This window comes from Pongo pygmaeus, chromosome 7, assembly GCF_028885625.2.
Source record: "Pongo pygmaeus isolate AG05252 chromosome 7, NHGRI_mPonPyg2-v2.0_pri, whole genome shotgun sequence".
Lineage (NCBI taxonomy): Eukaryota > Metazoa > Chordata > Mammalia > Primates > Hominidae > Pongo > Pongo pygmaeus.
The window spans coordinates 122,425,028-122,497,116 of record NC_072380.2 but is presented as its reverse complement, the minus strand read 5'-3'; the positions used below and the strand labels follow the sequence as shown (position 1 = coordinate 122,497,116).

The following is a 72,089-nucleotide window of genomic DNA, read 5'->3' as shown; positions in this document are numbered from 1 at the left end:
TCTGCCCACCTCTGCTTCCCAAAGTGCTGCAATTACAGGAGTGAGCCACCATGCCCGGCCACCCTGGAATTTTTTTAAAAGTTCTAGAGATGCTGCCCACTGATAGTCAGTGTCCGACTGACAGCAAAAAGGACAATGGCTACATTGGCTACACGTGGCCTTGTGGCTGAGCTCCTGTGGCCCTGAAGAAGACTTATCAGGCCCTAACCAGATATAACAATGCTAGGGATTTTTCCTGTTGACACCCATGCACGCTCCTCCAAAAACTTGCCCCAGAGTAGCCTTTTGCTCATTATAATAGTACCAAACACACCCCTGGATGGAGATTTTAGATGCTAATGAGATAGGCAACATGTCTACTAGCATGTATAACCACAGAGCATGAGCGCCCAAAGGGACATCTCAGAACATGCTTGCAAGTGACACCCCCTCACGCCCCTTCATGAATAATCATGTAAGATTCTCATAGAGTCCCCCAGCACAAGCTGCTGCTGGCTCATTCTTTTGAGCAGCCCACTCTGTCTCATCTTTCAGAGTGTACTGTCTCTTTAAATAAACACTGCTGCTACTATTTTTCCAACTGGGTCAGTCTGGAGCTGTTTTCCACTCCTCTCTAGAAATGTACTTTATCTTCCTTCAACAAACTCTTACTTAACCCTTGCTATGCATCGCTTGGCTAAATCCTTTCTTCCAAGTTAGACAAGAACAAAGGATTCCTACATTTCCAGTAACAAGTCCTCCTTCCAAGAGTCCTGTTGTTAAGATCCTCATTAGCATTTTACATAGAAATATGTTGTCAACTTATAGCAAAGTTTTGAAATTCATTTTTTGGGAGCCAGGGTTGTAACAGCAGGCAGAGCAAATATCTAAGGCACAGAGAGAGATAACATTTAGTAATTTTGGCCAAGGATTACCTGAAAGGTTTTCAGATATCTATGGAGGTTTTTAATACATATGAAATGAATGGAAGAAAATTATTTTTAACACCCAACTGCTTTCAAATTAAATGAAAGACCCTTTTGTTCCATGAAGTACATTAACGCATTCAAATAACAAATGTAGACCTGGAACAGAGATGAGAAATTATTAGAGGCAGACACAGTGGCTCATGCCTGTAATCCTAGTACTTTGGGACACTGAGGCGGGCAGATTACTTGAGGTTAGGAGTTCAAGAACAGCCTAGCCAACATGGTGAAGCCCTGTCTCTACAAAAATACAAAAATTAGCTGGACGTGGTGGCGTGTGCCTGTAATCACAGCTGCTGAGGAGGCTGAGGCAGGAGAATCACTTGAACCTGGGAGGTGGAGGTTGCAGTGAGCCAAGATCATTCCACTGCTCTCCAGCCTGGGCAACAGAGAGTGACTCCATCTAAAAAAATGAAGAAAGAAATTAAGTTAGAGAGAGATGATATCAGAGTTCCAGAAACCACCCCAGAGGAACAAGAAAGCAAGATAAAGAAGCAAATAGGACCAGAAATTGTTTAAAGATTCCCCCAGGAATTATCTTTTCATGTAAGGGTCTTCTCCTTTGATTGTCTATTAACAAGGCCATTTTGCAACTCTGCAGATATAAGTTAAATTGCAGAAAACTAATAGTAATGCAAATAATTTACATTCATAGTAATGCAAATGAGTGATTTTTTTCTGATAGAGATACAATTTATTCCTATTCTATAGAAAAGGTGACCCAAACAGTGTATGGTATTACCTTATAAGGTAGTAACCATTTTTGTATGAATTAGCAAATTTATTTATGTATTCCTGAAGATTAGACACACACACACACTCACATACACAGCCATATATATGAAATATATGTATAAATATATATGAAATGCATATATATGTACCATATATATATATGTGTGTATATATATATATATTTCAAACTTCAAATTCTCCTAGTAAGCTAAATAAAATCTTTGACATGTGTTCGTTTTTTATTTTTATGGGAGTCATGCTTTTAGCATTTGGAAATTATACTTTAACAAAATATTTAAAAAATAGACCTGTTGAAAGTACATTTTTTAACAGAGGTAACTAAGAACCTTGTCTTCACATATTTCTGTGATATTTTCAGCTCATGTTTAACTTGAACACAATGTTGAGTGAAAGTGAAAGTACTCTGAAAGGAGAGCAAAGGCTTCCCTTAGAACTATTAAAATGAAATAAACTTTCTAAATGCTAATAAATAGTGGATAATACTTTTACATTCCTTTTTAAGATAAAGTAACTCTTATCACATGGTCATTTGCTTTAAAAAAATTTGTACTATTGCAAAATTTTGTTTTGAATAATTTATGTATCTGGTGCTTATTGTGTTTTAGTTAAGTTCTATTTATCTATATAATATTTAGTATCAAATATCTAAGTTTTAAAAGAAAGTTTCTTTCTTGACAAAAAAGGGAAATTTCTATCAAAAAACTAAACCCAACTAATCAGAAATGTATTTGATCAATATCTTTGGGGTCAGGTTCTTCTGTGCTCTTGATTCCCTGTTAGCCACAGTGTGTAATTGCACTAAATTCCGGTTAATAGACCTATGGAGTTCAAAGTAGTCCTTGAATATAAATAATCTGAGAACCAAGAAATTTGATTGCTATAGTGCCCTGATTAAATAAAACCCCTTCTTAAAAAAATACACTTTTCCCTGTAAGGTGTGCTGAATTTCAGTCATTCCCTTTGCTTTGTTTCTTTTATCCTCCTGACTTTCATTTCATACTATTATGCATGCTCATTTGATGTTCTGGAAAAAATGCTTTCTGTAGAAACAAAAGAAAAAATATTTTAATTCAATGGTTAAATTTGAGACTAATGCACTGGTCTATGGGAATTGCCAATACAAAAAAAAAATTGTCATTATAAAAAAATAGGGCTAAATAGCTGAATCATCTTTCTCACAGCAATGTTGACATTCTGCTCTGATTTGGCACACATTCCTGTTATTATTAATTTGCTTTGGGTGACTGATATCCCTGCTCTAATTCAGCTGTTAAAAGGTATGCACAAAGGCGATTTTGAACATATCTTTTAAAATGCTCTGGTCAGTACTCTGGTTTCTCTTCACATCATATATATCTTTTGCCTTTTAAAATGCTCTGGTCAGGTGAAGAAAATGCAAATAATCATACTTTTGGAAAAAGTGAATGTGACCTTAACTAACATATTTCCGTGATATCTATTTTTGTTTTCGTTTTTATAACAAAGCATTTTCTCATTATTTATCTTTATTTGTGAGAGCTTCAGGCGAGAAATTGAGAAGGGAAATGAAACTCCATGGAAGAACAGAAATAAAAAAGATGGAAAAATAACCGAAATACTTTTTGATTTTCTGCCAGTCTGCAAATTACTATTGTTGTCTTAAACACTTTGTTCTACTTGCTTTGGAGGAATTTGTAACCTTATCTCTCTTTATCGTGACAAATTAAGACTCATGTTTTGGTGAAATATGTACATGCAAACAATAGTTTTAAAATATCAATCTCATTTCCTACTTTTTCCTAGTAAAGAGGTGACTTCTCTCTCTTCCATACTCTACAGAATACTTTTTTAAAAAAAACTCTGGTATTTTCATTGTCTCTCAAACTAAAAAGTCTTTGATCATTATAATGGCCAGGACCACCTGGGGATAAGTCCTTTATTGTTTGTTTGTTTGTTTGTTTGTTTTGAGATGGAGTCTTGCTCTGTCACCCAGGCTGGAGTGCAGTGGTGCAATCTTGGCTCACCGCAACCTCCACCTCCCAGGTTCAAAAGATTCTCCTGCCTCAGCCTCCTGAGTAGCCGGGATTACAGGCGTGTCCCACCATGCCCCGTTAATTTTTGTATTTTTAGTAGAGATGGGGATTCACCATGTTGTCTAGGCTGGTCTCGAATTCCTGACCTCAGATGATCCACCCACCTTGGCCTCCCAAAGTGCTGGGATTACAGGCATGAGCCACTGCTCCTGGCCCGAGAATAAGTCTTTATTTAGTTTGTTTACCACTAGCATCCTGAAAATTATTTTTTAACTTATAAAATGGTAATATCAGCCTCTAGATTTAATTTTTGCATATTTTGCCTTTTTCTCAAGAAAATAAACATATATATTGGAAATCAAAATTTAAGAAAAAATTAAAGAGCTAATAGAAATTCAATTATTTTTCCATTCATTTTTTCATTCATAAATGTTATTTTGTAATTAATGCAGGAAAATGTGCAAAATTTATTTCATTGTTGATAACCATCTACAGCTATCAGAACAATGGACATCACTATCGGTCGCCACTGGAAATGGTTTCATTTGAATAAATTAGAAATAAATAAGAAACATACAGATCTTAGGAGGACAGCTTTGAATCATGACAATCAAAGAACACACGTGTAATAATGGTGGTGTTCAAAAGCTAAAATATCAAAATTATGTAAATAGGCAAATAATATTTATGTCTTCACCAAAAGAATTTGGTAACTCCATATTTGTCATAAGAGAAGAAAAGAGAACCAAATGGGTAGCAATGGTCTGATCGTGAGTAAGATTTCAGGCGTCCAACTATTCCTTCAATGTATAACTTTTCCAAGTGTATTAATACCTAAATAAGAATAGTAAAGAGTAAATTCCTTGACATTAATCCATTCTTACAAGAGTATTTGAGGATGGCAGGAGGGGCAGGGTTGCTTCTAATATATGCAACCCTGAGAAAAGACCAGAGTTTCAAATAGCACTGCAACAGAAACGACTTCAAGAGGAAAGCAACAGAAACTTATTTTAGAAAATTTAGTTTAGAATGACACCAGAAGAATCTAATGAAAAATTTTAATGAGGTTAGTGCCCATCGATTACCTAATTCTAAAGCTAGGAACAGCTTTAATTCTAAAGCTACAGAATCCAAATATAAAATTATAATATCAGCAGGAAGTCTAGCCTTCAACTTGGCAAATGTCTTGGGACCATGCTTAACTTCTGAATATTGTTGTATAATGTGAATGTTCAGACAAGTTTGTAAGATCCTAAGTCTCCTCTGTGATGACAAAATCATCTTTATCTATCAGATTTCATCTCTGGGATTACAGAAGGCCCAGAGAGGGCCAGCCCATCAGGCTTCCAGCATGCAAGTTGTAATCTCAAAACCAATATGAGCACCAAAAGTCAATATTTATTGAACATTTTATGTTCTTGGCACTATGCAGGTAATATGCATACTTTAATTTTTGTAATGCCAACAATCTCATTATAAAAATTACAGATCAGGAAACCCAAAGTATTCACCCAAAGTTGGTAATATTGAAGCCAAGATGTAAACCCAGAATTCTGACTCCACAACTGATCTTAACCATTTCTGTAAAATTGGAAGGGGTATGTACCCAACATAGTTTAAGCCAGAGTGGTGAAGAATTTTGATAATGAAAGATCCTAGATTAGTGGTTCCCAAGCGCCAGGCTAAAGATTAGTACCAGAGTGGCTCCAACAGAATCACCAGAGGCTCTTGTTAAATATGCACATTTCTGGGCCTCATCATCACATAATCTGATCTTGCAGGTACTGGGTGCAACCAGGTTTGGGCACCACTTATCCAATATGTGCTAAGGAGAAATGAGAGACAGAATATGATCCAAAATCTAGAAGACTGAGAAAGGATAGAATTTGGAGCGAAGGATTAATGGAATCGAGTTCCTACTTTCATGGCCATGAACACTGAGAAAGGTGTTTGAACCTCCCTTTTAGATGGCTCCTAATGCTTAACGCAGAGGCAGATATAGTTGTTTTGGGGAACTAGACTAGGCACGACCAAGTAGAAGATTATCTTCACTAAAACAGACCAAACACTGATTGTTTTGGTTTGTATTTTTTTAATCAGTCATATTTTAGGATGCAAAAAGAACATGAATGCAAGTGTAACACAATATTTCTGACCCTAATTTAAGTCTTTTGACTCTAGTCAGGTAGCCAGGAACTTATACAGATTAAAATGATCTGGTTGTGGAAACAGTATTATTAAAAGACTAGCAGGGTAGATTAAAATCAACATCTTTTATATGAATATCAAGAAAGTTCTCGTCTCCAAGGGATATTCAACAGTGGGAAGATATAACTAAGAAAATTACAACATTTATGCTTGACAAGCAACTAGTTTTCTCAATGGAATATAACTTGCACTAAATGCAAAATAGATGAGATAACTTAAGAGAATTTCATGATGTGTTAAGTCTTTGACTTCTTTCGTTAATGAGTGAAATCGCTTGTGTCCCATTATTGCTATGAAGGCTAAAAAATCTTAATTATAATCTTTGTACAGCTGTGATGTAAACCTCCAGTTGGAATGGCAGGATGAAAGGGCTGGGCGCAGTGGCTTAAGCCTGTAATCTCAGCACTTTGGGAGGCTGAGGTGGGCGGATCACCTGAGATCAGGAGTTCAAGACCAGCCTAGCCAACATGGTGAAACCCCGTCTCTACTAAAAATACAAAAATTAGCCTGGGGTGGTGGTGCATGCCTGTAGTCTCAGCTACTTGGGAGGCTGAGGCAGGAGAATTGCTTGAACCCAGGAGGTGGAGGTTGCAATGAGCCAAGATCCCACCACTGCACTCCAATTGGGGCAACAGTGCAAGACCCTGTCTCAAAAAAAAAAAAAAAAAAAAAAAAAGAAAGAAAGAAAGAAAGAGAGAAAAAGGAAAAAAGAATGGCAAATGGCAGAATGAAAAGTTTCTGATGATGTCACCAAGGTAGGGTTGGACAAATCCCATGAGGCAATACCTTGAGGAAGCAAGGTAGAAGTGTGGAAATCTGGGTTCCTAATCCCACTTTTGTTACCGAATACCCATGAGATATGATCAAGTTCACCTCTCAATCTCAGTTTTTATCTTATAGAATACAGATAATAATCATTGTTCTGCTCCTATCACAGGAAAGTCCTGAGTACCAAACAAGAAGATTTTTAGCCTGGTCTCTTGAGAAATTAACATTTCCCAGTATTTATTCTACTGGACCTGTATTCAACCCAGGATCCTATCTCTACTGAATTGTCTATCCCATCGTCTCCCAAGCTAAAAATTTATTCATTTTTTTTCTCTTTACCCTCTATATTTACCCTCTTAATCCAATCTCATGATTTTAAATATGCTCTCAAATTTATATATTCATCCCAGATCTTTCCCATGAATTCCAGTTTTGTATGTCTAATTACCTTTCCAACAGATCTGTTTAAATTTCTAATAGTCATCTCAAAATTTTCGACATAGCCAAACATCTACTCCATATTTTCTACCTACACTCTTCCCATCTCAACTCCAAGACTCAGCATTCTTAACTCTTCTCTCTCTCTCATACCCTACATACAATCCATTAGCTTACCTTCAACATATATCTGGTATGCAAACACTTCTCCTGTTATCAGGCTGGTCTAAGGCACTACCATTCCTCATCCACTTGCTGATCTGCCTGCTGTAGAACTTGCTCACCTCAACACTGCGGCAAGAGAGCACATTTAAACATTAATCAGATCAGGTTATTTTGCTGCTAAAACCCCTAATGATTTCTCCCGTCACTCTTAGAAAAAGCCAAAGTACTTAAAATAACTAATAATGCCCCAGGAGCAGTGGCTCTCAACCAGTGGTGAATTTTGTCCCCCCAGGGGACATTTTGAAATTGTGGAGGCATTTTTGATTGTCACAGCTGGAACAAATAGGAACAACTCTCACCATCATCTAGTGGGTAAATATCAGAGATGCTGAACATCCCACAATGCACAGGACAGCCTGCAAGGCAAATAATTACCCACCCTAACATTTAAATATTGTAAAGGTTAAGAAACCCTGCCCTAGGCCATCTGATCTTTTGTGTAATTCCCTCTCTCTCACTTTTTTTTTTCTTTTTCTCTTTTTTTTTTTTTTGCGGTGGAGTTTCGCTCTGTCACCCAGGCTGGAGTGCAGTGGTACAATCTTGGCTCACCACAACCTCTGCCTCCCAGGTTCCAGCGATTCTCCTACATCAGCCTACCAAGTAGCTGGGATTCCAGGTGCCTGCTATCACATTCAGCTTATTTTTGTATTTTTAGTAGAGACAAGGTTACACCATGTTTTGGCCTGGCTTGTCTCGACTTCTGATATCAGGTGATCTACCCACCTCGGGCTCCCAGAGTGCTGGGATTACAGGCGTGAACCACTACGCCCGGCTTCTGTATAGTTCTTAAGCACGCTAGGATTGCTCACACCCCAGGGCCATTGCAAATGATGTATCCTGAGCCTGAAATACTCTATTAATCCTAATTCAAGTTCTTACTCAAGAGTCTCCTTCTCTATGAAGGCTTCTCTGGCTTTGTTACCTATAATTGTACCCTTCTTTCTATCCCCGCCACACACTCCCAGCACTCATTATCTCCATTCCTTGATTTATTATTCTTTTTGCCACTAATTATAATTTTTCATATTTTATTCATTTATCTTCTACCACCAGAGTGTAAGCTCCTTAAAGGCAGGGACTGTTTTTTTAGTTTTTGTCACATGTGTATACCTGGTTCTCAGACTAGTGGCTGGCACATAGTAGGTCTAATATATATCTGTTCTATGAATAAGGACTATAGAAGCACTAAAATGGTAATACAAATTGTCCTGAAATCTATGTGTCATCTTGAATTTTCTGTCACTTAAACTGAAAATATAGCCATTATCACATAGGAGATTCTAAAATTATTTAACACTAAAATGTTATAATAAAAGGTTTAGACATTAAAATTCTAGGATGGGAATTACAAACTTAAATGTTTACATAAGCCAGGCATATAAATAAGTGATGTGGGCCAAGAGGAGACTGTGGGTAACTGGAGAGAGCATGTCTAAATTAAATGAAGCTGCGGCTATTTATTGCCATCAGTTACTTCTAATGGGAGCTTACTGCCCGGAGTGGCCAGATTGGTTCCTTTTCATCAAGGGAAGTGGAAGTGTGGACTTTTACTTGAAATCTGATTCTTGAAAGTTAGTAACTAATTCAGTTATGAGATACGCCCAGTGGCTTGCACAATGCCACACAGTGCAGCACAATGCCCCTCCCAGCTAATGCTGCCGTTTCATATTCCATAATGTCTCCTGCCTCGGTGGAGTGAATTGGATGACATAAAAATTGTAGAAGCAAGTTCATGGCCTTTACCATTCTCCACTGAAATCTAGAGCAAAACCAATCCCAAATAATCATTTCATGCTTCCTGTCTCCTCTGTCCTGTTCTAACACTGCTTTGATCTTCTAAGAATACAGGCATTTTCCAAGTAGAAAACACTTACCACACCAGCCACGTGACAGGAAAAATAGGAAAATCAAAAGAGAAAGAGATTCTTATCATCTTCCCCCTATCCATGGCTGTGTCCTACAGATATGGATAAGTTTTTTTCTAGTCCTATCATGGCATTTTTGTCATTAACCTGTTTTGAAGAATTATCTCTTGATTTAAAATTGAGTAAAGAGGGTACTTAATTGAATTTTTAATAAATTATATTTAACAATTTTATAGTTTTACAATACTCTATTCATAACAGTTTCTCATGTAAACTATATAGCCCTGTACAAAAATTAATTATCAAAATTGGTGTCATTGATTGCCTTCACTTAAATGAACGATTTATAAATATAACCGTTCAGTTAAAAATAGAATTAGGAAATGATATTTTATATCAAAAAGCTAAGTTTTAGTACCCTAAAATTTGTATATGAAATCATAGCTAGCCTACTAATTTTATTACAAAGACAATTTACATTTTCAACAATTTTTGGTTGTCATTTTGATATCTATTTTTTTAGGTCCAAAGTAACTTCTTATTATATAAATAAAACAATTGGCAGGGTCATAGCCTGTTTGTATACTAGGTAGTTCTCTACAGAAGTATTTTATTATACCAATCATGAATCATTTGAAACACCACAAGTAAAGCAAGAGAAGTTCTACAGTGTGACATATTGCCATTGGCTAATGTAGCATTGAAGACTTATTATATCAGCCCTGTCATGGAATTCTTAGTGCATGGTTGGAGTAATGATTTAGATCCTTTATAAATAAATGATACTGCTTTACTTGTGTCTTTAGACACAAATATCAAGGCCCACAGAGAATGTTTTTCCAAAGCAATCTCTTTTGGTTTTATTGAGTCACACAGAGGATGTAGTTGCTGGCTCATTGCCAACCATCTCACAACGAGGTGCTACCTTAGTGAATTCACCACCACCCACGTCGATCCTATGGAGTGTTCACAAATGAACAGCCTATAGTCCAAAACTGCTTCCAGAGGTGTTTTATTTGGCTTGTGTAGTATTTTTATTTCTCATGTTTTTAATCAAATTAGTTGCCAATATTGAAAAAGTGGGATGTTTCACATAAGATTCTGTGTTTTCCCCTTCTTTAGACAAAGCAAAAGCTCTTGTAATGAGTCTGCATTTCCTTAGGGTAAAAATCATCAGGAGCTAAGAGGTGAGTTGCTCCCTCTATACTAATTCTGTGCTCTGTAGTTTGTTTCAGTTTCTACTCTTCCTATGGCCTACCTTCTCCCTGCATACTTTTACACTCCCTGCTTGGCCTTGGAAAGTCCCCAGTGTGTGTTGTTCCCCTCTATGTGTCCATCTGTTCTCATCATACAATCTTAAGAAGTATTGAGGATCCCAAAAAGGTTGTGTTTCTGTAGGTTAAATCTATTGACAATTTACCATATTAGAAATTAAAAACTTAGAAATTTTTCATTATACCCATTACCTATTAACATAGATAACATATTTTTATAAAAATTAGCTATATTGCAAAACAAAAAATAATGAGTAGAGTGGCATTATATTATTTTGCAAAAATCTCTTTAATGTCTGGCTTAAGAGAAGACATCATATCTGCTTCTTCATACAATCTGTTTTGATAGATTGATTCTACTGAAGAACATGCAGAAAATCTGGCCTCACATAGATATGTAGCTAGAGAAAGAAGTAGCATTTCAGTACCCTTTCCAGACAATTTTGAATGTTCTTCTTTGATACTAAGCGGTATTTTTAAAAGATCAATTACAATACAAAATCTGAAATCATATCAATAACTTTTCACACTCTACTACATTAAAATCTATTGATATATCTTGCATTTTGAATGAATCTTTTACCCATGCATGATTTAGTAACATCTTGCATTGATTATTTGGAAAATATTGTTTCACTGAGCTTTACAGATCTTCCAAAAATTGACATGTTTTATTGTGAACAAAATTTAATATAACATATTAAATAACATATGTTAATATATTTACTGATCTCATTAGAAAAGTCTGGCTGATATGTTATCCAAAATTCTAATTTTTATTCCCAAGCTTACATTTTACCATTGGCATTAATCAAATATTGCCAGCTGTTTTCCTTAAAATAATGGACTCATTTTGTTCATTTATGAAAAATGTCTGCAAAATACCCAAGTGTAAATAACCACAGTTTATCTCTCAGTCATTCTTTCAAGTAAAAATGGTGTTCTATGAAAAAAGAAGCTAGTTCAACTCACAACTCAAATGATTGTACAAGTGTTTTTCCTCAGGGCAACCATTGTACTTCCATATGCTACAGATTTGCTTTACGTTTACTTCCCATTTTGTCATTCAAAGATTTAATAAAGTTAATAAACTTTACTGCCTCATTACGAACATTTTTAAGCAAAATTAATTTTTACACATGTATAAAAGTGCAGAATACAGTGCAGCACTGTTGGATGCCACTGTCTTTATTCTTACGAAGGTGCCACAATTGCTTTTATTCTTGATGCAAAATCAATACAGCAAAAAGGGAAAATAACATCTTAATGTTATTATGAAAGCTGTTTGACTTTGTGGATTTCCTCAAAAAGTTGGAGATCCCAGGGGTCAGCTGACTGTGCTTTGGGAACAACTAGCTTAGATCACTGGCTCTCATTCCCACAGAACCAGAAACTAGACTTTGAGTAGTGACTCAAGTTAACTGATTCCAAAGTAACTGACAACCAAATCATATGTTAGGAGCTAGAAATGCAATTAATTAATTTCTAATGGAAGATGTTCTTTTTGAGTTATCAGTTTGCTCAAGTATTATATGTAGAGCACCTTTTCTGTTACCTGTAAAAATACATTTTTCTTCATAATGTGTCTTGATTTTGGAGTAAGACCAAAAGTTTCACAAATAATCTCAATTTTATCTCTTTAATCATGGTAAAGCTGGATAAACTGTTCTACCCAAAATAAAGTACACCTCTCCTGGGACATATTTGTGTCTGCTAAAATCAGTGCTGGTTAAGCAGAGCTTCTTTGGTTCTGGCGCTTCCCTTTTCTGACCATGACTGGCAATCTTGACAGTGGTCCACAAGGCATAGCCAAATGATTTCTGCTGCTAATTAAGCCATAACCACACTCCGGTTACGCTTCTATGAGACTAAACCTAGATCTTTTGGATTTGATCTTTAAGTGTTATTAGACTCTTCAGGTAAAAATACAGTTTTATTGTTGATTCCCATGAACAGCTAATCATATCTGTTATGGGTGGATTTGATCAGATTAATACTTAAAGAATAATGTATTTTTTTTCTTTTTTTGTTTTTTTAGAGCAATTTCACTGTTACCTTTGTGTATCATCTCAATCATCCCATTAGATATATCATTTTCCTTAGAGTTTTTCTATTACAATTATCAGAACTGTGCCAGGCTCTTTTTTGTGGAAGCTGTCTGCAAAGTCTCTTTTTTTATGCAGCATTCCTCCTTTGAATAAACTGAAAATTATCACTCCAATCAAATGAAGCCATCACTATCCTCTTTCAATTTACAGCTCACCTACTCAGTCTGGCTACTATTTGCATTTGGAAATTAGAAATTCTAACTCGTTTTTTCATGGAAATGTGAAAAGGGGAGAAAAGCACATACTAAAGGGATATTTAAATAACAAAAATAACTTTAAAATTCAACATTCATCTGAGAATTTTATGGACACCATGCAAAAAGAAGTTGAACAAGCATAGTTACTTCTTGCTTAAAGATTGTGTCTTAAAACTAATGACAGCAACAAGATGTCACATATAAATAGAGAAGAATTAAGAAAATTGTACAAATGACAAGCAATTCTGTGAATAAAGGGATATGGTGAAATGCTGACTATAGGAAAATATGATCTAAGATATTAGACATAGAAATGCCAGGCATCCTTCATCATTGGATCAACCTGTTTAAGAACTAAAGTATCCATAAGTTCACTAGGCAATTACAGAAAGGATACCAATAAATTAGAACCAGGACTTTCAGAGAAAGACAGAAAAAAAGAGAGAGAGAAAGAGAGAAAGCACTATGAGGAATAAGTAAGTTGTGAAACACAATTTTCTGCAAATTCAGATTTTCAAAAAGATTGACAAACAGCAACGGACAAGACGTAATTGAATTCATCCACCAAATGAGTCCTTACCTGCTATGAAAGAGGAAAAATAGTACCTTGTAATAAAATTCACCTTAAAATTTATAAAGTACTTTACTTATTTTTGTTTGTTTCTTTTAGTCTCATAAGAAACCTAGTAGGTAAATATTCTCATGTTATGTGTGAGGAAGAATGCTAACTGGCTAGATGATTTTCCCAAGGTCTGCCAGGAATTTCAAGTGTCAGAGCTCAAGCCCAAGACTTCTATGTATTATTCCATCAGCTTTTCACACTCAATGTTACTTGCTAAGGTAAGTGTTGAAAATACTCTTTCTAACCAAACTCAGCCATTCATTTCCTTTCCTTCTGCTTCTGGGAACTACATGTCTGAGAAACTTACATTACCATGGTGACTGGCTGCAAGACAAGCATGATTTCCAACCTTAGCTGGGCCTTCAGTGCAGCTTAACAGTAATTCTAATCATCCCTTGTTGACTCTGTATCTCATTCCTTAGCACATAAACTATAATAGTTACCACTTTCCTTTCCCTTCAGTCCCTGTCCTACTTTGAGCAAATTAACTCACCTTTTGCTCAACAGGGACTATGGATGCCATTTGATATAAATTTATCCTCCACTAAAAACTTAGTTGTCTTCCCCTTATCCTTACGTTTTATTCTCTGCCTACCTCAGAGGGAGAAATGCTGCTTTCTTTCCATCTATGCCTCTTCTCTGTCTATGCCTCTGATCTTCAATTTCCAAACATATTCCTGTAACTAACTCCCTTTATATAATTCGCTTTCTTACAATTCTTTTCATTTACCTCCACTTTGCATCCACCTCAGCAGCTGGCTCATTTTCTTTTCTTCCTTTTACCGTCATTCTCACTGAAATTTAAATGGCACTCCCTGGCCCAGTTTCCTCAACGATGGGTTACATATGGCCCAGAACATTAGACTTAGTAAAAGTTTACCAAAAGTTTCTGAAATAAATAAATGAATTAGTGAACATCTTCCTCTAGACTCCATCTATGATTTCTGAGCACACTCTCCTGCCTTTGAAAGATTCGATTAGAAAACTACTTTGCAGTTCAAAAGGAGTTTTTACATGAAAGAAGCATCATTTACTGCTTTACGACTTGGTTTTTCAAACCATCCATATTTCTCATGTTTTCCTTCTTTCTAGTCTTCCTGCCACACCACTACCCTCCACACCTTGAATGGAGACTTCCATTCTTTACTCATCACACCATACGCTACTGTTGCATTATGTATTGCTGCATAACAACCCATCCCAAAGCTTGGTGGCTCAGCTGGGCCATTCTTACTTAGGCTCCCTTACATGGTGCATGTTTTGGCTTCTACAGTCACATATCTGGCCAGGTTGACTAGAATAGCTGGGGTCTAGTTGGGCCTTTCTCTCTTCACCCAGCCTCACTAGGCAGCTACCTTGGGCTTCCTCATAAAATGGCGTCTCAGGAGGCTGGATTCCTACTTGACAACTGCTTTCTAGTGGTATGGGAGCATTTCAAAGGACTTAAGCAGGACTGCAAGGCTTCTTCTGACCTAGCCTTGTAGGTTATATAGCATCACTTTTGCCATATGTTGGTTGCAAGGCCAGTCCTAATTCAATGGGAGAAAACTGTATAAGAACATGAATTCTGGGAGGCATAGTTCATTGGGAAACTATGGTGTATGCAAAACTATCTTTTGATGCCAGCTGTTACATATACTTGTTTATGTATATATCTGCTAAACTTCACTATCAAAGAACAGAAATTATGTCTTTGAGTGTCTACCAAATAGTAAATGTTTGTTGATGAAGTCAATATAAGTCAGTCAGAAACAAAAATTACAAATGAATCAATTTCCATAAAACTGTTTTTAAAGATTCAGACCATTTCAATTAAAGACAGAAATTTATGATCTATATAAAGCAACAATGTTAAATGAGCCTATAAAATAAATGATGCAGATTGAGTACAGTTTGACAAAAATTTACTGATACCAATCATGTATCTAGCATTGTTCTTGCCACTGGACCTCAAGTTGCTTAAAAATAAATTAAGACTGGATGCAGTGGCTCACGTTTGTAATCCCAGGACTTTGTGATGCCAAGGAGGAAGCATCACTTAAGCCCAGGAGTTCAAGACCACCCTGGGCAATATAGCGAGACCATGTTTCAACAAAAAAAATTAAAAGTCAGCTGGACATGGTGGCACACACCTGTTGTCTCAGCTACTTGGCAGGCTGAGGTGGGAAGATTGCCTGAGCCCGGGAGGTCAAAACTTGAGTAAGCCATGATCGTGCCACTGTACTCCAGCTTGGGCAACAAAATGAGACCCTGTCTCAAAAATAAATAAATAAAGAGAAATAAAATACAAATTATTCTTTCTTTGTGTATATGTCTTTTGATGGATGAATAAAATGATATCTATAATTGAAACACATCCAAAACTTTAATTTAACTGTGAAAATTTATTGCCAAGATTATAGTAGACTCCAAAAGCAAAACCACAGAGAACTAAAGAGAGAGAGAGGGCAGGAGGAAGAGGTGGAAAACTAATGATTTCTTCAGAAAAGAGACTTGATATAGGTATAAAATAATGATTCAACAGAGATGCTTAAAGAAATTTTATAAAACCTGACAAATTTTTTAATCCATTTATTAAAAAATTGTAGGTTTTAAGACAACTAAAATGATAATATAATATTAAGCAAAAAAGCTAATCTGAAGAACCTGATAAATTACATAGTGAACTATTAAATACCAATAAGGTTTTAAATTTCTATGAATATGCCATCTGCATATTTCCAATATATATAATAAGTATAAACTTAAACTATACTATGTTTTATAAATGTGGTACTTACATGAAATGATATCCTCAGAAAGGATTTCCATTTGCTTTGAAATATTATTTCAAAGCTGAAAAGCCTGAGTAATGTTATATAAGAAACACCAGATGGTAACCATATCATGCTATAATGAAATTTGCAAATGAAAACTGTAGAGGGAAAAGAATATTCCCAATGGTTGATATGCTGAAATAATTGTTTTGCTAAAGAGGCAAAAATTAAATCCAATTCGTATATTAAAGCTAGAATGCACCATAAAAATGTTTCACAAAATAATAATCATCTACATTTATCCTAAAACGTTAAGTATTTAAAATGCCATTTACCAGAAGTCTTAAAATTATTCTAAAATTGAAATGTCACTTCCAGAAAAAATAAAATGTCAAAAACTGTTTTCTTCTCTTATCCCCATTCCTCACAAAAAAATGTAATGTTTAGAGCTACATTTGCCAATTTTTCACCACCGAAGTATTTCCACATTGCATTTACTCCCTTTTTAATTTTTTTCTGAGTCTCTTTCATTTCCAAATCATCTTCCTAGTTACTCTAGCCTCCCAAATTTCCAACTCATTCCTACCACAAGTTTAAAAAGTGCAATAGGTTAATTGATTTCCCCTTAGCCAAATCAAATGCTTTTTGCATTAAACCTTAAAATAATTGAATAGAGAGAACTCAAGTATCTATTTTACTCAACCTAATTTCAATGCATTATAACCTGGTACCTTTGACAACTTGTCACATGGCACAAGCTTAAAAAATGATAATTAAAATTATGGACATAAAATTAAGAATTGAAATTTTTATTTTCAAAAATCACATGATTCTTTTACATAAAATTTCATTCAGGCATCTTAAATAAATGTCAATGTTATCACCAGACATACATATGACAATTTATTAACACTGATTTCAATAAATATTTCCTGATGATGATAGGCATATTTTGTCCATATGTATGTTTAGTCTGTTAGTTACTTTTCTCTTTTTTTTAATCAGCCATACACTACTTACTATTTACAATGGTTAATACTGAGTGTCAACTTGATTGGACTGAAGGACGCAAAGTATTGATCCTGGTTGTGTCTGTGAGGGTGTTGCCAAGGGAGATTAATATTTGAGTCAGTGGACTGGGAAAGGCAGACCCACCCTTAATCTGGGTGGGCACAATCTAATCAGCTGCCAGTGCAACCAGAATAAAAAGCAGGCAGAAGAACATGGAGAGATCAGACTGGCTTAGCCTCCAAGCCTACATCCTTCTCCCATGCTGGATGCTTCCTGCCCTCAAACATCGGACTCCTTCTTTTGGGACTCGGACTGGCTTCCTTGTTCCTCAGCTTGCAGACAGCCTATTGTAAGACCTTGTGATAGTGATCGTGTGAGTTAATATTCGTTAATAAATTCCCCTTTTTATACATCTATCCTATTAGTTCTGTCCCTCTAGACAACCCTGACTAATACACTATTCCTCACAGTACTCTTAATAATTTTCTGTGGAAACTACAATAAATGCATATACCAAAATTATTTATGTACCTATGTCCCTTTATCATGTCATTTACAACAAATAGAATTTGCTGGAAATATTATGTTTTTTAGTAGAGTAGCAGGTAGCCTGATAATAAATTTAACATCTTTAATAAATACTCATTAACTAGATCATGGATATATAAACTCATTAATATCATAGCATTCATTTTATTTTAAACAAAAATCACTTACAAATTAGTGGAGCCTCATTGGTGATAAGTTAAATTCTGCAAAATTCACAGTATCTCAATTCTAGTGCTCTGAGCATCCTCGTGTTTGATTAGAAGGGAGTCTAATATTTTCCAGTAATCTTCACGTTCTGAGGGGGATAGAGTGTTGGAAGTTGATCTATGTCCTACACTGCTGCTCATTTCCTCTGGACAGCTGGCCTGTGGTGCTCTTCTCCTCTGACCAATGAAGAGGCTCTTTCCTCTGCTCACTGTCAGCTCTTTTATAGAGGTTTCCAAAAGCAGGGCTTCATGACTCTTAATAATTCAGTTCTTTCCTTTAACAAGGATCACAGATTTAAGGAGTTAGCCAGACAAACCCTGTAAAGATGTTTAGGGTGGCCAGTGTTCATAAAAAAGAAAAGAAGAAGGAGAGGAGAGGAGGGGAGGAGAGGGGAGGGGAGGGGGAAAAGGAAAGGGAAAGGGAAAGGGGAAGGAAAGGAAAGAAGAAGGGAAGGGAAGGAAAGAAGGGAGGGGGGAGGAGTGGGGAGAATTAAGGCTTTTACCTGTGGCATCTACCCTGCGCTTAGCCAACCTGCCTTACCACTCGGTATTATCTTACACTTCCCTATCTTCTCCCTCAGCCCTGCAATATTCCTCTAGCAGCCCAATTGGAGGTACCTAGCAGAGCGCCAACCAGCAAAGTGAAAATATAACATGCAGAATCATCAATGCCACTCAAATATCTTTTTGTAAGTTGAAATATTTGACACCAGGATTATTACCCAACCCTCTAAAACTTTAAAGCCTAAATTCAACTATAAAAATGAAAAACATTTTGATCTTAGCCCTTTGTGGTTCTTAAGAGTCACTATCATTTTCATATGCAGCATTTCACTGCATATATAAACTACTTAGTAAACATTGGTTCTTTTCCAGCTGGTTATATAATTTTCTTTTTTTTCCTATTAGAAATCTTTTGACAGTCACAAGCATTACACAGTCTTACCCTGTAATTTAGTTAAATGAATTCAAAGCTCAATCCTGCCCTTCAAGGCTAGGGAAATGAAATAATACTCATAAAAATGACAGTTAAGCATGGTAATGAGGAAACGTGGCACCACTAAGGAACTATTCAGAAATCTAAGATTGAGAGTGATAATAATGTAAGATAGCAACTTAGATAGACAATGTAGGTAATAGGTTCATTGTGAAGGAAGGTGGCTTATTTCAGGGTGTTCAGAGTTTCTCGTTAAAACAAATATTCCTAATCTCCTTCAGTAGTTCCCAATGAAAAGATGAAATTCACAATGATGAAAGTATCACTGATTATTCTGTGTTCATAAACCCTAAAATTATATATTCAATGAAAGAAGTTTCAGCTGGAGAGGCTATAAATGTAGCCTTTATATAATCATAAAATGAAGCTGATCAAAAATAAAAATTACTTAAGAATTGCACGAGATAACCATTTTTTCATATAATTATATTAACATGAATACTACTAAATAACTTCTATTATTGATGCCTACAGCATTAACAGTTTGTACACTTAGACTTAATCAATATGGGAAATGACAATGTGTTCAAATGAATAAAAGGCCATCACTAAATATGTAAAAATTATTATGGGAACACAAAGAAATGGTTAATTGAGCTAGCATTTATTTAGCACCTATTGCTAAGAGTTTGGTGCTTTACATAATTGGTCATATTTAATTTTTACAACATTTTAATATTTTGGGTTCTTATAAATAAAAAATCCATTTTATGGGTTAAAAAATAGGCAAGGCTCTTGGAGTTAAGTGACTTCTCAAGGAGTTAAATGACTTCCCAAGGCCATGCGTCTTATATATGGTAAAATCTGTCCAATCCTAGACCTACACTCTTCCTTTTCCATATTCTGTCTCATAATCCTGACTGTAGTGAAAAGAATTTCTTCTCACAATGGTTCTCATGTTCAGACAGCCTGGCCACCTGCCAAAGTTCCCTTGGTTTTAATACTCACCTGGCATAGTGATTATCATTCTAACGTAACACTTTCTCCCATTGACAGTAGTCTTTTCCTATTCTCTTTCCCCTTTGTGCCTCCTTCTTCTTTATCTACTAGATTTGTACAACTTATGAATTTATAGAGCGGTAATCACACGCACAATTACATACCTTAAATAAATTATCTGAACATCAGAAGACAATCTTCTGAAGATTGACTGTCATAAAAGCCATATAAAAATCTTACTCTCTGTAGATGAATCAGATTAGTTTGTTCAGAGATCCTTTATCAGCAAAAATAAATGTCTCATTATTAACTTGATAATCACATTAAAATTTTTATAATTATCACTAATCATAATTGCACTCCAGTTGCACAACCATCTTTGAATTTTGTTACATTGTCTAGTATTCTTTGTGTATTAGTAAAAACCATAATCACTCCATACATACAAGATTCTTGTCTAGCTATTTTCGCTAAATTGATTGTGTAAGTTAAGGTTATCTTGACATTTTTTCAGCCAGACCACTTTCTAAAATTATAAAGCTATCCTTTGCTGGCATTAACTTCTCCAGCTTTAGATCCTTCACTTTCCTTCTGCTTTAAGTTGTCATATAATGACTTTACTATTTCTTGAGTTATTCAAGTCTATAACTATGCATTTCTTATAATAATCCTGCACCCACATAAAAGCTACATTTTCAACACAAGATAAAAAGTCTTTCCCAAAAAGTGCAAAGTTTATAGATTTTATTATCTTTTTTCCCAAGTGGTCTTTATGCTGAATTTATTTTTCTTGAAGTGGTGGGCAACCTTAGCTGCAGACCTTAATCTATGGTACATATCAAGCAATTTAACTTTTTCATATAATGTCAGGACTTTTCTCTGTTTCTTGGGAGCACTTTCAGCATCACTAGTTGCATTTAGTATGAGTCCCATGGTGTTATTCAAGGTTTATGGTATCACACTAACATGATGAAAAATATGTGAGAACCTCCAGAGATCACTTTTTATTGCAATACACAATTTACTGGAGAGACAAACTGCTCAGGAGGAGATGACTAGCATCACAAAGCATTTCAAGTACATATTCCTCACAACACTTGAGCTCACTGCAATAGCAACAGGAGGTGGCTACAAAATTATTATCGTAGTACAGTATGTAGTATAGTTAATTTTATACAGTTATGATTTAATACTGTATCTTTCCATGTACAGTCTGTGTGCATATGTTTTAATAAAAATTTTAACTTTTTATAATAAATAATAAATGTGTACATATTACATTGTAGTAAATGATAAAATAGTATATATATATATATTTATGCATTCAGGACATGCCTAATTTTTTATTAATTTTTTTGATATTTCTATGTGGTTTATTTCCCAGTGTTTTCAAATTGTCACACATCTCCAAAAAGATTTCCAATATATTTTGTGAAAAAAACCCAGGTATAAATGAACCGACAGAGTTTAAACCTGTATTGTTCAAAGATCAACTGTAATCCTCTCACTAAGATTACAGATTTGTTTATTTCACCTTGTAACTATATCAGATTTTTATTTCTATTTTGTCATGTTTCAGGCACACGCAAGTTTAGGATTGTTGTATCTTGTTGAAAAGTTGTTCCTTTTGTAATTGTAATTTTCTTTTTCTTAAATAATGTTTATTGTCCTAATGTCTATTTCTTCTTATAGTTATATCAACTTTATTCAGCTTATTGTTTACCTGGCATGTATGTTTTATTACTTTACTTAAAAACTTTACCTGCTCTTATATATTAAGCATGTCTTTTGCAAGTAGCATAAAGCTTATTATTCCTTTACTCTAAAACTTTATCTGCTCTTACATACTAACATGTCTTTTGCAAGTAGCATAAAGCTTTATCTGCTCTTATATATTAAGGATGTCTTTTGCAAGTAGCAAAAAGCTTTTTTTTACTTCAATTAAATCTGAAAATACTTCTATATAAATTGATAAAACATTTTATATTTATTCTAATCACTAATACATTTGGACACATTGCTAATAATTTTACTTACTGCCTTCTATTTATCAACATTTTTCTTTGCTTATTTGTATTGTTTTCATTTTTTTTACCTTCTCTTATACTGGGTATTGAATTGCTATATTCTCCACTTTTCCCTTTAGCTTTTGTGAAAGTTACATTGTTATTGCTATTTTTCTAACAAATGGTATTTAGTTTTTAGCATGCATACTTAACAAAGTCTAGAACAAATTACTATATATTTTCTCAGCTAACATAATAAAAGGATTTGGATATAATTCGTTAACTCAAACGACTGTATTCTTATCTTTGTCATGTATTTTAATTCTGTCTTGTTATTAAAAACTCAAGTATCATTAGAACTACTGTTAGTTTTTATAAATAATTATTATTTTAAATTACCAGAATGTTAGCCAATTCCTTTCTTATTACTTTTTTTGAGGTCCAGTTTTCTTTCTCTTCTTTTTTTTTTTTTAAATGGAGTCTCACTCTGTTGCCCAGGCTGCAGTGCAGTAGTGAGATCTCAGCTCACTGCAACCTCTGCCTCTCAGGTTCAAGCGATTTTCCTGCCTCAGCCTCCTGAGTAGATGGGATCACAGGCACCCACCACCACGCCCAGCTAATTTTTGAATTTTTATTAGAGACGGGGTTTCACCAGGTTGGCCAGGCTGGTCTCGAACTCCTGACCTCAAGTGATTTACCCACCTCCACTTCCCAAAGTTCTGGGATTACAGGAGTGAGCCACAGTGCCCGGCCGTTGAGGTCATTTTCTTATTCATGAAAGAAGTATTTATTTAGTAGATAAAAATCTATTTCACCATCAATCTAAAATTTTTGTTTAGCTAGTAAAGAACTATAATTTTGTAGCTACATTCTCTCCACTTCTTCAAGATATTATTTTACTATTATCTTATTTCTATTGTTTAAAATTTGCTTTTCACCTAATGACTCATACTTTGGAGGTGGGATTCATCTCTTAAGGATTTTAAGATTTTTCTGTTTTCTTTCAAGTTTTAGTGTGCCAATTGTCTTCTCTGAAACTTTCTAATTCTATTCTTTTTCTTAAAAATTTTAATTGACTAATAAATATTGCACATATTTGTTGTGTACAACATATTTTAAAATATGTATACATTGTAGAATGCCTACTTTAGCTAATTAACATATTCCTTACCTCACATACTTACATTTTTTGTGATGAGAACACTTAAAATCTACTCTTTTAGCATTTTCAAGAATACAATACAATGTTATTAACTATAGTCATCACATTGTACAATAGATCTCTTGAATTTATTCCACCTAACTACAATTTTGTATTCTTTGACCAAAACCTCCCCAACTTCACGCTTATCTCTTGTTCCTGGTAACTACCATTTCACTCTTTACTTCTGTGAGTTCAATTTTTTTAGATTCTACATATAAGTGAGATCATGCAATATTTTTCTGTACCTGGCTTATTTCACCAAACATAATGTCATGTTGTCACAAATAACAAGATTTCTTTCTTTTTTTGTGGCTGAATCATATTCCATTGTATATATATACCATATTTTATTTATCCATTTATCTGTTGATGAACACTTAGGTTGATTTCATATCTTGGCTACTGTGTCTAGTGCTGGAATAAACATGGGAGTGCAGATGTTTCTTTTATATACTGATTTCATTTACTTACAATATATACTGGATAATGTGGTGGTTCTATTTTTAATTTTTTAAAGAACCTCCATACTATTTTCTATAACGGCTGTACTAATTTACATTCCTACCAACAGCGTGCAAGTGTTCTCTTTTCTCCACATCCTCGCCAGCATTTATCTTTTATTTTCACAGAAGCCATTCAAGCAGGAGTGAGGTGGCATCCCATTGTGATTTTAATTAGCATTTCTCTGATGATCAGTAATGTTGAGCATTTTTTCATATACTTGTTTAGCCATCTGCATGTCTTCTTTTGAGAACTGTATATTCAAGTTTGTTGCTCATTTTTGAATCAGGTTATCTTCCTGTTGAGTTGTTTGATTACCTTATGTATTTTGGATATTAATTCCTTATCCAATATATGATTTCCAAATATTTTCTACCATTCCATAAGTTGTCTCTTAATTTCATTGATTGTTTCTTTGGCTGTGCAGAAGCTTACTAAATTTGACGTAATTCAATTTGTCTATTTTTGCTATTCTTGACTGTGCTTCGGGGGTCACATCCAAAAAAATCATTGCTCAGACTAGTGTCATGGAGCTTTTTTTGACGTAATTTTATAGTTTCAGATCCTATGTTTAAGTCTTTAATTCATTTCCACTTGATTTATATAATGATGTGAGATGGGATCTAATTTTATTCTTTTGTATGTGACATCCAGTTGTCTCAGCATAATTTATTGAAGAGATTTTCATTTCCTCCACTGAGTTTTCCTGGCACCTTTGTTAAATATCTATCTCTTTAAAAAATAAATTTCATCTAATTTACTCTTTGTGATCATTCTAAGTAATTTCATTAGATATAGCTTTCAGTTTTCTAATTATCTCTTCTGCTATTCCCAATATCCACTTTAACTCATCCATTAAAGTTTTTGTTTGTTTGTTTGTTTGTTTTCTGAGACGGGGGTCTCACTCTGTCACCCAGGCTGGAGTGCAATGAGGTGGTCTTGGCTCACTGCAACATCCGCCTCCTGGCTTCAAGTGATTCTCCTGCCTCAGCCTTCTGAGTAGCTGGGGCTACAGGCACATGTCACCACACCCAGCTATTTTTTGTATTTTTAGTAGAGACGGCTTTTTCACTATGTTGTCCAGGCTGGTCTCGAACTCCTGACCTTGTGATCCACCCACCTCAGCCCCCCAAGTGCTGGGATTACAGGCGTGAGCCACCATGGCCGGCCATCCATTGAGGTTTTTATTTCAATGCTTCTGTACTCTATTTTTAAAAGTTTTAATTTGGTCCTTTGCTCATAGTCTTTCTTTTCTTATTGTATTATTTCCTTATGGATTATATTCTTCTCATCTATTTAATAATATTAAACAAGCATACCTCACAGCACATTTTTCTGTTAGTATGCATCATGATTTTTATTTTCAAACTTCATAGAATATACCTGTCTCAGTGCTCAATGCAATATGTTTTGGCTGATGTCTACAGGGGATTTTTTTGTTTTTTTTTTTCGGTAGTGACACGGTCTCACTATGTTGCCCAGACTGCTCTTGAACTCCTGGCCTCAAGTTACCCTCCTGCCACAGCCTCCTAAAGCATTTAAATTACAGACATGAGCCACCATACCTAGCTTATATAGAAAAATTTTATATTTATGCTTTTAAACCTCAATACAGCAATTCTTTTTTTACAAAGTTACATTTGGAGAAAAATCTCAAGCTATAGTAATTGTTAAAATGTTAAAAGTTAGCATCAGCTGTTTTGAAAAATCTTGCTGAGCATCCCACAAAGAGAATGTGTGTCTCGGATGTTGCTGGTACTAGGAGATACAAGATATATTTACCAACATAAACAATGGGCATGTAAGCAGAGCTCTAACTTAAAAGAATCATTGTCCTGAAGCATGAACCCTGTCATCTTTCTTGAAGATTTTTCAGAGCTTCCTCGTTTAGAACCTGGACCAAATGGTTAACTTATATTTCTCTGAACCTGATATTCTACCTGAAATTACTCCTTTATCATTCACTTTGTGTGCACCATCAACTTTTGTGATTGGTTGCAGTGATCACTTCAATGGCCTTTCCCAATTCCCTTCTCTACTCTCTTCAAGCTTCAGGTTTTAACTCCTCTTGTTGAGTAACAATAGCTAATTACAGAAAAATGGTGTGGCTTTTATTGTAAACTGTCTGCATTTTTCTGACATATTTACTTATCATTCTGTTTTTGTTGTGTCATAATGCAAACACAGTGTTTACAGGACAGCATGCAAACCATCCATGTCACTGTATGTAGAACAGGATTAAAGATGACATTGTTTTATAATCAACAAGCAATGTAATGTTTTAAGCATTTTACATACTAACATACATAGTAGGTTTTTTAACTCATATGTAAAAGTTTTACAGTATTTTAGCTACATTTTAGGAAATCAGGTGTTTGGGAATAACATGTAATACGTTATACATTATTATTTTTTCCATTTTAAATAATGGGAAAATCAGTTTCTAGTTTTCTTTCTCTCTTTTTGGCAGAATACCTGCTTTTCAGTATTTTCAGACTATTCTTGTTAGGTAGGGGATAACTATGGTTTTAGTTTTTTAAAATCTTCTCTTTCAGTTTATCCATTATCTCAAGTTCTTAAGAGAATTACCCTCCTTGTTATGTCTGCAGGCTACATTTGAGTTGAGTTATATCATTGTATGGTCTTTTGTTTTGTGTATGTGTGTGTGTGTGTGACAGAGGGAGGCAGGGAAGAGAGAGCGATCTTATGCAAGGGATTGTTCCTCCTAATAAGAATTCTACATAGCTTTATTTCTAGAAATGTCTTTCTTGAGAGGTTCACTGCTTGTTTCTTACTGCTTTGGGCCCCAGGGATATTACCAAGCTTGGATCAGTTTTATGTTAAAGTTTCAGTTTAGAGATTTATTTGCAACTTGTATATTGTAAATTCAGATATAATCCCTTGCTCATTGCTAGCTTGGAGTTTCTATTGCTTACAGAAGACATTTTTTTTTCTCATCTAAGGTATCAGAAGAAATAAAATTCATGCTCTCCATGGTGATGGATGGGAAGTTTTCACAGTCCTCTTCTCCAGAGAGAGCTGAGCCAGCTTCTTAGGGTACATATATTAAGTGCCCTAATTCTGTCTCTCATGATGGGCTGAGGTCTTTTTTTCTGCCTTTTTGTGAATGTTAAACTCCCAAGCCCCTTAACACAAAGAGCCTATTTCTTGATTCTCTAAATGTACAGGGCTGCCACAGTATCACCTTCTCAATCTACCACATTGGCTTTCAACTCCCAATTCTTGTCTAATGCCAAGGAGCTACATTTCTTCCCTACTAAATCATGTATATATAAAGTATTTTTGTATTTCTAAATCTTTGCAAAGGGAAGCATGTTCACATTAATTTGTTTCACCTTAGTCTATTCCTAGAATTGAATACTGTGTGAAGACATTAAAATTCCTTATCTCAAATGGCTCAGTTTTTTTAATTTTCTGCACCTTATCCTTTTGAATTAATTAAAGCTGCTTTTCTCTTACTCTCTTCCCTTTCCATGTGGTTACTGCAATAATAGGTGCTCAACCCTCTTTCGGGGGAGCATAGGACCAAAAATTTAACAGAATACATATAAGAACTGTAGTAGTTTGTATTATTGTTCACAAATATGAATATTTCCTTGCCCTATGATAAGGAAAAGTGTCCTCCTCTGCGTCTGTGAAGTTGGGTTTCACCATACAATATGCTAGTCAATGGAATAGGAGCAGGTGTAATTTAAATATAATTGCATAGTTTGGATTGGCATCTCTTTTTCCTGACTTCGGCCACAAGAGAAAAGCATGTCCCAGACAGAGTAACTAGGATAGCAAAATAAAAGCATCAGATACAACATCTACAAGAGAACTAGATGGCAAAGTTTCACCAGCATCCAACAACTATAAAATCATGATAGTATGATAACAGCAATGTTGGATGGGGTGAAGGGCAGAGTATAGATATAAAGGGAATGCAGATGGACAGTAAAAATTTTTAACGATCCTGTAATAGAAGAATACTCAAGAAGCAGTACGTCCTCACTGGAATGGCAACCAAAGCTAGGAGGAGGTTTTGGAAGATCCAGTACAAGAGTGAAAGAAAGAAAGGAAGGAAGGAAGAAACCCACAAAGAACACCAGCTCTGCCAAAAACAAACAAACAAATCGTGATGCTATCTGATGGTGCCAGAACAGTCTGGGCTAAAGGAACTCTTGAAAATAGCAAACTAGTTCTAGATCCTTGAGGAATTACCACACATTTGACCCAGCCATCCCATTACTGGGCATATACCCAAGGGATTATAAATCATGCTTCTATAAAGACACATGCACACGTATGTTTACTGTGGCACTATTCACAATAGCAAAGACTTGGAACCAACCCAAATGTCCAACAATGATAGACTGGATTAAGAAAATGTGGCACATATACACCATGGAATACTATGCAGCAATAAAAAAGGATGAGTTCATGTCCTTTGTAGGGACATGGATGAAGCTGGAAACCATCATTCTCAGCAAACTATCGCAAGGACAGAAAACCAAACACTGCATGTTTTCATTCATAGGTGGGAACTGAACAATGAGAACACTTGGACACAGGGTGGGGAACATCACATACCAGGGTTTGTTGTCGGGTGTGGGGAGCGGGGAGGCATAGCATTAGGAGATATACCTAATGTAAATGACGAGTTAATGAGTGCACCACACCAACATGGCACATGTATACATATGTAACAAATCTGCACGTTGTGCACATGTACCCTAGAACTTAAAGTATAATAATAATAAAAAAAGAAAATAGCAAACTGAAACACTTTTCAAAAACAAAGCCCTAGGGAAGAAATTCCTGGAAGCAGAATTCAAATTAGAGAGACAAAGGAAAGAAAATTTAGATAAAATTAGAGAAGGGGAGCAGAAAGGGGAGCATTTTTAATCACTTGGCGAAAATGACAGAAGGGGGAGTTCTAGTGCATGGGGGCTAAAAACGGTTTGCTGGTGACCCTACTCTTCTAAAAGAACAGAAATATGCATCTCACTTTTTAAAATATGTTAAAAAAAAAGAGTATAATCAGATCCCACTTCAAATCATTATTTTTTTGAAAAAGATAAGGTTTTCTAGACATGGCCGAGCATGAGGTGCCATTGTGGGAGTTGACATCCCCCACAACAAGCACAGAAAGGTTCAGTGCAAGGAGCTCAAGAGCCAGGACATCCACCTAGGGCTGTTGGTGCAGCTTCACAGGTTCTGCACAGAGGAACCAACTCCACCTTCAACCAGGTTGTGCTGCAGAGGTCGTTTATGATTCATACCAACTGGCCACCCTTGTTTCTTTCCCAGATGATCCAAAAGATAAAGCTTCCTCACCAGGAAAACAAAACGAATGTGGTTGTGGGAACCATAACAGATGACGTGCAGGTGCCCAAACTGAGGGTAAGTACATGGCTGCATGTCAGCAGCCAGGCCACAACCGCATCCTCAAGGCTACAGACAAGATCTTCACCTCGGAACAGCTGGCCCTAGACTCCCCAACTGGCTATGGCACCATCTTGTTCTCTGATCCTTACAAGAGCCTAGAGGTGTGAGGACATTTCTGCAAGGCCCCAGCAGCCTTGCACCACCACAGCAAATCCTTTGTCTGCTCCAAGGGCCAGAAAACTAACCTTGGTCCTAACATCTTATTTAAAAGATTTTTGGATGCTGGAAAAGAGAGAGAGAGAGAGAGAGAGAAGGAATAGAATAACACCTCTACACTAAAAGAATTTCCAAAGCACATGTCCACAAAACGAGACAGAAAAAACAACCTAATATTTCAAAACAAGCTAAAAACAATTTTTAAATGTTATGAGCTATAAAGAACAACATAAATTAGAATTATAAAAACAGAAATGCAGTAATTGTAGAAAAGGAAGATTTGAAAAGAGGAGTGACAGAATTAGAATAATGAGAAAAAAATCTTATTTTATAAATGGAATCAGAAGAAAAACAAGAGTGAATAAACACAATAGACAATGATTAAGGAAAATTAAGCAACTGAAAACAGGAAATGTTTTTAAAAAGAAATGAATAAGGATAGAAAGGTTTAAGAGAAAGGGACAGATATAGAAGGTAAGCAAAGATGATAAAAACTATATATCAATGACAGAAGAGGACAGATATCTATTCTTTCAACAAATTTTTAACTACATAATATAGTGTTGTTACCTATAGGCATTATGTTGTATAGCATCTCTCTAGAATGTATTCATCTTGCATAACTGAAACTTCATGCCAATCTCTTAAGAGAAATAAAAGAGATTTTTAAATTGGCTAACAAAACAAAATCCAAGACTCCACTGACATTCCAGACCACTGAGCCTTCCCCAGACATGCCCAGCACATTCACACCTTCATGCCTGGGTCATGCCCTTTCCAATTCTTTTGTCTCTGAAACTTTGATGGACTTTTCAAGTCTTAGTATTAACATTAGTTCTTCCACGAAGTCCTCTGTGATTGCTTTACTCAGAAATTAGTCTCAAAGCAACTTTGTATCTTTATTAAAGTAGTTAATTAAATCCGACACATTGGAGGCAGTTGTTCACGTATTTCCTTCCTCACTAAAATATGAACTCCTAAAGAACAGGAACAGTGGGTAGTATGTTGGAGCAGCTCAATTATTGAACAAATGAATCACAGACCAAAGGACACACACCATTCATTTAATTATATCACTACAGAAATAATCTGATTCTCTATAATTACATTTGTAATTGTAACTGATTATTTCTTTTTTAAATTTAGATTCACTTACATAATTTTAGATTGCCTCTAGGCCTTCAATTAAAATTCTACCTGCCTAGAAAGTTATTGCTTCTAGATTCTTAAATGTTTATATGCAGGTCTGCCCACTTCGGAATCTCTCTTCTCATGGTTGTGAAAGTTTCTGAATTAATGAATACATCTTTATGGCATCTTTTTTCATGTATGCTAGCAGGCTTAAATTGTTAACTCTTTCGTGTTTCTCACGCTCCCCAATTCACAATTCCCATTATTTTTCGCTCTTTTTGTTTTATGTTTGGCAGCAGTTTCCAATATTGTGTGCTTATTTTTCCATGTTTCTTTACACTAGAACATTTGATGCAGCATTTGAAAAGATTCTTTAAAACTCAAAAGTCAGCAATAATTACAACACAATTACTTCTGCAACTAACCATGTCTCCCCGTGTCTAAAAGAGTATCTTACTGCTATTTCATTATTCACTAGACTGCCCTGGAATACAGTGTTAACAGAACTATTGACTGTCTATTTTATATGTATAACCATGTCTCCAACTATTTATAAAAGCACTTTACTTTCATTGCATTACTCACTTGCCATTCTTCAACCCAATGTTGCTTTTTCAATAGAACTCTTTATTAACTTTTATGTATGTATGAGTGAAATTTCCTGAAAGCTCCAGTAAGCATTCAGTCTTTCTCTGGTATCAGCTGCCTTTTACCCATTATATCTAGCAATAGTACCTTGAAATCCAGTGCTTTAAAATAACCTACTCAGCCCAAAAGTCTACTTAACATAAATATAAAAATATGTTCATTAAGTGTGAAAAAAATAAATTTACAAACTGATCAGAATACGAGAGCCACTTTAACTCAAGATGTTCCAATATTTCCTTGTTAGCTTTTATTTTTCTAGAACAGAAAATATTCTATAAATATTATCAATATTTATGTTCAGATGATCCCGTGTATACCACTCAATCTGATATAAAATTTCATTTATCCAATAAGCATGGATTTTATGAAAGAAACATCCATTTTCAAAAACTGGGAAGGGTCAGAAATTTTATTCGATTTGCAGCCTAACAATTTAGCTTGCCACAGTGTCATGGATCCAGAGAGAAGGCAATAGATTCTGGGGTCAAGAAAAAGGGCTTTATTACTCACAGCACAACAAGCACCACGAACATCAGCATCTTTACCCAAGTTCCCAAAAGGTAATGTGAAAGTCTACATGACACCAGCACACAGTGGGTTGCATCACAGGAAAGAAGCCAAGGGCTCTAACACATGGTGAGTGACTGACAAACACTGTAGCAATCAGCATACAAGACAATACTCTACTCCCAGGGAGCAATCAGTTATGCAGAAGCTGTGCTGTAGTTACCTCAGTGTACTTTGCTGTCTATGTGACCAGCTGCAAGGATGGTTTGGTATTAGGAGATGGATAAGCCTTGAGATCTGGGATACTCAGCAAGAACATTTAGAAATGATCAGGGCCCATGGTGGACTGCCTCACCCAACACCAGAAATCTCATATTTCTGTCACATAAAGAGTTATATAATCTTAGATTTGTCTCCTAATTCCAACAACGATGACTTCATACTAAAAAATGTTGCAACAAAGCAGAACTTTTTAAAGCACGTCAAAACTTAACCACATTCACAACCATCACGCTCTTCCTTTTATTCATGCTCGTGCACCAGCCTTCAGCTGTCTTTTATATAGATCTCATTGCTTTCACACAACGATGATGAAATGTCATTGAAATCACAGAGGGACTTTGTCTGGATGTCCATTATAGCCACAGACATCTGCTACCGCCCACTTCTCCATTTCTTCCTCTTTGAATTATTTTATATATCTCCACACATTCAAATATTTCTTCAAAATTTAACTTTAACTTACTATATTTTCTTTCCAGTGAGTACCTTACCTATATTCCCCAACAATTAAGTCATAAGTTTCATTTGGAAAGTTTAAAGCATATGTTTTCAGATAAATCTATAGTTATAAAATGTACAGTTGATATTAAATAGTTTTGAATCAGAAAAATACATTTCATTCATTGAATATTTTCAATTGCCATCAAGTCCTTGGGATATAAAGATAAATATAAGATTATTTTCTTTAAAAAGCTCATAAATTAATAAGAAAAATAAACATAAGAGATTATAATTAATGCAATAAGTTGTGTACAAGGTAAACAGGTGTTATAATACCAAGGAAGATATTATGAAATCTTTACAATGTGGATGATCCAAGCCATATTTTAAAATAAGAATAAGAGTTTATCAGACTAAGTGAGAAAGAATACCCATGGTAAAACCAGTAATTTGTTTCCAAAGAATAACATAACTGAGCATCAGGTCAATAACTATATTATAAGTAATAATTTTCTTCCTTCAAAACATATTGTTCAAAGCAAAAGTCACCTGCAAAGGACGTTAAACAATTCAAAATATTCTTTATTCAATGAACACTTTGGAGCACTTGCTGAGTGCTGTATAAACATAGTATTAAAGCTATGTTTATATACTAAAAATTATTAGCTTTGGAAATAGTAATTTCATTAATCTAGTAATTACAGAATTTCCACATTCACCACCCAAATTAATTAAATCTGAATTTTATGGATTGACCAAGAAACATAAAGATGCAATATTAGAATTCTTGTGTGTGTGTGTGTGTGTGTGTACACTCACAACGTGTGTTTTTATTATATTACTCAACCAATTACGATGAATCATATGAAATTGCCATTGACATTTCTAAATGGTTCCACCTAATAGGAAAAAATTTTAATTGCATAATGTAAATATTAGCTTTGGTTCTGATAGGGTGAATTTGAATCTTGCAAAACATGCTTACAGCCTATGCAACTTTGAGCAAGTTGCAAAACCTCTCTGATCCTCCATTCATCACCTATAAAATAGAGATAGCAGAATCAACCTGAATTAGTTTTGTGTTTAGGTGCCTAAGAAAGTCCCAGCCACAGCAATCTAACTAAATACGGGCTTTATTTTTCTCACGTAACTAAAAATACTGAGGTAGAGAAACAAAAAGTGAAGTTATTGTTGATAATTAGGTCATCAAGAAGCGGAAGAAATTGGGGCTTCAAGAAGAGAAATTGAAAGGCTTATAAATGGCCAGGTGGCAAAGATGGAGGGGAGGGCAAAGGTTTGAGAATGTTTCGAGGGATCGAATCTGCAGAATTCTTTTACATTAACACAGTTGCTTAATATTTTTGTTGTTTACCATGAAATAGGTTGCTTTTGGATGAAGCTATTTTCTAATAGCTATTTAATGTCCCAAGTGATTCTTCTTGCATCTCTATTCTTAGCATCCATTGTTCCTCATGTTTTCAAAGTGTCTGCTGAATGTTCAGGCATCAGGTCAGGTTTTAGGCAAATATTGGGAAGGACAAAGGGCAAAAATCCTCTCGTGAAAGACTTTGGGAAAAGATTCTCTCCCCAAGATTTCCACTTATTTCTCATTGGTCAGAATTGTGTCACATTCACAAACCTAGCTACAGGACAGATTATAAGTTTGAATATTTCACTTTCTAATCACCATAATATATAAAGATCAAAAAGAAGGAAATTGGAATAGATATTGAGTTCCCTTCAGTATCTGCCACACTATCTTTATAGACGTCTAAATATTAAATGACGAAAAATATGTAAAAAAATATGCTTAGTAAAGCAGCTGGAAAATAGTAACTAATTGAGAGTGTTGTGAACAATGACCAGGATGATGATGGTGATAATGATGTTCTAATGATAATCATTATATAAAAATTTAAATCTTGAACATATGTAAATAATTGTTACTACTCAAGTATATTTAAATATATATATATATAGCAATTCAATATCTTTCTCCAGGAAATGACAATATTGGTAACAACGAAAGTACTAATTAATCAAAGTGAAACTATATCTAGTTACCTCATATCTATAACTTTGCTGGAGTTAAGGGGTGTATTTTTAGGTTGAAAAACCTCGTGTTTGATTTCTTTCCAAAGTTTATTTTCTTGGAAAGTTTGAAGACCATCTGTGAAGTTATTTTGAGATATGAATGTAAAAAACTGCTATTTTATTCATTTTGAATGCAGTAATTTTTTAAGCAGTCTGAATATTCTCAGTAAGAAATAAAAAGTGAAGAAAAAAAGTTGGCAATGTAAGAAAGTTTTTTAGAAACACCAAAAAATTTATCATAGATCAATTTGTTTGGTTCCACCTAACCTAAATTGTTCTAATGATGCTTATCAATTAAGTTTAAACTCTTCCTATCCTTTGGTTTGGTTAGCTCCTACAGGTTTCATCTTGATCCCCTGAGTATCATTTCTGAAGCACCTAGTTGGATACATTCAAATCTCTCTTTTAAGTTTGGAGCTGCTGGATCTTTATCATCTGACAGCTGAGGGGTAGCCATTGCAGAGGTGGAGGAAGGGCTAAGATATTCCTCTGCACTTAAGTCATCATCCTGTAGGTCAAAGAGACACATAAATAAATAATTGCAATATAACATAATTAATGAGCAGCACGGGCATTAACAGAATGTCATAACAACATTGAAGAGAAGGTTACTGGCTCTGCTTAGAGAATATGGAGAATAGTGAGCAAGGTCTCAAAGGATTGGTAAAACTTCCAAAGGCAGCAAAAGAAGAGGAAAGCACTTTAAGTATGTGACCAGTAAATTAAAAGGTCATGTCAATTGGTGTAGTGTGCCTGCAACAGAGGAGACATAATGGGAAGTTTAAAGATAAATAAAACAGAAAAGTATTCAGGATTCAGTGGTAAATGTCTCAATTTCTGTTATAGGACCATAGGGAACCATAAAGGGCTCTGAAGTAGCAGGTGAAATGAGTCAGGTTTGTATTTTAAATTGCCAGCTCTGGTATGAGTGTGGAAATTGGATCAGCAAGGGAAAAATCTGGCTTCAAGAAGAGAAATGGAAAGGTTTATAGAAGACCAGGCTAGTAGAGTGAGGATAGGGCAGAAGGCAAAGGCTCGAGAAATATTCAAGAGGTCAAATCTGCAAAATTCTGATTTAATTAACATGATTGTTTAGTTGTTATTGTTGCTGTTGTTGTTTACCACAATTTTGGCTTGCTTTTGAATAAAGCTTTTTCCTACTAGCCTATATAAAGATTTAAATAATACGCCTTTCTCTTAAATACATTCTCACCTCTCCCTTTTTTATTTTTCCACTTATTTCTTAACTGCACATGGAGATCCTGAGCATTACTCATGCATCCATTTAGCCACTAATTCATTCTTAATGTCCTCTTCATTTTTCTCTCCCTCATCTTTATACACAGATTACGGCTATGTTTAGGAAGTACAGGGATAAAAGCGTATTTGAACTATGAGGGTGATTGTCTTTTCATTTTTAGTTATAGCCCCTTATAGATATTCAGCCACACAATGCCAAAGTAAATCTCAATTCCATGAATTAATGACCTTTTAGAGGTGTCATATTTCCAAAATATAGCCTATTTGATCTATTGAAAGGATTTTGTTTTAATATTAGTTCTGTGGTGAAGAATATCTGTCTTTTAATTGCCACTGTATAGTTATAACACCAGTACTTGGCTTTTTATAGTTCAACTAGCTGCTCAGATTTTATGTAAATATCATCAAATTCCCTTGGTGTGTCCACATTAAGAAAAAAAAACATCTACTTGTCCTGCGGACAAAAGGGAAAAGAAAATTGTATACCCATTTCTTCCATAGTGTGGAGGGATGATATTATTTCTATTCTGATTGTGAATTTCAAATTTTGCTTATCCTAACTTTATCACCACTTAATTAATTTGAAATTTTACTTCAAACATCAATAACTCAAGTGGACCTCATCCAAACATTACTGAATCAACTAGTTGATACACTCTTAGTGCACCCTTCTAGAAAGGAAACATATCTTCAGCAAATTGGCAAAATGTTAGTTTCTTACCTACAGAGAATTTTAAATAAGAAATCTTATTTTGTTTTTGTACAGAATAATATAATGCAAAACCATGTTGAAATTTTCAGTTCTATTATTATTGACATGGCTATCAGTCATTGTCCATAGTCTTACAGATAAATTTGATTAGAATTTTTCTACAATGAGTAACAATAAAGCCTTTATGGAAAATATTATGGCCAATATACAGATGCCAAGTTAATTTTAACACTTCACATTTGAAATAAGAATACTGCTAAAAATTTTTTAGCCTCAAATTACTTATCTAATAACACTTACAGTGGGAAGTAATAATACATTTCATGTATAATGAGAGGTGCAAAAGGAGAAATGTCACTTATAATTTCTTTAGTTACAAAGGCAGCTGCTCTACATTGTGAAACATTTAGTAGGATTAAATTATTTTATATTTAATTAAAATGTCCAGATGCATATTTCCCTTTAAGATAATGATACTGATATTGTATGTCAGTCAAATAATAACCAGTATCATATTTTAAGTGCTACAGTTATATTAACACTTATACAGAGAATGAATGTGACAAAAGAATAAAACTATTTAATAAAGGAGTTGAAAAAAATCACTACTTGTTAAAACAAGAATAAAAATGTTAGAATTTGAGCTCTTTGTCTCACTTCTATGCCTCAGTTTACCTCAATTAATCATTCTGAGGCTCTCCCTCCATCATCTGAGATATAGTATTAAGCACTTTAACTGGTCCACAACAGCCCATAGAATGCTTAGCGTAATATACATAAAGGTAGCTGTATTTTGGATCTGATTATTGCGCAAACTGTAATAGCTATTATCCTGATTTAATCTGCTATATAATGATTTTCTATAATTCACAAATGTATTCGAATTGATAAAGACTTAATAGGTAACTCATAATGACTTCCATGAAACAGCAAATTCTCAATAAGTGATGTTTGTATTTTACAATTATATTCTTTGCAATATCTTCCTTACTTCACCTATCTCATTCCATAAATTCCTAAAAAAAAAAAAAAATAGAAGAAAAAGAAGAAACTTTGTTTTAGTAGTCTATGTTGGGTAGGAATTTCATATTTGGCAAAACGCTGATATTGTTTACTTTGCGACTCAGGCCTTTGTGGTCATTTGTTCTGTATGCTGTATGTACCCATATCCACGTCTATTTTAGACCATGGGGCTCCATATGTATATTAAAAGTCATCTTATCATGCTCATACATGCTTTTCTTTTTTTTTTTTTTCTTTCTTTCTTTTTTTGAGACAGAGTCTGGTTCTGTCTCCCAAGCTGGAGTGCAATGGCGTGATCTCGGCTCACTGCAACCCTCCGCCTCCCGGGTTCAAGCAATTCTCCTGCCTCAGCCTCCTGAGTAGCTGGGATTACAGGTATGTGCCACCATGCCTGGCTAATTTTTGTATTTTTAGTAGAGACAGTGTTTCACCATGTTGGTCAGGCTGGTCTCGAACTCCTGACCTCATGATCTGCCCTCCTCGGCCTCCCAAAGTGCTAGGATTACAGACGTGAGCCACAGCTCCAGGCCTCATACATGATTTTCATACACGCTCATATAAGAGTCAAAAATGAGCATGTTTCCAATGTTTTGCTGGTCACTTCTCTCTTTTTTGACTTGATAGAGCTTCTCAAAGGCTTTACCCAGGCCCTTTCAGCAACACGCAGCCCCATATACGAGACTTCTTTTAGTAACTTAGCTCAGAAAAATAATCTATCAAATAAAACTTGATCAAGATCTAAACTATTTGACTTTATTGGCCTTGTGTTATTCTTTAAGATAGATTTTTAATATCTAATAATTTTGTGGATGAGAACAGAATATTTAAGAGGTAAATTTTCTTTGAGCAGCATAAAATAAACATTCTATCCTAAGTGTAAATCAGTCATGCAGTAATTTTTTTCTTCTGACTCTAGTGTCTTTGAAAAATTAGACTAGAAAACACATGTTCATGTTAGCTTGAAAGCAGGTGATGAAGCATGTCAGAAACCCATCATTTGAGTCACCTGAGGAATATGCCACAGAGCAAATGTGGTTAGAACAAGTGAGTACAGAGTAAGTTTTTTACGGGGAATTTATTCCAATTTCTTGAAAAAAAAGACAACTTTGGGTACATAGTAAAGGATGATTTTTTGACATCGTTTTGAGCTTGTCTATCATTTTTCTTTAGTAAGTAATGTTTTTCCATAGATCATAAGGTGTTGGGCTCAAGATCTTTCTTAAGCTTCCGTAAATAGGAACTAATAATGCAACCAGTAAGAGGACGTTATGGGAGCAAAGACACAATTTATAATGACAACACAAAATATTAAATTCCTACAATAAAGTTGGCCAAAAATTTCCAAAATTTATACAAAAAAAATCCAACTCACTGAAAAATACAAAAGAAGCTTTGAACAGATAGAAAAGCATGCCATTTTATAGGATAAAAATATTTAATATTATAAAGATGTTAATTTTCCTTAAAATAAGCTATACATTTAGCTAAATTCCAATAAAAATAACAGAAGAATGTTACTGAAGCCAGATAAGAAGATTATGAAATGTCTTATATACAAATTAATCAAGCAAAAGCAGCTATTTTAAAAACTGAAAAAGAAGGATACTGAATAATGTTAGCATTACCAGATATAAAGATATATTAGGAAAACCAAATGATTTTCAAGACAAACATCCCAATAAAACAGATAAAAAATGAAGTGCTGAAATTAACACAAACACATCTAAAATATGATTATTAATGCTGCATTATTTTATCAGAGAAGCAGGAATATGAATTATAAAACTAATGATTCTTTCTTTGACTATTTTCTTGCCAAAGAGATTTATTAAAAAGGCAAATGGCTGGGTGCAGTGGCTCACACCTGTAATCTCAGCACTTTGGGAGGCCAAAGCGAGTGGATCATTTGAGGTCAGGAGTTCGAGACCAGCCTGGCCAACATGGTGAAACCCCATCTCTGCTAAAAATACAAAAATTAGCAGAGCGTGCTGGCATGTGCCTGTAATCTCAGCTACTTGGGAGGCTGAGGCAGGAGTATTGCTTGAACCTGGGAGTTGGAGGTTGCAGTGAGCTGAGATTGAACCATTTCACTCCAGCCTAAGTGAAGAAGCCAGACTCAGTTTAAAAAAAAAAAAAAGCAACTATCTGTCAAAAGTTATAAAACTATAAAACTAATCAAAGGTCAATTAAATTACTTTATTGAAATAAACTTCACTCCCAAGATGTGTACTCAAAAGTTACTCTAACCCTAACCTAACTTGTATTATACCCAGTAAACTAAGAGTCATCAAATTATTTATCCTTTAAAAAAAAAGGAGGTTGAGAGATGAAAAGAGAATTCACACTTACCAATAGTCTAATAATCTTTTGGTCTTCAAATTTTATGAGATAGATATGTTAGTCCCATTTTAGAGAATAAAGTAGCTTTCCAAAGATCGTATCGTTGACACATAGTGGAGTTAGTATCGGGAATTAGTTATCTAATTCAAGCCTGTTCTTAAGTAATAATACAAACTCCAATAATATAAAAGTTAATTAAAATTTTAGTTTAAAGGTTTACATACTAAGAGTCATACTCATGATATAGAATAACAGATGTCTACAAGCTTAATTTTTCTAATGTAAAAACAAAGACACAAAGGCTTATAGAATAAGGTACATAGCAACTATGTGAGACATTTTTCTGAGCTGAGCAGAAGCCAGTCACAACTATTCTTGCTAATCAGTTAGTAGAGCTTACAGTTTTCAAATTCTTAGAAGTTTGTAAGTGAAAACGTGTTAAACAGAAAAGAAAAATCCAGAGTTTTGATCCTTGAATAAGAAGGCAAATTGATAGACAAGGAAACGAATGTCCAGGAAAAAACCCACAGGTTGCATAGACTACTGCTGCCATTGTCAGAGGAGAACATCCAGGAAGGCCTCAATTGGAAGGAAGAAACTCAGGTTAAATGAGGCATATGTGTTAATTTAATAAAATTAAAACATTTAGAATCACATGAACTACTAATTGATAAGAGTCCAGGCTTTGTGGGAAAAAAAAAAGGAAAAGAGTACTGATTTGGCTAGTTTGAAGAAATCATTTAATCCCCACAGTCTGTAATTTACTCACCTGTAAAATTAGTGGATTAGACATTAATCTAATGACCTAAGTACCCTTCCAAAGCTGAAATTATACTCATTTTTTCTTTACATATTTTACTTTTTATATCCCATTTTTTTATTGTTAAGTAATCTGACAAATGTTTATTCTTTCTGATTTTTCTTATGTAATATGTATCTTGAAAAGTATATTTCAGTTTAAAATTTTAAAAGCCTGATGTTATAACCACAAACCAGCTGCTCAGGTTTTGAGCCACCACCACTGCCTGGAACATTGAACAATGCTAGTCACGAGAAGGAAGGAAAAGGGAGCAGAGTAATAAAAATTATTTTTAATGAATATAAGGATTAAATGACAGAATAATTAACTTGTTTGCCCAGTACTTGGAGGACATTGAATAAACATGGTTTCCTTCTCCACACACAGCTCCATCTTCCTACAATATTACCTTCGTTAGTGCTAATTATTGCACCATTGCACTCCAGCCTGGGCAACAAGAGTGAAACTCTCTCTCACTCAAAAAAAATAATAATAATAAAAATAAAAAAATAACCAAAAGAATAGAGCAGGAAATAAAGTTATTCAAAACCCAAAGATTTCTTAGAGGGATGAGGGTAAGCTGTAGGGATAAATAGAAAGAAAGAAGGGAAGTGACATCTGCCATTACTATTTACTACCCTGGAAGGGCAGTGAAAGAGGAAACTATGAATCAATTATAAGTTAAAATGGTTTTGGAGCTTACTTTTGAATAACTTATGAGTTGAGATGTTACTGGGACTGACTTCTGAATAACTAAAAAAATTGAAAAGTTGAGGAATGGGATCAGAGATATTAACAATACCAGCTACTCAGCAGGAAGGATATTTGACAGAGCAGAGTTGGGAATATTTATTGGAAAAACAAAATCCATCCATGTTTACACTTCAGTGAGTTCATACACATACATACCTGCAAACAAATTATATACAAAAGTGTGTACTTTCTTGCCTTTGTCTTTGTATATTCATTTCCTGTTACCTAGCAGACTCCTTCCATCTACTCCTGAATGTTCCAGTCATCTTTAAAACTCAACACAAATTCCATGTTATCCTGTGAAGTCTTTCCTATTTTAGGCACAGGTCTCTTATTTTTCTCTCACAGATTTTTCAGACATATTAATTACTTGTTTACATTTCTCTCCCTAAAATAGTCAGCTTCCTGACAGAGATGCTTCATTCATTATTGCAGCCCTTCTACAGAACCTGGCATATAGAAGGCATGTATGTAATAAAAAGCTGTTGAATCAATTAGTTAATTTAATACAACTTAAGATAATTTTTTAAAAAACTTTAAAACAATATTTAACAATGGAAGTATTGGTCATCTGTGTTCAAAATGCCTACTTTTGGCTGGGCTTGGTGGCTCACGCCTGTAATCCCAGCACTTTGGGAGGCCAAGGCAGCAGATCATTTGAGGCCAGGAGTTCGAGACCAGCCTGGCCAACATGGTGAAACCCTGTCTTTACTAAAAATACAAAAATTAGTCAGGCATGGTGGTGCACGCCTGTAATCCCAGCTATTCAGGAGGCTGAGACAGGAGAATTGCTTGAACCCAGGAGGCAGAGGTTGCAGTGAGCTGAGATTGTGCCACTGCACTCCAGCCTGGGTGACGGAGTGAGACTCCATCTCAAAAACAAAAAACAAAAAAAACAAAACACAACACAACAAAACAAAAAAGCCTACTTGTAAGGCAACTTTTATTTGTTTCGGTTCTGAAATTGAGTTTGGGATTTGACAGATTAGGTCAAATTTCCTTATTAGTTTATGCTGTATCCTTGATCAAGTGGCTTCCTCTATCAGTATCTCATCTGTTTTTTCCATCTCTAAAATTGAAGTAATAAAAATTAATTTTTATGACTATTAGGAGGATTAAGTGATAGAATCATTAATTTGTTTGCACAGTACTTGGAGGGCACTGAATAAACATTTCCTTCTTCACACACCACTCCAGCTTCTTAAAACATTATCATATTCATTATTTTATAGACATCCTCAAATATGATGCAAATAAATGAGAAAACAATGAAAAATATCTAGCACTATACTTGGCATACAGTAAGTTCTTAATACCCAGAATGTTTTTTTCCTTCTTGCTGATTAGTATAGCACTTCCTTTTATTTTGCAGTAATAGCCAATAGTGAGAAAATAAGGGCTAGGGAGGGCTGGAGAGTAGATAATGAGAAAAAAATAAATGAAAATTGTAAAAAAAATAGCCCACCAGTTGCCACTCAACTGTTATAAAATAAATGTCAACCATTCTTCTGGGTGCTCTGCATACACCTGTTTTTTAAATCCACAGGACAAGCAGATGAAGTCAATCAAATCTGGACTCAAATTGTTGCTCTACAACTTGAAAATTGTGTAATTGTGGGAAAGTTACTTAGTGACTTTATATCTCTATTTCTCATCACTAAAATGATAATCCACAAAATGTCAGGGTTGTTTTAAGGATTAGGTCCTGCCTGTATAAAGTGCCTACAATCTAGCATGACCTCAGTGCACAGGGGTTATTGCAGTTATTTAACTCACACACTATCACACATGGGGTCAGTGGTGACATTAACATCTACTGTCCACGCACATTGGGCTTTACTTGCCACCCCTGTTCCTCCCAGATTCCTGACACTTAGCTAATTAAACATTAACCAATTACTGTGGCATACTTTGCAGGTATAATTAAGGTTATGGACCTTAAGATAAGAAAATTTTCCTGGATTACCCCAGTGTGCCCTATATCATCAATTGAGCCCTTTAAAGCTGAGAAAATTTTCCACAAGAATTAGGAGAGAGATGCCACAGAAGAGGAAAGCAGAATAAAGATAATGAAGAAGGGGAGGTAGAAGCATAAAAAGACTCAAATTTCCATTGCTGGTGTTAAAGTTGGAGGAAGGAGGCCACAAACCAGGGAATGCAGGCAGCCTCTAGAAGCTGAGAATCCCCAGGTAACAGCCAATGAGTACATTGAGACCTCAGTCCTGTAACTCCATGGAATTACACTACCAGCAATCCAAGAGAACTTGAAAGGAGATTCATCCCTAGAGCCTTCAGAAAAGAATGCACCTTGCCAACACCTTGAATTTGTCCTTCAAACCCAGATCAGAGAAACAGCTGAGCTACAATGCACCTGGACTTCTGAGCTACAGAGCTGTGAAATGACAAATGGGAATTGTATGAAACCGTTAATTGTAGCAGCAATGTTTAATAGCAGTTATAGCAAATGAATATACCCAATATGGAGAAGATTCAAACGATTATTGAGAACAGGAAGCATTTGAATCCACTAAAAATGCAGGAGTAATGTTTGTCTAATTCTTAATGTACCTGTTTTCCATGTATAGTTAATGTTTTCAAAATGATGTGCAAATCGCCCTCTTGATGATAATAATAACAATAAGGTCAAAAAATGTAATCATATGGTATCCTTTCTTCATTTTCACCAGAGCATACTAATACAGCAAAAGAAATATCTCTAAATAAGTCCATTGTTACATTTAATTTGTATGTGATTTGATATCCCAGCAGAAGAATCTTATAACATCCCAGGGTTTTCAAGAAACAGAAGGGAATTTTTACAGCTATATTTGATGGACATATTCAGTCACATTATTAGGAAGCAGACTTCGGTATCTGCAAACAACAGGCACAGAAATTCTTATGTGTACTGAACAGGAAAAATTAACACAAATGTTCCTGACAGCTGAGACTGAGCTATTAAAAACTGTGGGAATGCTCTCAGCAGAGATGCTACCAAAATAGAAAGCAATCTTTAATTGAAGAATGACAATTTGTAAGAAGTCTCTCTGTTTCCCAGGCCCCCTCCAGTGGCCTGATTTTTATTTTGTATTGTAGATAGCAATTATTTTATTTCTGATCTTCCTAAGTATTTATTTTAAATAAATATTCTACAGGATTTGTTGATAGTTTGCTGCCTTTTTGTTTGGAAAAAAATTTCATTGATGTTCTTATTCATCAAGCTACAAAAAAGAGCTTTCAAATTATAACCCCTAAATTCTCAAAAAGCTCAAGTCAGAAAACTAAATGTACCAAATCTCTGACTTAAACTGACATTCCTGGAGGCAGTTCAGATATGAAAGTAGAAATATGCCTAGCTCTCATTCATTCATCAATCCAACAAATGATTATTGAGCAACTACCATTTTTTTGGAACTATGTTAGGTACTGGGAACAGAAGTGGGAACATAGTTGACACAGTTCTTTCACCCTACAGGGGAAGATATGTGATGAGACAAGTGTAATGAGAGCTACAGAGATGTACATGAAGTCAAGACAGAAGCCATGGGGAATACAGGTTGAGTCTACAATTAAAGAAAGAATCAAAATAAAGGTTAATTCCAGAGAGCTGGATAAAGAGGTAAAAACCTGGGGGAAAGCAAAGACCCTAACAGTAGATGGTGCAAGAAGCTTAGCAAGGAGTTTCCTGGTGAGAGTCCCAGAGGTTCTAGAATTTCTACTCAAGAACATGTTATAAAGTGCTTTAGACCTCTCATCTGGGTGAAGAGGGAGATATTACTGGCATAAGAATGTGTAAAGAAATACGGTAAGCCTGAAAGAGATCATTGCAAATGGCTAAGTGAAGAGAAGTTATTCCCAAATCAATTCAACTTCTCTTTTCAGGAGTAATACTGGGTCACATCAGAAAAGACACTTTTCTGATCTCCCCATGCCCAATGGGGCCATTGAAAACAGGCAGTGAAAAATTTTTTGTCCCCAAATACTTCTTCTCCTTCAGAAAGCCAGTGTTCAGTATCCCTAATCATAAATAAAATGCTCCAAAAAGGAGTGTTCTAAGCCATGTTTAGCTTACACTAGCAGGGTTTAGTTGACAGTAATTTGAGAATATAGCCTAAGTTCAGGAAAACAGAAGCTGAGGCAATGAGATGTTAGGTTAGGAGGAAGAAAGAAACTGGATGTCTGGATGAAAACCTTCTTTTTTGTTTTTAGAGAGAGAGTTTCACTCTTGTCACCCAGGCTGGACTGCAATGGCACAATCTCGGCTCACTGCAACCTCAGCCTCTCAAGTTCAAGCGATTCTCCTGCCTCAGCCTTCCAAGTAGCTGGAACTACAGGCACATGCCACCATGCCTGGCTAATTTTTTTGTATTTTTAGTAGAGATGGGGTTTCACCATGTTGGCCAGGCTGCTCTCGAACTCTTGACCTCACATTATCCACCTGCCTCGGCCTCCCAGTGTGTTGGGATTACAGGCCTGAGCTACCGCGCCCGGCCAGATGAAAACATTCTTAATCTCCTTCCCAATTCTTCCTACGCTGACCATAGCATCAGTGAAGGATAGAATGTGTGAGGGTCATGTTCTCCAGTAATAAAGCAAAGAACCACTTGCATCAGAAACCATCCACCACCTCCCCTCATGGGAATGCAGTGAAGCAGGCGTAACTACCATCCAACACATCTAATTGCAGCATTTCTGAGTCCACCAAAGAAGGAGACTTTGTGGTGGACTAAGCCTGTGGAAGAAAGTGGTGGGGATTCTTTGCAACTATTTTTAGACTTAAAGCAAATTTCCAGTAGCTAAAGGATGACAATCTAAATGTAATTCAGAAGGTCTCCAAGATTACCCTGGATTTGACTAGGAGGAATTGACTAGGAGGAATTACAGGACTCAGAAAGCCATTATATTCACCAACAGTTTATTACAGTGAAAAGATACAGGTTAAAATCAACAAAGGGAAGAGTTGCCAAGAGCAGGGTTCATGAGAGACCAAGTGTGGTGCTTGATGGTGCTTCCACTTGTCCTTTCCTGGTAAAGTCATGCTGAACTCGTCCTCACAACGCTAACACGAATTCTGGACAGAAGTATAGGTAAAATTAAGCATTAATCAGGCTGCACTTTGACCCACTTCCTTGTAACCAAAAGTCACTAGATAACATTTGCATCCCTACTGTTCCAATAGATAGGATTTCTGATGTTAGAATCATAAGGCTTTTGTTTAAGAATTGCTTAAGATGTTTTTCAGATCCTGAATTCCAACAAAACAGCTGAGGCCAACCAGTTTGAAGACCCCCACAGAGGAACAGAATCAACATAGGAATACAGTTTATTCTGCTCTCTGACCTATCACTTCACCCTGTACTCTTCACATGCCAGCCCACTCCAAAACCCTTAAAATCTCTAGTCCCAAACTCTACAGGGAGATGGATTTGAGATTTCCTCCCATCCTCTCATTCAGCAGTCCTACAATTAAACCACTTTATCTGATGCAACCCTGTGTCTCAGTGTACTGATTTGCTGAGTATTGATAAATGGACTTATTATGGTTACAGCGCAGATAGCAATGGTTTTTCTTAACAGTACTGTGTGACAGCATGCATAGAGTATTGCCAAACAGGGAAACTCACCCAAATCTTGGTGTTCAGAGTTTTATTATGGCTTGGCCACTTAAACATCACTGGCCACTTAAACATCACTAACCACCTGCCTGGCTGACCTATCCCCAGCTCCTCAAGTATCAAGTTGATACTGCGTGGCCCAAGTTCTCCACCATAAGTCATCGGGTATCTGGAATGGCCCAAGGCTCCCTGGTAAACAGACACTTTTATCAAGCAGGACATTCCAAGGGCTTAAAGGTTATCTCCCAGAAGCTAGTTAAAGGCCGAATGATTCTCTGGGCAAGTTTAATTTTTTACTGCACACTGAGCAAGTGAACTCCCTGCATTCACAAACTCTGTAATCCTTTTCTTTAATTTTAATAGACTTAAGCTTGTTTATAGCATTAAGCAACTTAATGAGGCTTAAAGTTTTAAGTATTTTTAAAGAATATTCTGTTACTTTTAATCTCAATTAAAATGTAATTAACACATTTTATTCCGAATGTAAAAGAATCATATGGCTTTCCAAAGAATTTCACAAATTCATAGAACGGAGATCTGGTCATAAACCACATAAGCTTTGTTCTGGAAAGATCTTGGTAGGCCCAGTCTTTGGTCACATTTTCTAAGTGACCCATGCCTTCCAATTATTTATGATAAACCAGTAGACCAAAGGAAAAGCTGGGAAGGGAAACTGAAGGCTCTGCTGAATGCCTTGTTAAAGGGAAGCTACTACAGCGTGAACCATATACGTGTCTTCCAAAATCATAATGTTGATGGTCAAGCAGAACATGGAAACAGCAGTTTCAGCCCAACTTTACATGTATCAAAATCAAGAGAGAGTGTTTGCCTTATAAGTTAGCCTCAGAGGAAAAAACAGAGCTATAAACATTAGCAGGCTTAGTACATATCTATATTATTAAGCTCTTCAAGAAACTGAAAAAATGACTAGTGACTATATTTTTAAACCAAATCAAAGGGAGCCCTCAAGTTTAGGACAAACTGTTGCTTAAATGCCTGTCTTCTCAGCCACCGCCCCCATACATATGCTGAACACATTATACCATCAACAGAGAATTTTAAAATATAAAAAGCTACATTGATTTTGTATAATGAACATCAAGAAGTCCAAATCAAAAATGGAACTTCCCTAAAAAAAGGGCATGTCATTTTAAAGACATTTCGTTTTTTTTAAAAAAAGACAAGAGCAGTACATATAATTTCCCAAAAATGGAAAATATGAAAAAAGTGAAAGTATTATAGCCTGGATATTAAAAATCAGCAATTCTAATATATACTAGGACTTCCGAACAAACTACCAGTCAATTTTAAGTTTCCAAAAGATGATTATGATTTGGGTAATAACTGAAATCATAATTGCTTATGTTTTCAAAAAATAAGTCCCTTTAACATTTTTTATGAAAGACTATTATGACCAGATCAAACTAACTCTCTTGCTTAGCAAAATGTGGTGATTTGTAGATAGGAAGAAGTAACAGAACTGATATATCTTGCCTCAGTCAAATTTTTTTTTTTTTTACTATTGCCCATATAACTGTCCAATAACAATTTGGGAAATAGGGCTTAGCTCATAAAACTGATGCACTGGGATACAGTGGTGGGGAGAATTAATCCAAAAAGTGGTTTTCTATATTGATTGCTGACTTGAAATGGGGATTTTGAGTTGATCCTACTGGAGTGTTTCCATCTTCATTTGGAAAAAGGAATACTTGCTATGGTAACTGTGCCCTTGTGGCATACACTGTCAGTGGCCTGATCAATATCACATCCCCACATCTTCTCAGTTTCTTTTGGGATGGAACTATGCCCACTTTACAACTTCCCTTGTAACTAGTGGCAACCATTTAACCCAGTTCTCCTGGCCAAGCAGATGTAAGGGGAGGTCTGAAAAGCTTCCCAGAATATCTTTTGCATTCTTGGTAAAATGAATAATGTGCCTGGTATCACCCCTCTTTACCAATTCTTCCTGCTTTGAACACTAAAATGATTCCTGGAGTTGCTGCAGCCATCTTGAGAATATGATATGATAGGAATGAAAATGAAAACAGAGATGATAAAACAGGATATGATAAAGCTGATGTCTTGTACGATTTGTGTTAGTGAGACTATTTATCAGTTGAATATGCTGCTGTAACCAACAACCTCAAAACCCCAGTGGCCAATGAAGGCTGTGTTCCATTAGACTGTCATGTGATATATCACCAATCACCATGGCAGAGGGAAGGGAGCTTGGCAGAAACACTAACTCTTCAAGGCTTCTGCCCAGAAATGCCACACATATTCACATTCCATTGGCCAAAGCAACTATAGCTACACCTAACTTTAAGGAAGAAAGAAGCATAAATCTATCATATAGAATTGTACTATTGTATCATTTTTCCAAGAAGGAAGGAAATCAAAACACTGATTAACAGCTTTGATGAACAGTTCGACTTTTTCTTATATGAGAGAAAAATAAACTACTATCTGTTTAGCCACTTAGAGTTGAATTTTCTACCACTTCTAACCAAAATTGTTCTTAGCCGACAAAGTAGAATTATTCTAAAATTGCATATGTAAAATTACATAGAGAAATAGGATTATAGTTCTACTGAGCAATATTCTGAATTCTTTTTAATTTTATAATTGGTCTTCCAAATGCTCCCTCCTTAAGGATAATGGATTCATTGCAAGATTCACAAATTGATTTATTTTGACCCTAGGTTGGAAATCAAAACAGAAATCAAAGGAACTTGGACTGTAGCTCTGTGCCTCAACAAAAATACCCTGCAAATCAACTCTCCTGGAAATATCAGCAACCAATAATTAATTTAATCACTACAGTTGGAAAAGGCTATTATTGTGTCATTCTCTTTTGAGGCATATTTTGGTTACTAAGAATAATACTACCAGTTTAGAGAGTATAAAATGTGTCCAAAATTGTCCTAAGCATTTCATATACAATTAGGTTACTTAAACCTCACAAGGATCCTATGGAGTACACACTGTTATTCACATAAAATACATGAAGAAATTGAGGTTTATTAAGATTAAGTGACTTACTCAAGGTCACTGAGCTAATGAATAGTACATTCATGATTGAATTGCAAATCTAACTATACAGCTCAAGCACCTGTGAGGCTGTCCTATTTCTACATTCTGAAAAGATTTTCAAAGTCACCAATGCCTTTTTAGAGCATTGGATCTTCCTTGCACTGTCTCAAGTTCATATTTTAATTCACCCTTTAAATCCTTGTTTCCTCACTCCAATTTCTGTACTCTTAAACCTATACTCTACTACTTCTCTTGTACTTACTGAAATAAAATTAACTTCACAGTGAAAAACATCTAAGCTATTCAGTGGAAGAGGAGGGAATGACCTGAAAGGCAGAGTAAGTCACAAGTCGAACATAAGCAAACAACACAGGGATGTCATCTTAAGACTTAGATGTAGAGGATTAGAAAATATTCGGGCAATGAATAATAGTTCAGAAAAACCACTACTCTGTATGCTGTGTAGTCTTCATATTCTACTATCACTTATTGAAACACCCTTGTAGACCTGCGTTCATTCATCCATCTTATAACATTTATTATCAATCATGTATTTAGTAATTGTAATATGTGAGGTGCACTGTCTACAAAAATATGAAGACATGGTGCCCTCCCTCAAGAAGAGTTACATCCTGTAAGGAAAACACATTCAAATGGTGATATGTATTATAAAGGCAGCATCTTCAATGACACAGGGTGGGAAAGGTTCAAGGCCCAGGCAAATCCTTATAGTAGCCAGAGGCATTTTTATGAAATGTAAATCATATCATATTTCTTCTCTTCTTAAATCCCTTCAATGATATTTCAATGAAATTTTACTAAAATCCAAAATTTTTACCTTGACTTAAAGGGATCTACAAATTCTAGTCCTACCTATATTTCTTCTTCTCTTCACTCTCTCTTCTATTCCCTAGACTTTAACCATATAGCCTTCTCCCTCCCTTTAGAACACACAAAACTGATTTGCAGCTCTAGATTTTTTGCACTTTTATCATCTTCACCTGCAGCATACTGTCCCCAGATTCTTGCATAGGTTTTTCACTTTCATCCTTTAAACTGCAGGTCAAATATAATTTCCAGGGAGAGGATTTCACTCAGCCCTTCCTCTACTCTACTTATCTTATTGCCTTGCTTTATTATCTTTATCACCCTTACCACTAACTGAAATCATCACATTCATATCTTTACATGTTTGTTATTTGCCTCCTCCAAGTCAAATACAACCTGCATGAGGCCTGGAAACTTCTCTGCATCCCCAATGTCTAAAAGGTTACCCGATACATAATCTCGCTCAACAAACTTTTAATGAATAAATTAATTAATAAGCAAGTTAGTAGCCTCTATACATTTGGTCTGGGCATGGAAAAAGAATGATGAAATATCAGATTGGATAGAAATTCAAGTCACGTAATGTAATGTAAGAAGCATTTTTATGCCACATGATTTTGACAATTCTTGGGTACTACTTCAAATCCTAATAGCCCCATCTCTAACTCCAGCCACTACTGTGGAAATCATTTCCACGCATACTTGGGCAGGAGGATTCTTACAGGATGTTGCCTTCCCATGTCCCATACTTCTTACTTCCTGTCCAGGACATTCTCGATAATATGCTAGAGACACCTGTAGGATCACACATGGCAATTATGCGTGTACAAGCCAGATGGGTAGGACCATTGAAACCCACAGAGCTCCCCTTCACCAGGAAGGAAAAGGAACTGAAGAACAAATACTTCCCTTTTTAGTCTCCAGCGGGGAGTTCTTCAATACATTTGAGAATCCGAGAACCTAAGATTCCTCAAAAGGTTCCTGCTCCCTGGATCACTTCCCAAATAAACCATGTGCATGAAGATCTTGGTCTTAAGCTCTGCTTTCCTAAGACAGCATGCCCAAAATAGCATGCCTAGAAGTCTAAATTTTCTTCCTGTAAACAATTAGAAATCTTTGAAGACTTTTGAGCAGGAAAGTAACAATCATTTTTGCAAGAAAAGTCATTTTGATGATAGTGTGAAGGATGAATTACAGAAGTCAAGGCTGATGTTTTGACGACTAATCAGAAGATAAATTCAGTAAACTAGGTAACAACAAGTGCTGAAACTCCAGTGAGGAAAGTGGATATGGAAAAAAAGAGAAAGTAAAGATTGTGAAATAAATGGGAAAAAAATTGTGTAAGGACTGTGAAGCAGAGGAGGTAAGCATTAGTAATCACATGACCTATAGGTTGTTTGCTTCTGTCAGTATGCTGTACCATATTGAGTATACTACCCCTCAAAGAGTAGTGACATGATGAAATCCAATCTGCTTTCCAAGAAATTTCATAAAATTAGCACACATTTTTCTGGCATGCTTTAAACATAGATCTTATCAAGATGAACCAAGACCTCTAGGAAATTCTTTCAGGCTTGGGACTCAATAATAAGATAGTGCTTTTAGCAATTCTTATTTTCCCTGTTAAGTAATTTTTTAATTAGTTTACTTTTCTAGTGTCATATATTATATAAAAATGTATTTTCTAGGTTTATTATGCTTGTGGAGAAACTGGAGAGTAATAGAGTGCCATGTTTTAAAAACACAACACTATACATGTGGCTGACATGTGAAAGTCAGGGTTACAAGCTCAAAAGTGCCTGACTTTCAAATACAGTCCAATCAGTAAAGACATGATAAATGTACAAAGAAAGCCCATTATAATGGTGGTTTGGGTCACTGGGCAAGAGAAGAAGAAAGATGACAAAAGAACACAGGCTCACAAGTAACTATTGCTCATTAATTCTGACTGAGATCAATAAGTGATGTTCCTTCCGTTCACCCACAGCAAGCATGGGTACATTTGAGATAAATGAAAGCCTCTTCTGCTTAATGTAACAGAAAAAATATGTATTAAATGGAATTTTTAATGTGAACGAATGCTGAAAATTTCTTCTTAATAATTTCATTTCATTTTGGCAGGAACAGCCAAATCTCAAAATAATATTGAAAAGTCTGACAAGAAAACTCAATTATAAAATATGGAAAAATGGAGAAAAATATTTAGTGCTGGACATAGCACCATGTTAGCTGACCTTTACATTCCTTGATTATATTGAATTAACAGCCTCTGTGCTAATGGTAATTACAGAAAATGGCATAGTGAAAAGGCCATTGTGTTACATAAAATCTCCATGGAAATAGAAATCCACTAGTTTATCTTTCTTCAATGCTGTAAGGGCATTAATTTCTCACTGTAAACACATTTTCATTCAATTAACCCTGACTTTATTTGTGTGGATAAATCTCTATCCCAAGACATTTATTTTTCTGTTACCAACAGAAGTCCCTCTGCTCATTGCCAGACTCTTAATCTTTATGGAAGGATAACCACTCCTGACACACATACCACAACCAAACATGAGCCAACATGCTTATATCTGGACCAGAGGTGTGGAAACTATGGCTTTGGGCCAAATCTACTGTCCATTCTTATAAAGTTTTATTGGAACAAAGCCATGCCCATTGTTTGTGTATTGTCTATGGCTATTTTCACACTACAATGGCAGAGTTGAGTGGTTGTGACAGAGAGCATATGGCCCACAAAATTTAAATTATTTATCTTCTGGCCCTTTACAGAAAGTTTGAATACCCCTAATCTTCCCTAATCACTTGAAAATCAACATTGATCACCCTAACATGTAATCAGCAAAGTAGCTACCAAGATGGTAGCAGGATTATGACAATACACAAAATGCTGTTCTCTTTAATCCTAAAACTCTTTAAATTTTCCAATTTGAACATGGGCAAGAGATACCTATTCTTAAGCAGTAGGCACTCAGAACCGCCAAGGTCTAAAGCATCATTGTGGGAAAATGGCCATCTTTATTCCCCCAAATGTTTTTATTTTTCTCGTCATACTGTACCTACTTTTCTGCTCATCCTTCCACCAGCAATATCATTTAGGATAGGGCATACTATGAGAAAAACAGCAATTTTGTCAGATTACGGATTTTTAAAACATATAGCTACTCATGTGAAAACTAAATAGTTCAACCTGTCCAAAGGAAACACAGTTCCATAAAATCAACTGTACCTCCTCTACAGAGAAAATACAATTAAACTACTATGGAAGTAACTGCAAGTAGCTAAAGAATGGTAAAAATCTTTGGAGAACAAATTTTAGGATCAACCTTTGCAAGAAATTGTACATCCCTATAGAGTCTCCTAGGAAGAAACTAATCTTACTCACTACAGTCATAGCTAGGAGAAAGGACAGACCTCACTTCCTACAGCATGGGGGAAAACTATCTAATATCACAGTGAATTTAAATAGGGCTGGTGTAGAACTGGGAATATGTTTTAACCAATTCTCCAGGTTCTAATGGGAATAGCTATTGAACCACACTCTATAAAACACAATGTTAATCCCATCTCAGCCTTTTGGCTAAGATCAAGTGTAGTATTTCTTATCAGTTTAATACACAATGTTCATTTTCTCCACTGGTATTATACATTCATACAACCTATCTTGCAATAATCATTTTAAAATGATAAAATAATATACATTTATGGTAAAAGAATAAAATTCCATTTTAAAAGCTTTGGTAAACTAAATAATTTTTTGTAAAGATAAGACATTTTAATGACTAAGAAATCTTAAAACCTTAGTAGGCTCTAAGATTGCAAATCTCTTCTGTCATTTTGCCATTTGTCTATTAACTTCTTCCCTTTTTGAAAGAAATGTTTTATGTGAATGGAATTAAATTCATAAATTTCTTTGCCTTACGGGTTATGCTTTGAAAATTTAAGATTTTTATTAGAGAGGAGACTTTTTCATGAATGGTTATTGTTTTACCTGTCATAGTGAGGTTTAATTTAAATAGAGATCACATTGTACTCAGTAGGAATTAAGTTTTATTATTTTTCCATAGAGTTGGACAGCCTTATTTTGTTTTTTACAACACATCTATTTCCCATTGACTTAGGGGTCATTCTTGGGTATGTTTGTATATCTCCACAAATTACCTTTATACAGAGGTCTGTCTCTGTTGTTCTCTAAACTTTGCATTGATCTGTTCTGTTCTTGCACTAATCCACACTGCTTTTATTACTGTCTTTGTAATATTTTTATTTATATATTTTTATTTATTTGTATGTAATATATAATTTGTTAAGAATGTATATTTATATAATACTAAGTAATCCATCCAAGATCATGAAATATCTTTCTATAAATTCACTTTCATCATAAAGATCCTATGTTTTTGGTTAAGTCCAAAATATTTTTTTGATTTCTATTGATTTTATAAATTACAAAAACAGATAAAGGAGATAGAAAAAGGAAAAATATAGACTCACTTATGAACCTAGGTGCGTCATAAAATTATAGCTAACCATGAAAATATGGAAAAGGTGATGGGATATGAGTCCCTTGAATAGTCTATGTAATAGAGCAAATGTGATAGAATATCACTCCTGTGAACAATTAGGACTGTTAAGAAGGTTTTGCAAGTTTACCAGTGCCAACCTGAAATAATTGAAAGGATCAAAATCCAGATTAAAAGAGTTTATTCAAGTGTAAAGCTAAGAATAGCCATTCAGGTAACAGACTCCAAAGGAATGGGATCAGTACTCCAAAGCTGAAAGTTAAGGTCCACTTATATAGGTAGAAAACAACGAAATTTTGTAGGATTGTAACATTTTCTATACAAGGCTAGTTTATGAGTTATAACAATTTAGCTGCAGTTTGTCTTCTTTTTCATACATCTTGCTTTTTCTTTCTAATTCAAAAGAGTGTATTTAACATTCCCTCTTAAACAATGTGATACTCATGAAGTCTTTGTGGGAGAGAGGAAAGAGAGAAGATAATTTGTAATTAAGACCAATAGGTAGGAGGGAAGAAGTCTTCCCCAGCACCTCTCGGTCATTTACAATATTTTATAAAACAATATAAGTAAAAATGCTAACATATAATCAGAAAAACAAATGTTACAGCTTTCTAGGTTATAGCTGCCTGTTTACGTGACTCAGGTTTCATAATTACATTCCCTTAAGGCTCAAAATATTTTAAAGTTCCAACAGCTTAGATTGTGAATTACTTATTTTCACAGATGGAATTCAAGCTGTAACAATCATTAGAGGAAATGTGCAGAAAAATTGAAAGAAGACCAAAGAGTATCCGTTTGGAGCCACATTTCAGGGAAAAAAGAAAGAGGCATAATCTAAAATAATATAAAAATAGAAATATGAAAGCAATTATAATAAAAATTATGAGCCCTTCAGGCTTCCAAAATGAGAAGGTTATTAATGATGACAAAGCTGTGGGAATTGGAAAGAGGATTTAGTGAAATCAGAAGACTAGCATGTGATTCCACTACTTAAACTTATTCTTCATTTTTTAAAGATGTAAAATAGTATTTCATTGTAAACTGTATTATTATTTGTGTTTATATGATTTAACAGAAAATGGTTCCTAAAATCGGTGAAATTTTAAAATCTGACTAAATGGGATCCAATTCTGAACTTTCCTAAACTTTTGTTTTATCTTATAAAACAAACAAACAAAAAAAATGTCCAGACGGCATTTATCTCTTTGGATAGCTTTAGTGTATTCTAGAAGGATTTTTTGGTATATTTACTGTTTACTGTGGTATTCACTTTTATTTTCCCTTTTAATTTTTTTCACTTTTGACTTGACCCTACTAATTTGAGTAAAAGAATATTTGTGCTTTTTGTTCCATAATTCTTCAATTAATTTCTTTTTCTTATTTTGAAGACACACCACAGGAAGTTAGGTATCTACATATGGACTGATACATTGTGTTACCCTTCTAACCAAAAACCCCAGTATAATTGTTGTGAAAATGTGATTATTTTATAGATTTGGCTTCAAAGCCTAAAAACCGATTTGGGTAACACTTTTTCTTGAGAGATACAAAACACAAATTTTTCTATTATCTACCAATTTTATCCATTCAAATGACGATTGTATTTTCCTAAGAGACTTAGTTTTGTGCTAATAAAGACTGTATCAAACACTCACATTTATTGACATCTAAATGCCACCATGTTGAGTGAAATCTAGATGTAGCCTATTGTTATAAAAATGTCAATCCATTGTATCACCCAAGGACAGTCTTGAAAGAGAATGTTTTATAAGGTATTTATTCTTTATTGATTTTGAATGAACAAAAAAAATGAAAGCATACTTTTAAAAGTCATACTTAAATTTTTAAAATTACAGCTAACATTTGGGCTTTCTGAACAGTCCCTGAATAATATTTAAGAACCTAGACTCAAGCCAGACTCTCGGGTTTGTTGGTTCCTTGACTTACTCTTTATGAAGCCCTGAGCAGGGTGCCACACTTCTGAGCACTTATTACGTGCAAGAACTGTTCTATTTTCCATTAATTAGCCCAATTTACAGATGAGACAGCGGTGGCACTGGAAGGGGAACCAATTTGTCCAAGGATATTCAGCTAAGTAAATGCAGAGCTGGAATTCCAACCAAGGCCGCTTGACCCACGAGCCCAAGCTCTGTTTAAACTCCATTCTATAACTTTCATTTCAGTATTTTGGCTACAATGATTATTTAGAAATGAGCAACTGTACTTTTTTGAATTTAGCAGCTAATTTTCCTTAATTAAACGGAGTTAGGTCTTCTGGTGTGACATAGCCCTCTCCATAGCAGGTATTTATACTCTTGTACCCTAATAGCCTTACTGGGAGAAAGCCTTTCTGGAGAAAGTGCTGCACTTTGCTATCAAATTAAACCATTAACTCTTATTTCAACAGACTCTCAAACTTGCATGGCAATATTCTGCTAATCTGTTTGATGATCCGCCACAATTGGCAAGAATTATTTCAAAATTTTTCTCCTCTCATGAAACCTCCAAGTGTACCCCACACTCATGGCCCAGAAGATGAGGTACTAACTTGAGGCTATCTGACGGAATCTTTTTATCTTCTTGATTTAAAACATTGAGACCTGTGTACATAAGAATCTACACACGCTATCTTCCTTCCTTCCTAAAAGAAGTGAATACCATTTCCTCCTCCTAAGGCCTATCCCTCCATCAGCATTCTAGAGCCTACTCTACTGCATTTACTCAAAACCTGCATGCTGAGTATGTCTTTGCCATCCTGTGTTCTTTTTTCTTTTTTTTCTTTGAGACAGAGTCTCATTCTGTCACCCAGGCTGGAGGTTAGTGGCGCGATCTTGGCTCACTGCAACCTCCACCTCCCGGGTTCAAGTGATTCTCCTGCCTAAGCCTCCTGAGTAGCTGGATTACAAGTGCCCGCCACCACGCCCAGCTAATTTTTGTATTTTTAATAGAGACCGAGATTCACCATGGTTGGCCTCGAACTCCTGACCTCAAGTGATCCACCCACCTTGGTCTCTGAAAGTGCTGGGATTACACCTGTGAGCCACCACGCCCGGGCTCTTGTGTGCTTAAGTATGCTCAAGTCTCAATAATCTTCACTCTAGCCTCACAGCTTCCTGCAACTACCACTTTTTTCTCTCCACCCTTAATAGCCAAACTTATTAAAAGCATCAACTGTATTTTTTATCTTCATTTCCACCCTACCACTCACTTCCTGGTCCAGGATTCTACAGTCACATCCACATAAACAGTTCTTACTAATGTTATCTATACCCTACAAGTAGCTTAATCAAGCCCTGTCTTACTTGATATTTCAGCAGAATTTCACAAATCCTACTACAGAATTACGAACGTTGTTTCCCAGCAGAGAGCTATCCTTGACTTCCCCATCAATATATCTAACTGCCTACTTGATATACCTGCTGATGTCTCAGAGAGAAATCAAACTGAACTCAAAACATTTTCTCCAAATCCATCCCATTGCAATGTTTCCTATTTCAGTGAATGGCTCAATGCAAGTTATCAACCCTTGAGTCTCTTTGAGTGTCCCGCTCCCTCACTCCTTACCCAATTTTGCATCACTGTTAATTTTATCTCCTAAGTATATGTCTAGTCCATCCATAGAGAGTTTATATGTCATACATCATAGAACATCCTCAGCATGGTATGGGACATCATTCTGTAATTGAACACATTAATATTTCTGCAGTGAATCATTAATTAATATATCGCTAAATGGGGTGAATAATAACTATAAATAGCTTCATGTCAATTGATTTCATGTTCTGCTGTCATATGAGTTCAGTTAGGTCAGAGTTTCTACCAAGTGAGTTATAAAAACAATTTTCAGTTATTGGAATTGAAATTCAGAATTGTGACTAACCAATTGTGAATCTGCCACGACTTACCAAGAAGTAATGTGTACAGTGGTTAAGAGCATGGACAGCAGAGCTAGACTGGGCCCAATTCCATCTCCATCACTAAGTAGATCCTGGACAAGTAACTTAACCTCTCTGTGCCTAACTTTTTTCATCTGTAAAATGTGAGTAATAAGTTACCCACCTCATAAGATTTTTGAAGAGATCAAATCAGCTAATGCATGTAAAGTGCTTATAACAGTGTTTGATACAGAAAAAACAATCAGTATTAGACACCACGAAGCTTATGCTATTAAAAACAATGGTGTATTTCAATGTCCTTGTACTTAAGAAACTTGGAAAACTTCTCAGCCATAGGATTGTTTATTTATTTAATTTCATTTTATTTTTTGAGAGACAGTCTCTCTCTCACCCAGGCTGAAGTGCAGTGGCATGATCACAGCTAACTGCAGACTCAACCTTCTGGGTTCAAGCAATCCTCTCACGTTAGCCTCTCAAGGAGCTGGGGCTACCAGAGGGCACCACCACACCCGGCAAACTTTTTAAATTTTTTTGTACAGAAAGTGTCTCGCTATGTTGCCAGCTGATCTTGAACTCTTGGGCTCAAGCAATCCTCCCACCTTGGCCTCCCAGAGTACTGGGATTCCAGGAGTCAGCAACTGGCCAGAATTGTTGAATCAAACGAAACAACACCTAAAATTTTGATAAATAATAGAAATCATCCTTCCCAACATTTTCAACAGTACTCCCCAAAACATAATATGAGCTTACCCAACATCCTCTCTGATGCTGGATAAACTCAACCATTTTGGTAAATCTAGAAGGTGAGAAAATTATATATATCTTGTGGTTTCTATTATTTCTTTAATCATGGGAGATTCTTTTTAAATTCCTTTAATTATGAGAGAATAAAATATTTCATTAATTTATTGGTTATTTATATCACTGCATGTTTACATCTTCTGTCTATTTTTAATTGTGAAATATCTGGGGTTTTTGAATATTTAAAACTTGTTAAAGGAAGAACAGAAACTAAGTTTTTTTCTTTCATATATTTGTATGTATGTATATATTTATACATCTATGAATTATTCTTAATATTTCATATGTCACCCATATGAGTTGTCCCACATCTCACCAGAATGGGGCTGCCCTAGATTCCCTGCCATGCCAGTCATTAACCAGGAGCAGCCAGTGGAAAGCACAGTGTTGGTACAAATGCAGTGGTAGATTCAGGGAGCAGCCCAGGGGCCATCATGCTGCTATGCTCCCTGCAGCAGGAAATCTCAACAGCAAATTTCCATAGCTACCAAAGCCCACCTTGGAGCAGTACAGATCTACCACTCCATGAAGTTCTCGAAGATAGCGCCTCCACAGTTCTTGTGGGACTCTCTTCCCAAGGAGAAGCCTAAAAGAGGGAGGTTAGTGAGATGAACTGTGGTCTCATCATTATAGTTGGCTTCAGGGCCACAGCTGGTACTCATCCTCACCTGTATCCACTTTCCATTCTAAATTTCTTGTAACTTCACCTATTACCTCAAGAGGTCTGGGTAACTGCTGTGACCCAAAACCTCCTTTTTGAGGGGGGTGAGGACTCAATAATCATACTTTTTTCAGATTGCATTGCTGTTCTCGTTCATTCATGATTTCAATAGGGCAAGGTAGTAATGGAAGGCAACCAAAGATCACAGGAGTATCACAAATATTTCTTCCTGTCCCATTGTATAAAAGTGGCCTATATCCTCCTCCTGGTCAGAGTTGTTAACCTCTGCCATGATGGTGACTCCTTCCTTACAGATTCCTGGACATAAAAAGTTTCCAGTGCCCTGACAGCAAATGACACTTATAGTTCAATGGGAAATTTTCTGTGCCCCCTGTCAAGAGTGAGTCTCCTTAGGGACCAAGACCTCCAATCCTGCAAGTGTAGAGTAGTGGGACAGGAAGCACAGAGTTATTGGGAAGGGTGGTATGTAGGGCTATTTTTGCTTAAACTCATTTGTTTCTGAACCCATGTATTCTTACTGGGGACACAGCACTGTATGCACTGCATAGAGGTCTCTGGTTTGATACATACAGTGGATCCTGAACGATGACACCTCATTATTTCAGAGCATTAATTCTGAAACTTTGCCTTTGGCAGGATGTCCCAGCATTCAGTGATGACAGCTCTTTCCTGCATGGTATGGTATGTGATCTAATCAGTGGTTCCAATGAAACTAATCCTCCACATTTTCATGTGTGGGATGTGGGATTCGATGTCTGTGAACAGGCATCCCATAGTCCCACGATAGTAGTGCTGGCTGAGCTCTGTGGGTGGTAAAGAAAAAATTACATACAGAATAGTAATCTATCCCTGTGAAGGCAAGTTGCTGGCCCTTCCAGGACAGATGGTTACACTATATGTATATTATAATGCAGTTGATTGAATCAACTATCATATAGTTGATTGCCACAAACTGACTTGTTGGTCTCCTTAAGGAAGCATGTCACACTGGGGGCTCAGCACTGGCTCTCAATTTTATTAAGTTTCTAAGGAGCCATCTTAATAGTAAACTTATCTCATCCCCTACGGTTCCTGGCGGGGTTTTAAATTCCTTTTCCAAAGGAAGTGCCACCAAGTGAATAAATTATTATTTGTCCTATTTTACATTCTAGCTCTTTTATAAAGCACCCTGAAAATTTAATCTCAGGTACACTCCCCTGGCTCCTACCAGTACACTGTAACTAAGTTTCACAATGCCTTCAGATTATAAACTTTCCCTTATCAGGCCCAGCAGATGGGATATGCTGGAATTTGAACTTAATTAGCCTGGGAGCCAGAAGAGGAACAAGGAAGAGTTCCTGAGTGAGACACCTGTTATCTTACACGGATAAGGCCTCTGCAGAGCATTATAGCAAAAGGTTAACTACTTTTCTAGAGGATCTGCAGAGCCAACCTATGCAGGAGTTTCACCCCAAATGGCTTTTCTCTGTTTCTGGATTCTGGGTTTCCAATCCAGAACCCTGAATTTAACATAACAGGCCTGTCTGAAATGATGAACATTCAAACACCTCTGGAGCTCTGTGACTCGTCAAACCTTTGTTTTTCTGTGCAGTCGTGTCTGCTTTTCTACTCAGAAGATAAGGTACTCATTAGAAGCTACCAAAGAGGCTTTCTGGTTCCCACACTTAGCTTTTAATAGCTCTCAGTTTCTTATTATTCCTCTGTAAGATGACAATACAACTTGGTACTAACAAGCCAATGCTGCTGTTTTTGTAAACATTCCCCTCACTTCCATATCTCTCAAATACCTGAGTCATCACACCTGCAAGGGCATTCCCCTTCTTGGTATGCTTTCCCAAGTTACCACTGGTGAAATATTTGGCAACTGAGCAACCAACTTGTGGCAGGGATGATCCACTGAGGATGGCATCTTCTTTGCCCACTAGATGCTTAGTAAGTTAGTCTCATATCCTCATCCTATCTCCTGCTTTCTTGGATCCCTCTCATAACCACTGTGTTTATTTAGGTCTGCTGAGAAGTACCTATCAATATGAGATTATGCACGTATCGTATTTGAAAACAGAACAGGAGAGGTAGAGGGAACCTTTGGAGTGACTCCTGTGTAAGGAGAGAGGGAAGTAAAGAGGACAGGGTAGGAGGAATCACAATAGCAATACTAGCAGCACAGTTCTAAGAATGGTTGAACTAACCAAAAGATGGGGCAGGTCCTTGATCCAAAGACACACACAGGAGGAGTCCAGCATCTAGCAATAATGGGCTTGTCTTATTACCTTCGCTGTGCTCAGTCATTAGCTGAGGGTAGCTTGCAAGAAGTATGGCCTTAGCACAGACAGTGTCAGACCCCTGGGGCAGTAGATGAAGCCATCAGTTAACTATGCTCTCTGCAGCTGGAGATCCGAGCAGTGACTTTTCATGACCGCTACATCTGCAATGCTACTTGATATGGTTTGGCTCTGTGTCCCCACCCAAATCTCATCTTGAATTATACTCCCATAAATCCCATGTGTTGTGGGAGGGACCCAGTGGGAGATAATTGGATCATGCGGGCGGTTTCTCCCATACTGTTCTCCTGGTAGTGAATAAGCCTCGTGAGATCTGGTGGCTTGATAAGGGGAAACCTGTTCGCTTGGTTCTCATTCTCTGTCTTGCCTACTGTGATGTAAGACCCCCCTTTCATTTTCCACCATGATTGTGAGGCCTCCCCAGCCATGTGGAACTGTAAGTTCACTTAAACCCTTTTTCCTGTATAAATTACCTAGTCTCCAGTACGTTTTTATCAGCGGCATGAAAACAGACTAATACACTACTCTGTTACAGTCTATAAAAATTTAAAATTCCTGGTGAAAAATAGATAACCAATTCTGTTTAACTAAACCCTTATTTTTAAGCAGAACTCTAGGTCATTAGACTCTTAAAACACAGGCCTACACCTCTCCTTTAAAAAGAAATTTCTGTATTTTATAGCTATAATTTTTCTTTTCTCTGAATATATTTTATCATGATTATGTTTTGAATTATAGGAGTTAACCATAGCTTAACTGTAAGGTAAGCAAATATTGTGCATTACGACTCAGGATACATGTGTGTATATATATATATATATTTTTTTTAAAAGCTCTCTGAAATAAAAATGTAATTTATTGTATTAATTTTCTAATAATGGTAGATGTCTGTAAGATCCACTGAGGGTTTTCTTTACATTGGTTCTCCACCAAACCCAGAACAGTGTTGGTCATTGAGCATTAATGTATTACTGCAAAACTGAATTACGTTGAAATTTGTAGTTTAATTTTGAATGGATGTGTTACTAAACTTTCCTATAATCACAATACCTTTCAGTCTCAGGAGCAGCTTAAATCATACTTGAAAGACATATGATGCACTGTTTATAACAGCTGTTGCTTTTCTTATTAATGAGTTTTGAATTAGTTTCCTTTTCTAGATTGACAACTTACATTACAGCTCAGGATGTTGGGGATTTGAACATAAAAGCAACTCTGGTGGATAATTAGCATACTATACTACCTCTACCTCTGAGAAGTTACATTTTTTATAAACACTTCTAAGTACAGATAGTATGTGCTTAGTACTTATTTTCTACCAAACAAAATTAACGCGTGTCATGGGAAGCACAGCTATTAAGGATTTTTGTTTTGTCAGATAACTTTTTTCAAGCCTAATAGTTCTTTGTGACATTGAATGCCCATTTACTCAGAATCAGAGAGGCTACTTTATTTTTAAAATCCAGTGACCAGAAATAGGTCACTTCTTCTTTGTGGTTGACCCTTGGAGCAGTGGCACATGCAGAAACCACTGTCAGTGCCCTGGGAGACCAGAATGTGCCTCCCCAGGGAATGAAGAATTTATTAGCTAAAGCCAATTAGGAAGCAGCCAAGAGAGGAAGAATTCTCTCTATCCTCCCCCTTTTCTGCCTAAAGACAAGATATACATTCTTTACTGAAGACAACTTTTATTAGTTCAGAGATGGCACCAGAGGAATCTACACACAAGTTTTACTCTATTCATTTCTTCCCACAATTTCCCACCTTTGGAAGAGTAAAACTGTTTTCCTTTGGTCAGTCATTTTTCCACAAATGTATTGTTCTTTGTTAAAGATGCTACATAAGCCAGAGCTGTAAGCCACTGCCTTGAGTTCCCATTCATTGAGGTTTTTCCTGTATGATGTGCACTACATGCATTAATAAACTTGCTGTTTTTCTCTTGTTAATCTGTCTTTTGTTACTGGGATCTGCCTCAACTATGAACTTATGAGAGTTGAGGAGAAATTATATTCCCTCCCTGACAGTGATCTCTCAGGTCCCTTTTGCTCATCTTACAGTGGCTGCGTCATCTGCTAATGAATCACATCTGTTACTTTCTGTAGAGAATTTTCCTCAACCACTGGGAGCCTTCTTACCTCCTGCCCCATGGGAAACCCACAGAAAGTGACTTTTTGATGCAGGGGTACAAAATTTCAGCCCTAATTCTTTAAAATGGGAGAAACTCTGTGATAAAATTGGTTCCCTGTCACTTCCTCAATAAGTCACTTGCCATCTCAGACTCTGAATCTGGGAAACCTTTACCTATCACAACCTGTAATACTACAAATTTAACAGTTCCATGGACTTTACATATGGACTATCCTTCCTTTTAAATAACATGGGAAATCAACCAGTAATAAGGTCCTGAAGAAAAAAATATCAGATTATAGAAAAATTAGTGGAAAGATATGCAAACTCCTATAGAAAAATTCACCTACATGCTGTAGCCAATAGGCTACTTGTGATCATGAGAATATAATGGTGATATTTCCTGGCACTCCTGAAGCTCTTGGAATCTCCAAAGTGGTAAGTGTCTTTTTGTATACTGATGAGTTGTGAATAGCTTCCAAATGAAAGCTGGTCACTGGAAATACCAGGGCATGATTACAGGATTGAATCTTTTAGCCCTATCCACAACCTCCAGGGAAGAGAGAGGAGCTGAAGGTTGAAGTGATCACCAATGAGCAATGATTTAATCAATCATGACTACATAATGAAGCTTCCATTAGAGGGTTTCCAGATAGCTAAATACCTGGAGGTTCCTAGAGGGAGGCATGTCCTGAGAGGACATGAAAGTTCTGTGTCCCTTTCTACATACCTTGCCCTATACATCTTTTCTATCTCATTTTTCCTCTGTATTCTTTGTAATATCCTTTACAATAAGTGGTAAACATAATTAAAGTGTTTCCCAGAATTCTACGGGTCACATTAGCAAATTAATCAAAACCAAGGTAGGTGTCATGGGAACCCCAAGTTTATAGCTGGTTGGTCAAAGTATAAGTGACTATTATTTGCAAACTGGTGACCTGAAGTGGGGGACAGTCCTGTGGAACTGAGCCCTCAACCTGTGGGATGTGACAGTATTTCAAGCGTAAACCAAAAAGCGTCTGAGATAGGTATCAGTTAATTTAGAAGTTTATTTTGCCAAGGTTAAGAATAATAACCCATGACACAGCCTGAGGAAGTCCCAAAAACATATTCCCAAGGTGGTTGAGTTACAGTTTGATTTTATATATTTTAGGGAGACAGAAGACATCAATCAATACATGTGAGGTATACATTGGTTCAGTTTGGAAAGGCAGGACATCTCAAAGTGGGGGCTTCCAGGTTATAGGTGGAAGATCATAAGATTTTATGATTGGCAATTGGTTGAAAGAGTTACTATCTGAAGACCTAGAATCAATAGAAAGGAGTGTCTGGGTCAAGATAAGGCGTTGTGAAGATCAAAGTTATTATTATATAGATGAAGTCTCATAGGAAGGTGTCCATCGTTAGGAGCAATAGATGGCAAATTGTTTCCTTTTCAGACCTTTAAAAGGTGTGAGACTCTCAGCTAATCTTTTTAGGATCAGAAAAAGACCTGGAAAGGGAGGGGGATTCTCTGTAGAATGTAATTTTTCCCAACAAGAGACAGCTTTGCAGAGCCATTTCAAAATATTTCCAAAAAAATATATTGGGGTAAAATACTTTATTTTGATTACTTTCAGAGCCCCGTATGTGTCATGTGATGCTATAATAGATCCAGGTTGGAATGTGGTATCTTATTGCTGCAAAGAGCCTATTTTGTCAGTCTTCAGATCTCTGTTTTAATGTTAATGCTGGTCAGTTTTATGCCTGAACTCCAAAGAGAGGAGGGTATAATGAGGTATGTTTGGCTCCCCCTTCCCATAATGACCTGAATTCCTTTTTCAGATGTCTTTGGCATCCACTTGGCCAAGAGATGTGGTCTATTCAGTCAATCAGGGGGCTTAGAATTTTATTTTTGGTTTACACCAGGTAGGAAGTGTCATAATTGAATTAAATTAGAAGACAGCCAGCTGGTGTCTGCTGCAGAACTGCTTAGTTGGTGCGTAAGGTAAAGCCCCCACACATTTGGTGTCAGAAGTGTTGGGTTGACAGTATGAGTGAGTGTAGGGGGAAAAATCTCTTCTTTATTTTTTTCCTGTCTCTCAGACTACTGATCCTAAAATCTAGAAAGACAAAAATAAATTAAATATTAACATTTTCATTTTCTCTCCACCTGTGAAAGGAAGATTTTAATAAAGACCCACATACTCTGGGATAGAAGTCATCTCATCTCCAGTACTAAGCAAACAACTTTCTGTATGCATAAGCAAATGGGGGTGAAAGAAAGACACCAGTCATATAGACTCGATTGTTTAAATAAAGACAACACTGAAGAGTAAAAGTAATTTTCTCTTACAAAATAAGATTGCAGCAAGAATAAAAGACAACTTTTCAAACCTCCAACTCATTAAAGGAGATGAGACGCACTGAAATGAGTAAATCATGAACTAAGTATTCTAAGATCAGGAAAGACCTTTTCAAAATGAAAAACATGATTGCTAATTTCAAAACTAAATTGAGACTTCCTCAGTCCAATAATAAGAAATGTATTAATTATGTCTTCCATATGTTTGATATTTTAATATCTTGGAGACTTGCTGACACTAGAGAAACTGTGCCTCCTAGGGAAAGCCAACTCTTAGAGATAAGTAAATGATTAAAATGCTGGCATGCTTTCGGTATTAGTCCATTCTCTCATTGCTATTACAAAATATTTGAGACTGAGTACTTTATGAAGAAAATAGGTTTAATTGGTTCTCAGTTCTGCAGGATGCACAGGAAACAGAGCAGCTTCTGCTTCTGGGGAGGCCTCAGGAAGCTTAAAATCATGGCAGAAGGCAAAGGGGAGCAGGCATCTTACATGGCAGGAGCAGGAGCAAGAGAAAGAGGGGAGAGGTGTTACTTTTAAGCAACCAGATCTCACTAGAACTCACTCACTGTCATGAGGACAGTACCAAGAGGGATGCTGCTAAACTATTCATGAGAAACCCACCCCCATGATCCAATTACCTCCCACCATGGGGAATTACAATTCATCATGAGATTTGGGTGAGGACACATATCCAAACTTTATTACCTTTCTTTTCCCAACTAGCCAACCCAGAGCTCATTCCTCAACTACTTCATGTATCATATTCTCACACTGTAAGCCACTATCTACCTACTTAAATCACCCTAGGGTCAGGTACCAGACAACTAGGGAGAGACTGTATACCCTGGAGCCAACTGAAATTATTCAAACTATTCGATTCTAAACCTGCTCACCCTGCCTCACTTGTTCCTTCCTACAGAAGATACAATACATGCTCTTCTCCACATGTTCCCCACTCGCCCTGCCTCCAGACCAACTCTGGTGCTCTCTGTGTGGCCCTGCACGGCATGCCATGCCTCCTGTTTCTAAGGATCTAGTAATAAACATCTTTCTTCATAACAGTCATTTCCAAGTCTGCATGTCTCACCATATGTGATTAAAACAAATCTCTGGTACTTTTAACACAAGAAAACATCAGAGAAACAAATTAAGGGTTGTTCTATGAAACACCATTCTATAAAGTACTCATCAAAACTGTCAAAGTCATGACAGACAAGTAATAACCAAGAAACTATCACAGATTGGAGGTGCCTAAGGAATCACAGCAGCTAAATGTAATGCCAAATCTTGATTTGAGCCTTGCCTTAGGACAGAAAAAGGACAGTGGAAGAACCGGAGAACCCAAATTAAAGGAACGGCTCAGTTAATAGTATTTTACCAATGTTAACTTCTTAGTGTTGTTAAATGTCCTATGGTTATGTAAGCTGCTAACATTAGTGGAAACTGAGTGAAAACTATGCAGGAACTCTCTGGTGCCATCTCTGAAAGCCTTTTGTAATCTAAAAACATTTCAAAATAAAACTACTAAGAAAAAATAAAATAAATAAAACTAAATTAATCCAATGAATAAGATCTTGGATGCAGTAGAAAATGAAATCACCGGCAGAAAAATAAGCCTGAATGATTCACTCAAAGGTCAAAAGAAAAGTACGCAATATTAAAATAAGAGAAAAGCAAAGACTATAAAAGACAGGACAAGAAGAGATAAAGAACATAAAATATTAATTACAAAAAGCTAGGTATGAGAGAGAAAATGGAAATTATATTAGAAATTCTTGAATTTCAAGTAGTATATATGTTATTATAAAATAAAATTAACAAAAATAATCTTTCTTTTATTAAGAAAGATTCCTGATGAACATTTTAATTCCAAGATCAAGAAAAATCTTTGCATTAAGGCAGAAAAAATACAAGTAACTTATAAAGTAACAAAAGTCTTACTAACTTCAGATTTCCAAACTGCAGCACTAAATGCTAATGAGCAGTAATTCTGAATATAGGTTCATGTAAAATGAATTCCACATTCAATTAAATTATTTAGATGTAAAGGTAACAGAGAAATATTTACACATATTTAAAATGATAAAGACTTCATAAAGCTTTCTGGGGGTGGGAAACTAAACGAAGTTACAACCTATTCAAGAAATAAATCAAAATAAGAATGTAAGAATGGGAAAGACAAGATGTAAAAAATACAGTAATAAACAATAAAAGGGGTTAAACTTGTAATTTAAATCAAACTAAATGTTATATTTATATATTTGAAGTTAGAGCAGATGCTAAATTATTTTTGTTTTGTTGATACTTCTATGACAGTCTTTATTTTGTTGCTTCAATATTGAATGCATAAGTTATTAATGTTTTAAATTATAATTTTCATTGTTTTAATACCTTACCTTTACTTTAGGCAGTATCAAAAATTCAGTCTTTGATTTTTTAATAAGGAAAATATGGATTATTCAATGACTGCTTTTAGAGTAACTATTCAATCATGTGGAAAACATAAAATAAAGTTAAATCCATTCTTTATAATCACACAAAAATAAATTTCGGAGAGATTTAAGTTTAAAATTTAAACAAATAAAACAAATAGATTGAACTATAGTTGAATATTTATACTTTCTTAAAGGTAGAGAAGGTTTTGTTCTGAATGTGGTAGAGCGGGAAGAACACTGGCTTTTACTCTAAAGAGTAATTGAAATTTTGCCTATTCTGAAACGTAAAGCTGAAAAACTAAGTAGGGTTCTTGTGGAACTCACAAGCCCAGGAAAACAATAACTACCAAGGAGAAAGACCAATGGAAAACACCTTAGACTTCGAAGAGAAACCCCAAAGGATTCTATGCTAGGAGTAAGGAAACATCACAGACTTTACCAGACTGTAAGGAGCACAAGCCGAATATCATCATCTCAATCCATGACAAGACAAAGGTCATCTGAGATTGCTAGAACACCCACCCCCCATAGCTGACTACAAAAAGCAAAAGTAAATCCTCTTTGGAAGAAAGAAAAATATCTAGACTCTCAAGTGATTAACTACAATTTTTAACAAGCTATATGTAGCACCCAATCAAAATAACTATGTCATACAAAGGTAAGAATTGACTAAAACTCAAGAAAAAATAGAAGATAGAATCACACCTGGAAAATATCTAAATAATGGAGCTACCAGATGTAAAACTTGTATTTCATGATGAATGGTATCAATAGATTGCAAGACAAATGGAAAGTTGTGACAAAATTTGAAACTACAGAAAATCATATGGAAATTCTATAATTTAAAAATATAATCACTAAAATTTAAAAGTCATTAGATGATTTTAATACCAGGTTACATAGTATTAAAGAAAGTTCAGAAAAAATTTTCATAATTAAGAAAAAAAACTAATGTTTAGAAGATCTGAAGAGTAGGCTGGGTGCAGTGGCTCACACCTGTAATCCCAGCACTTTGGAAGATAGAAGCAGGTGGATCACTTGAGGTCAGGAGTTCAAGACCAGCCTGGCCAACATGGTGAAACCCTGTCTGTACTAAAAATACAAAAATTAGCCAGGCATGGTGGCACCCGCCTATAATCCCACTACTCAAGAAGCTGAGGCAGGAGAATTGCTTGAACTTGGGAGGCAGAGGTTGCAGTGAGCCAAGCTCGCGCCATTGCACTCCAGCCTGAGTGACAGAGCAAGAACCTCTCTCAAAAAATAAAAAAAAAAAAGATTTGAAGAGTATAAGAGACCTGGAATATAAAAAAGTGCCGTGCTCCTATAAGTGGACATCCAGATGTGTAAATAAAAGAGAGATTGGTCACAGATTCTGAAAACAATATGAACTCCTTAAAAAAAAAAAAAAAAGGAAAAGAAAGAAAAACCACCTCAAGGTAAATCACAATAAACTAATACATTTTTAAAATTAAGTCATTCTTAAAAGAAGTTCAAGAAAAAATACAAATGCCCCTCAAAGATTCACAATAAGACTCACAACTGATTTCTCAAAAGGAAACAAAAAGAAAATGGAATGTCACCAAAGAGTTAAATGAAAATTACTTTCTAACATTACATCCAGTGAAAATATTCATAAACAAAAAAGACAAAATGGGACATTTTTACACAAACAAAAAATCTGAAAGGAATTTTTACCGTCAGATCTACTCTATAGGAAATATTAAAAGATACCTTTGTAGAAGAGGGAAATTATCCCAGAGGAAAATCTCAGAGATGTAAGAAAAAAATGAAGAGCTATGTATAGAGCAAGTATAGTTTTCTACATAATATTGACTGCATAAAAATAATAATAATGTCTTGTAATTTAAAATTACATTAAAGAATGTACATATATCTCAGTACCTAGGCTGAAACTAAATGCTGTAAATATCCATATCAATAAATTATTTTAGAAAACCCAAAGATATTATGAGAAAAGAAATAATAAACATAACATAAATAAATTAAATAGAAAATGAACAAAGAATAAATAGGGGCAACAAATGCAAAACTGGATTCTTTGAAAATAGTAATAAAATTTAAAAATTCCTGGCAAGACTGAGCAAATAAAAAAAAGAGAAAGAGAAGACATAAATAACCAATATTAGGAATGCAAACAGGTGCATCATTATACACCACATGTATATTACAAAGATAATAGAAAAATATTATAGAAATAGGAAATAATTCTAATAATTATTCATTTGTTAAAAATAAAACACCTAACTCATATAAGATGATATAGAATACCCAAATAATCTTATGTTC

The 72,089-nt window shown here is 35.6% G+C and overlaps 1 pseudogene; it reads left to right on the top strand.

Annotated features, from left to right (window-relative positions):
* The first annotated feature begins 54,246 nt into the window (after positions 1 to 54,246).
* LOC129043353 (U2 spliceosomal RNA) lies at positions 54,247 to 54,364 on the top strand (annotated as a pseudogene).
* The last annotated feature ends 17,725 nt before the right edge of the window (positions 54,365 to 72,089 follow it).